Genomic DNA, 71,653 nt, shown 5'->3' on the forward strand with positions numbered 1-71,653 from the left:
CACCTGCTAGCTGTCGCTAAGTTGGGTAGGGCCCCATCACCTATGCGCACAAATGCGCTTCATTTTGCCCTGTTTTCGAGCTCGCTGGGCGGGGCTCGCAGTTCCTCGTTTCGTGCGAATTCCGACCTCGGCGGCGCTGCGATTGATTGTCTTTGGACGCTGCTTGGTTTTTAAGTTTCTGTCTGGGTCATTGTTTGATGTCCCGGTCAAGCTTTTGTTAGTTCTTCAGTAGACGCACCCCAGGTGTTTGATGTTTTGCCTAGGCCGGATCCGCAGTGGCATTTTTTGTTTTTTTTTTTTTTTTGGGTGATCTGGCCATGGGCGATCTGGTGAAAGTGAGAGTTCACGATGACGGCACAAGAGGTTGTTGAAGGATGTTAGCATTGGGGCCCTGGTTTGGTGATTTAGGCATTCAATGGCCACGACTGGAGTTGCGGTGATCGATAATGATGGTCGAACATGGCAGCCAACATTGGAGGCCTAGTGAACATTCATCTAATGATTTACTGTAAAACGTATTGTTCACGGCTGGAATTTTGGTGTTCTTGAATCAGTGGGCAAATTTTCAAGCTGCGTTTGGCAGTTAGGACAAAATTTGAGATAGAATATGATTTATCATATCTTACGTTTAGTGCTTACTTAGAATAGAATAAAGTCGGATATAAGGGGATATAGGCCGAATAAAATTATCTCATGGGAAATGTGGGATAAAGGTGGATAGTATTTTTAATGTCTATAATAGGAAAGTTATTTTTCTCAAATAACAAAGTTCTTAAATTAACAAAATTAAAATTAAATTTCAATATAAATAATGTTTGAATTCTAATTTTTTTTTTGTCAGTCCTACTTTATTCCTACACTATACTCACTCTCGAGACTTTTACTTTGTCTCTTGCGGGCGTGGGAGTCGAAACCCACTCCTGAAACTTACGCGTCCCCATCTCATCCCCCCTAAGAAGGTGGGGATTTGAACCTTTCACCTCCCCTTCCATGTTGGAAGAGTGGTCACTTTCGGGCAAATCCCGGTGGTTGTTTGAATTCTAATTTAAGAAATTACAAATTACAAATAAATAATTATTTTTTTTTAATTTAATCTGATTTTAATTTATATATTCAACTTTAATTCTATCTTATAATAAACATTCAATCTATAAATTATATTTTTACATTTATTATATATTTTAGGTATTTTTGTATTTTAGGTATGTTAGTACAGTTTATTATTTGATAAAATTTTATTCAAGAACGATGAAAGGGGAAAAAAGAAATAATAAAGAAAATAATTTAAAAAGGAGGAAAAAGAAAATAAAAATAAATAAAAATAAATTAAGGAATAGTGTCACAGAGATTTTCACCATCTCCATTTATAAAATTTTACGTTCATTTACAATGATATACCATTTGTATTAGAAAAATGTATATAATATGATGTGAATATATCCGACTTTAATACTGTAATTCACCGAACAGTTGATATGATATAGAAAAATTTGAAAATTTCATATCATATCCTATCAAGTCCTATTTTGATTAGAAATCCGGATGACCAAAGGTAACTTAAGTGTTTTGGGCGTGCTTGAAGAGGACAAAGGAGAGTAGTGGACTTTGGGCTTATTTAGACTTGGTGAGCCTTGGGCTTGAAGTATTAATTTGGGTGTAATTGGGCTTCGTTTCTAGTTTTTACTATAAGGGGTAGGTAGTAAGTGTTGGGCTTAAATGGGCTTGTTTGGATTTATTTTGGCTTAATGGGCTTTGGCTTTTGTCATTGGGTTTTATTTTATTTTATTTTTTTTTTGGTCAAAATAGAACTGACTATTACTTGATTAAGGAGGAGTCCTACATAGCACAGATGGAGAAAGATCTACACATAAAATATTCCATAGAGGAAATAGGGGAGAAATCAACCAATTACGTGGAAGAGTCTTAAGCCGATGGTTCCATGCAATCCAATCTGTTGCGGCATTTGCTTGGCGTGGACAATGGGTCATCGTAATATTGTTGTTTTGATTTAGCCCACTCCTATAGCGCTGCACAATTTCTTTTAGATTCCATGAAGGTTCGACCCGGCCCATTACCATTTCTACCACCGTGGAACAGTCGCTTTCTATCAACCACTTCATAGTTCGACTTCCAAAGTCCCTCACGTGAGGCAACTGGAGTTCCTGGGTATATAATATGTCATGTAAAATCACCTCGGCTTCCGCTTCACTCGATGAAGAAACCCTAGCCGTGGCTGCGAATCCTTCGAGAGCTCTTCCAGACGAATCGTGCACGACTCCAGCCACAGAGCATAGAAATTCCCCTGAATACCATGCCGCATCGACGTTTAGCTTCAGATCCTGCCCTTCCAGAGGCCACCACTGATCAGGTTTGTCTCGTTTAAGTGATCGTTCTTTTTTGTTTGATTTTCCTCTACTTAAGGAGATCTGTTGTTCCTGTGCTGTAATCAATAGATCTGCTGGTCTTGGGTCTTTCGCTCGAAAAATCCAGTTGTTTCTCGCCTTCCAGATGTTCCACAGAATCATACCAGTAAGCTCTCGAGCAGGTGAGAACTGATCGCTTCTGAAAGCGTTGAAGATCCACTGATCTGTGCGCTTAATACTATTGTTAGGTCTGATCATTTCAAATAGTGGGTCATCCCATACTTTCTTTGTCCATTTACATAAGAACAAAAGGTGCTCTGTAGTTTCGATGCTAGAATAGCAGAACGGGCATAGTGGATCTTTAATTATTTTCCTTTTATACAGGTTCTCCCTCGTAGGAAGAGCGTTTTTACAGAGGCTCCAGAGGAAAGAACGGACCTTTGGTGACACATCAAGTCTCCATATTTGAGTCCATAAGGTACGTGGTGGTTGAAATGAACAAGAGGGTCGATTCTGATCTGATCTACTTGTGGTTACCATTGCTCTGTTGTATCCACTCTTAACAGAGTATTGCCCTGTTCTATTGCCTGTCCATATGAGCGAATCTGGCTTTGATTGCTGGCTTAGGGGGATTGCTAGAATCTCGTTGGCAATAGTTTCTTCGTAGAGTTGATGGATAATCTGTTGTTTCCATTCTCTAGATTCTGCATTTATCAATTCGGACACCAAAATAGGCTATGTTTGGTTTGCTTGACCGCCTATTACTCCTTATGAAAGCCATATGTCTTCTCTAATACGAATAGAATTTCCATTCCCTACTGACCATTTGATGTTGTTCTTTATTGTGTCTCTGCCAAGCATTAAACTGTGCCAGCCCCATGATGGCCGGTGTCCCTTAGAAGCTGTCCAGACATCACCATTGGGAAAGTAAATCCCTTTCAACACTCTGCTCCATAGGGCCGAAGAGGAGGTAGCTAATCTCCAGGTTTGCTTGCCTAACATGGCTCTATTAAAGGTAAGCAGATCCTTAAACCCAAGTCCACATGTGTCCTTTCGAGTTTTCAAGACTTCCTAGCTTTTCAGTGCAACCCTCTTTTAGCATCACCATTTTGCCACCAAAATGATGCAATGCGTTGTTCTATGGCTTTGCAGATAGACACGGGCAGCTTGAATATGGACATTGCATAGGTAGGTAGGGATTGCACAACACTTTTTATTAACACTTCCTTTCCTGCCTTTGTAAGTAATTTTTATTTCCATCCTGCTAACTTTAAATTTACCCTGGCCAGAATCCATGCAAACAGCTCTTTCTTGGATTGACCCCACTCGGTAGGTATGCCCAAATATTTTCCTATTTTCTGTAGAACAGGAACTCTCAATTCTATGGCCAAATTATGTTTGAATAATGCTGGACAATTACCACTAAAATAAACCCCTGATTTATTTAAATTGATTGCTTGACCCATAGCACAGCAATATTGGTTAAGTATTTAGGCTAGATTCTGGCACTCTGTAATAGTTCCATCCAAAAAAAAAGATCACATCATCAACAAACATCAAATGTGATAGCTTAGGGCAAGATCTATTTATCTGTATGCCTTTGATTGTACCATCTACTAATGCTTTTTTCATCAGCCAGGTTAACACATTGGACATCAGAATGAAGATATAGGGTGAGAGTGGATCACCTTGTCTGAGGCCTCGCGAAGGATGGAAGAAAGAGGTAGGTTCTTCATTGATTTTCACCTTTGAAGGTTGTTGATATACATTGCATAATTAAGGAGACCCATTTAGCATTAAACCCCATGTGCAGCATACTATCCCTAACAAAATCACATTCGATCTGTCATATGCTTTTCGCATATCAAGCTTGAGAATGGCCGATGTTTTTTCTTTTTTTTTGTTATGCGTAGTTGATGCGGTATTTCTGTACTATGAAGATATTGTCTTGAATTTGCCTCCCCGGAACAAAAGCACCCTGCTCTGGTTCAATGATAAGTGGTAACCACTTCTTTAGTCTATTTGCTAAGATTTTTTAGATAACTTTATAACTGAAGTTGCACAGACTAATGGGTCTGTATTGACTGATGTTTTCAAGGTTTTTAACTTTTGGAATCAACACAATATGGGTCGATTGAGCTGGGGATCAAGAACGCTCTTCTGAAAAAATTCCTAAACAAGCTGCATCAGGTCAGTTTTTATAATTTCCCATGATTGTTGGTAGAAAATCCCATTAAAACCATTAGGGCCAGGGGCTTTGAAAGCTCCGAATTGAAAGACAGCTGCTTGGATTTCCTCTAATAAAGGTACTGCCACTAGTTCTTCATTTATATTCTCTGTTATTGGGGATGGGCATTGATTTAGGATAGATTGGTAGTTTCTTGGACCCTCAGTCCTATATAGATTCTCATAGAAAGACTAAATATGTTTCTGTAGCATCGTGGGATCTCTGCACCAGCTATTATCTTCTAATTGCAGCATTGTAATGCGATTTTGTTGCCTCCTTTTGATTGTCGTAGCATGAAAAAATCTAGTGTTTTGGTCTCCCCAATGTAACCATTTGATGCGTGATCTCATTCCCCATAACTGTTCTTCCTGTTTTCTCAGTGTGTCTATTTGACTGATGATGTGCTGCACTTTCATGCTTACTCGTGTGTTGAGATGTTTGATTCGTAATTTCTGTTAAGGCTTGATTAAGCTCTTTGATCTGTGTATAAGCATTAGCAAACTTCTCTTTGCTCCACTTAGATAATACTTGTGATGTCCTCCCTAATTTCTCTGCGAAAGGGGAACTTTGAGTTGATTTTTCTGCCCATACTTGCTAGATGACTTCTTGATAATCTGCATGGTCTGTCCAGAAAGCTTCCAATTTGAATTGTTTCTTCCTTCTCTTTACTCCAGGATACAGTTGAAGGACTAGGGGACTGTGGTCTGATCCGATAGCTGGAAGGGCCTAGACTTCTGTTTCATGAAAGGTAACTTGCCACTCTAAAGTACAGAGCACTCTATCGAGTTGCTTTTTAACCAACTCCGCCCCCTCCCTGTTATTTGCCCATGTAAATGCGCATCCATGGTTGTCTACATCCATTAGGGATAGATCATTAAGCATGTTTCTGAATGCTGCAATTCTTCTATTGCCCGCTTCTTTTTTCCCAACTTTCTCCCATACATATAGTAGTATCTCATTAAAATCTCCCATACATATCCATGGAAGAGAAACTGGAGGCTTAAGAGTTCCTAACAGTTGCCATAATGTCATATGCTCCCCAAAATCAGTAGATGCATGGACAAAGGTAATCTGCATAACTTGTTTACTTTCAGGGTCAGTACACTGCACATCTATGAACTGTTTTGAACTTGCTTGCACCTTTAAAGCGATTTCCTCTTGCCACATGATTGCCAATCCCCTCGCTATTCCTGTTGGATTAACTAAGTAGAGGTTCAGGAATTGAAGCTTTTTACAAATCTTTTCCACCATAGTTGCTTTATTTTTCGTCTCCATGAGAAAAAGTAAGCTGGGCCTTTCGAGAGCTATTAAAGCTCTTAATTCCTGGATTGTCAGGGGGTTGCCCAACCCCTGACAATTCCAACTAACGATTTTCATGGCTTCAGTGGTGGCTTATTAGGGCTAGCCACCAAAGCCCATTCGTGTCCATCTTGGATCAGTTTCACCGGGGTCTCCAGAAGGTCTACATCATCTGTGAGGAGAGGGGATATTGCTGGTATGCATTTCTATTTTTTTGCCTTTTGTACTTTCATATTCTTCTTACTGCTTTTTCCCAACTTTTGATAATAGTGGGTTTTGGGATTCGGGGCATAATACCTGTTTTCCACGATCTCGGTCTTCTACTACAATAGATACATTTACTGGGCTTATCTCCTGTTCTGGGCTACTTTCTGATCGCTTTTTGCTGCAGGCTACAATTTGCATATCAAATGCTGCCTCTCGAGCAATGAAGTTCATTCCAATAGGTTGGGTAGGTGGAACAGGTACTGTCTCTTCCACTACAAACTCCTCCTCCATTTTCCCGTAGAAAGCATCCCAATAAGGGCTGTGATCACTGGTTTTTGCCTTCAACCAGGGTCCATATAACCCTTTTTTGTTCATTGCCCAGGGTGAAGTTGCATATGGAATTTCAAGGCAATCAGTTACATAGTGCCCAATTTTGCCACAAGAGAAACAATAATGTGGGAGACGCTCGTACTTGAACTCCACCCATAGCCAATTATTACCAATATCCATAAGAGCTCCCGATTTCAGAGGTAAAGTCAAATCAATCTCAACTCTAACTCTACCGCCTCTGTTCTGAAGAGTATTTGTTGAGTCAAGTTGAACTTCTATTACATTTCCCATCCTTTTCCCCATATCATTGAACACTTTGTCTATTCTCCAACCAGGGGGAACTCCTCCAATGCGCACCCAAAAAGCTGCCTTAGTGAATTCATAGCAATGCTCAGGGACTTCAGGGAGACACTGCTTCAGAACGAGCAAATTAGTTGAGTATGACCAAGGTGAATTCCTCATTACTTGCTGTTTTTCCTCCTCCGATTGAAAAACGAAAGTGAAATGCCCTGGTTCCTTCTGAGAGCAAATAACCCCTTCTGCTTTCCATGCTTTTTTCCATTGTAGTGATGAAAGTAGGATAATTCACATTTGGTCTGGAGTACAATTTGCCAAAGAGAGTACGTCTACATTCCTCCCTTTTTTGTTGAGGTATTTCATCAGACACTTCAACTACGTCTTCCTCAGACCACAGGTGCCCAAGGCTTTTGCATAAAGCAGCCACTCTCATCTCATTTTCTTCTTTGCTTTCCATTTTCACTAACTATCAATCGTTTAGCTAAGGAGGATCAGATCTAGACTATCGACATCCCCGAGACTACCCAGCTTCAGCTTTATCCAGATCCTAACCTCTACCACTCCGATCTCGTCAGCCAAGCGAACAACTCAAGAGAGACTAACCGGAAAGCACATATATATTTGATACTCTACTCAAATCAATACTCAGAGCAGCAAACAACACTCCACCTGTTGGATGCTTTCGATCAGGATCATCCTGACTGATGGAATCCAGAGGCACTCGGAGAATCACTGAGGAGAGATCCAATCGTATTACTTAGAAGTAACATTTTTTTCCTTGTTTTGGATGCTGGGGGAAGAAAACACTGGAGAAAGGTCACTGTATTACGGAAGAACACCAGTAAATTAGGGTTTAGGGTTTGAAAAAAGGGGGGTAGACGCTCCCATGAGGTAGAGAGAAAACTCGCAGAGGCGAGGTATAGAGATGGGTTTTATTTTGTTGAGCCCATTCCTTTCTTAAGGCTTTTGATGCCGTGGCCCAGTCTGTAGAGCAGCAGCAGCCCATGCTCGTCCATGGGCCCGACCCGACTCCCATTTTCGAGATAAAAATAAAGAATATTTTTATTAAAAATATTAAAAATTCAAAATAATTTATCTTTTCCAAAAGTTATGAAAAGGCTTAAGAGTTAGTTTTTGACCAATTTTCTCAACAAAAAAAAATGTGTGAAAATCCTTAATAAATAAAAACCTGTGCTCAAAATTGAATATGTCGTTAGGCTTCACCATAGGATTTTAGTGTTCTTAGAGACAAATGATAGGTGGTCGTTTACGTATTTCAATTTTAACTATTATGTGATTGCACACTTTCAATATGTTAATTGTAGTTTCTCTTTAGCCTACTTCTTTTTTTCAGTCATATCTTTATGTTAATACATGATTTTTGGTCAACACGTCGAATAGTAAAAGATTGAGATTTGAGTTTTCACTCGCAACAAAGCCAATTTCTTATTTCTTTCTTTTGCATTGTTGTTTTTAACTAATTTTCTAACCATTTTCAAAGAAATACCCGAAAAGTCAAATGGTTGATTTTCAGGTTAATTTTTGGTCAACTTGACCAAAAAAATTGACCAAAAAGTCAACTCATATAAAAAATTGGCTCCCGCCCCCAAAAGATGTCAATTAGCTTAAATTTCACTTTTTCTTAAATCAATTTTATAAAATCCAAAGATTTGACCGAAAAAATAACTAAAGGTTTGACTTTTAATCAAACCTTTGACAAAAAAAATTGGAAAAATTAAAAATCCTCAAAACACTTTGTTTTAGTATCAATTTGATTTTTGTGGCCAAAATTTGGAAAAAATCAATTAAGAATCTTATTTCCAGAATTTTTCAATTTTAGGTTCTAAATTGACCAAAAATAAGATTATTTTTGCTTTAGCCATAGTTAGTTGTAGTTTCTTTTACGACATTTGATCTATGGGCTAATTTTAATACACTCGTTCATTCGATTTCACAAATTACCATGGTGAAAGGGAAATTTCCATTTTAAACCCTAATTAAAGGGTCAAAATCGATTCTTCATGATTTACAAACTGACAATTATTTTACACTCATTTTATTCGAGATAAGTCCAAATCCAGAGTCAACTTTGAGAAATTCACACGAACTTTACTCTCTTGAATGTATGAAAATCGAACTGTTGAGCTTTAATTGACGAAGCTTAGGTTGACCCATTCAAGACTTTGGCACTTTAATTCGAGATCAATTTAAATGCATAAGGTGATCCTACACATGGGTAACTAGTTAAATAGATCTATAGCAATATTAATTGAATTTAAATTCAATTAATTTGCAATTTTCGCTAAAGAATTGCATGAGCAATTTAGGCTTGATTTCATATACTCATGGTTTTGACCTTTTTTTTTTTTTCATGAATCGCTTAATTAAGTCAATAGAGAGCCCATATATTGCATTTACAGAATTTAATTGGTTTAATTTGATCGAAGTTGGACAATTTTTCCTCAAATTGTGCAAGTTTTCTCTTCAACAAATTGCATAAATTTTGAACCCACAAGGGTCATGCAAACATAAATCAGCAAGAACCAGCAAGAACAAGTCAAGAACCAGTCAGACCGGCGTGAACCGATTTGACTAGCCATCGGCAAGGCTAGCCAGTTCGGCCCCTTGTCGATTGGTTATGGATCTCTGGCGACCGATTCCGGGCTCTTCATCTTATCAATTTCATCCTCGTGTCCTTACATTTTCATGATTTTGCGGATTGACCCTCAAATTTTGTGAATTTGCAATTGAAAGGTACTACTCAAAAGTTGAAATTTTGGGTTATCTTTTGGATGTAATTTACCTGCGGAGGAAGAGGCCATAAACTCTGTGAGGATATTCTCCTTCCGTCCAGTTGTAAAAACCGGAGATGGGTCCTTGGTCAAAGTGCTGCCTGTAGAGGAGGAGGATAAGGTTTTTGCGAAAATTGCCATCCGCACTGTGGTTGCCCCTACCAGAGCACCATGTGTAGAGGTAGGACTCTGCACTAGTGCCTGAGATGAAGAGGATTCGGAATGAAATCCAAAAGGCGAAGGAAATATTTCTCCGTGCATCGATTGTCATCCTTCCTGGAATTTGGAGACAACGGAAGTACATTGAAGAGTAATTCAAAGAGGGCCGCAGACTTTCTTTCAACTCGAGAGGAGTAACATAATAAGCAACTTCTTCTGGTAGACAGAGCAGAAAGGACTCTCCAAACAAACTCGAACGTTTGCTGAGGAAGACTCGGAGCTATGAAGTCATCAGGTTCTTGACGCTCCTTCGAAATGCATCAGTTACTTTTAGATGTTTGCTCGAGTTTCTTCTAAACGCATGTCCTTTGCTTTGAACGAGCGTCCTTGTTTTATGGGGTCTTGTAAGAGGTGTTAGAGAAACAAATTGTAATTGGCAAGATCCACGCAATATTCATCAAAATCCATAATATTTGCGCAAATTCGCTGGGAATATTATATGAGTAGCATTCCTCTTTTGTACTTTCTTATATAAGTACGCATTGGAAGATGATGTTATATTCTTGATAATATATGTTGGCACATGATAGTGGAAAATAATTTTCTTTCATATGGATGTGATGCATATCTGATAGAGAATATTTTCTTCCATAGTAGAGAACACTTTTCTTCCTTGAGGCTGGCATGTTTCACTTTTACAAATATTAATAAAATTACACAATATGTATAAATGCATCTCACTCTTATCGACCTATTTTTTTGGTCAAAACCGACCATTTAAATATGCCTATTTTTGCAAACCATTCACATGCATTTAAGCACAACTCCTCATCGAAAAGGCCAAATTACCCATCCTTGCAAACTCATTTTATGTTGCTTAGGGTTGGGTGATTTGGCTTTTTTAATGGATCTTGGTGATTTGGGTAGTGTGAGAAATTGGGATTGGAATGAGTTTTTTTGGAATGGAAATGTCTTTTTCATAAAATAAAATAAAAAGACGTAAGGATAATTGGTGCAAACTGGTCTAAAAAAAGTAACATTTAATTATGTTTTGGATTTGTTTACAAAAGTAGAGGTTTATAATTGGTCGTTCATGAATGCTAATGTACGTCATTGATATTTTCCTTTTATTGGTAATTTTCCTTTGATGTCTAGAATCTATACATACTAATAGGACAAATTGAGCCCAAAATTCTAATATAGGAGAGAAAAATAGTATAAACTCGTGGAGAAAATAAAAAAACAAAACAACACAAGACCCTAAAATTATTTTTCATTTATTTTCCTAGCTAGAAATTTTAAAAGTAAAAGAAGGAAGGTTTCTCCGATAGGCGGACTTGGCCAGCTAATGTTATTTTCCTTGGACAAATTCCGCTGCTGAGTCATCCACACACCTTCAAAGGTAATATATTCACTTAAGATTATTTGAAATAGTTATCATAATTTGGTTCAGAGCTGATTTAGATTGAGGTACAGAAGAGGGAATCTCTTCCCGAAAGAGTAGTGTGGATATTGACTATATTCAGATTTTGATGATGCAAGGTGGATAAAAGAGGACAAAACATGAAAGGTAAGGGTGATTTTTGGGATTTTCTCCAGGGACAGAATCCTATTCGCCATCACTCAAATGGAAACGTATTTTATATGATAAAGGCATCACATGATGTAACAGACCGATTAAAAGTAAGACGTACATACTCATGGTGTAAAGTAAGATAAAGATTCATATCACATTGTCAATGATTGATCAATTGTATCACATCGTCATTGTCAAGTGTTATATCTATTTCATAAAATAAAAAAAAACACACACACACACACACAAATAATCCCTAAATTTTGGCATAATATGCAATATCTAAACTTTTAATTTGTTCAATATGATAACATAATCATTGATATTAGTTCAATGTGGTCATCTTATTTGCTCAAATGACAAATAAGGCATTATTTGATAATGTGGACTATCTTATGTGTTGAGTTGGTCTTCAAAAATAATGAGTCAACTTGTCAATCATTTGATCCATCAACATTATAAATGGAAAAAGAAAAATGTCCATCATTATCTGATGACATGGATAATTATATTATAGCTTGAGGTTAATATCTTACTTAGACAATCCACGTGGAATTATTTTTGGTTGTCCACCACTCAAATTTAATGGGCTAGAAACCATTTTAGCATATGTCCTAAATGTGAATCAATGAAAGGACAGCCAATCAGGGACTAGGCTAAATATTTATTAATAGTTTAGAGATATAAATTAAGGGTATGAAGATAATATTACATATTTAATTAAAGTTCAAAGTTCATTTGTATAATCTTCTTTCATTTATGAAATTTCTTTTTCCCCAAAACGGTACAAACGGCTCTCCAGTTTTAAGTTTTCACCACCCAAATAACAATCCGCGCAATCCATCGCCAGCCAATAACTGCCAGCCTAATCTCCACGTGTCAAATCCATATAAAAGAAAAAAAAAAGAACAAATATAGCCAGAGGGGGCATCGTCTTCCTCAACGAAACCAAACCAGAAAAGCTCCCGTTCGCCATTAGCCATGATAGCATCGCCACTCCACTCTCCCATTCGTTGCTCCTCCCCAAATCCACCACCACCGCAACCGCCGCCGCCGCCGCCGCCGCCGCCATCGCCATCTTCCCTCTCGACCTCCGCCACAACGCAATTGGCCACGAAGCTCCCCAAGAGCCTCCTCCACAAGCACCCGCTCTACACCCCGACCCACCCCCACGTCTCCCTCCAGTTCAAGGAGAAGATCCTCTGCCTCGAGATCATGGGCGTCGACGCGAGCCGGGCTCTCGCCCTCAACCCCTCCCTCCGCGGCGCCTCCCTCCACTCCATCCACTCCGTCGTCTCCTTCCTCCAGTCCAAGGGCATCCACCAGAAGGACCTGGGCCGGATCTTCGGCATGTGCCCCAAGCTCCTCACCGCCGACATCGAGTCCGACCTCTGCCCCGTCTTCGGCTTCCTGTCCCGGGACCTCCGCGTCCCCGACCAGGGCTTCCGGAGGGCCATCAACAAGTGCCCGAGGTTGCTGGTCTCCAGCGTCCGGGATCAGCTCAGGCCTGCTCTGTTTTACCTCCAGAGGCTGGGCTTCAGTGACCTTCACGCGCTGGCCTACCAGGACCCGATACTGCTGGTCTCCAGCGTGGAGAACACGCTGATCCCGAAGCTCAAGTACCTGGAGAGCGTCGGGTTCTCGCGGGACGAGGCGGTCGGTATGGTCCGGAGGTGCCCCGCCCTGTTCACCTTCAGCATCGAGAACAACTTCAAGCCGAAGTTCGAGTATTTCTGCCAGGAGATGGGCGGGAGGCTGGAGGAGCTGAGGGGCTTCCCTCAGTACTTCGCCTTCAGCTTGGAGAAGAGGATAAAGCCGAGGCACACGGAAGTGGTGGAGAGTGGGGTCAGAGTGGCCTTGCCTGTGATGCTTAAGAGCACCGACGAGGAGTTCCGCGAGCTGATAAGGCAGGGCCTTGGTGGTGCCGGATGAGGCTGGGTGGGTCCCTTCTATTTCTTCTTCTTTTTTGTCTGTACATTGCTTTCTTTTGTATGCCAGAAGGATTGAACAACGTTGAGGGCTGGGGTAATTTGATCTGCCTCTCCTTTGATCTGTAAAGGACAATCGAATGAATGCAATGGTGATTGCATTGGACCATTGACGAGCAATGTCCTTTGGGTGCACTGAGAGAAGAAAAACAGTTCGTTCCACCATTGATCTGTTCTTGAAATCGAGATAGGACTCCTGAATAAATCTTGGGCACATCTTCAGATGGCGCCAACGAAATCATACAATATATCGAAAGCATCAGAAAGAGCAATGCTTGGTATCGCGAAAGAAAAGGGTTCAAACATCAGTTAAAGTCTGTATTTGAAGCAAGAAGACTTCCAACTATAAAAAGTTGAGTAAAGAGCCAATTGAATTTCACATTGCTGTCGGGCAAGACCCGTTTGAGCTCTTTGTATGACTTGGCTTTTCTAGGCTTTGATGCTTACAACGGGGCTTGAAAAGGCGGAACAGCACTCGCACTCGTATGAGACGGCGATTGCATGATAAAGCTTTTGAAACACGGATGATTGGTGGATCTGGATAGGTGAAGTGTCGCTCGAGAAAGCCTTGGAAACCCGCCTGATTGCAGACAAACCCTTGACACTGCAAATGTAAGGGTTTTATGTTAGAGAGAAAGAGAGAGGCCTAGTCTCACACAAAACCCAGTATCACGTTTAGTGATCAGTTGTTACACAGCTTCCGGACCAGGCACTAAGGTTTAAGATTTAAGCCGGTACCTCGCAGCCAAATTAGAAAAGGAAAAGGATGGGTCGTATCGTCTTGTCTTTCGGTTACTATCTGTAGTTTGCCTCCGAGCTCCAGAACAGTATCTAAGAAAGAAGACTTCATTCTTTTGCATTTCCGTACTTCTGTAACTCTACATGATGCTGCATTTTGCATCTCCAATGTGTGACTGGTCTTATTCTTATTGATCAATATTCACTTGTTCCTGGCGACCCTATAGAACAAGATGGTAGTCAAAATCTCGAGGATGCTATGCAACTGTCATTTAACTATATTGACTGAAACATCCTCTGACTATATTGACTGAAACATCCTCTGTAATTTGGCGGATGGCCTTACTGTGGTGCTCTGAGTTGGAGAAGTCTCCGGTCGACTTCTAGCAAGAGTACCTCCGGCTTGTTCTGCTATGGTTTCATCTGACTTCCAAACAAAATCTTTTAGAACTTGCTAGATTCTTGACCAGAAAGTTCCGTTTGTTTCACAGAAAAGTAGTAATTTAGGAAAAAAAAAAAAATTCTTTAAAATGATCTCTTATATCATCAGAAATAATTAATCAAAGAGATTTTTTTTTTTTCATAATCAACAACAATTTATGTCTAACTATTTTTGTGAACAATGAAAATATTTTCCTCTAATTTATTTTTGTAAGCAATTCAAGTAATCATTTTAGAAAAACATTTTCCAATTTTTTTCAACAACTTGTCTAAAAGCTCTAAGTTTTGGGCCGAAGGCTTAGTTAATTTGAAAACGTTCTGAAAACTTACTCTAACCAACCGCAATGCCTCAGGCAAAGAGGAAACCCAAATCCAACATCTTCTTCGTCAAAAGTTGGCTAACATTGAACAATTTAGAAGGCAAACCTAATTCTTTTGGGGAACTTAGCAGCTATAATCTAATTTGGTTAAAAGCTCATTGCTCACCTACCATTGGCTTCTTGCTGAGACGTGCTCTTCCATGAGTTGACACCAATTTTACAACATAATTTCAGCAGTTGAGATTGTGAGAACAGTTTTTGCTCATTTGTGTGAGAGTGCTGTGAAATCTTTCTAGAAATTGCAGCAAGCTAACTTTTAGAGAGCACATGATCTCATCACTCTTTTAGAAGAAACATGAATAGATTAAAGGGTAAAACTGAAGCCCCAACATCTTTTCTATCAACAAGCACATGAAGAACAAACACGAAAGAGGTCAAGCAAATGCCGTAAGATTGAGATGCTATACCATATGAAATTCCAGGGTATCTCTGCCTGACCTGCGAAGTTCAACCTTATATAGGGAAGGTGCCACTGCAAAAATCTGAAAGTGAACCCGGCTTTATGCAGTTGAGGTAGTGAGAATGCTTCCTGACCAAAAAATAAAGTGTTAAAACTTTTGGCATGAAATTTTTCTGCATTAGCGAGTCTCGTTTGGTAGAAACAGATGATTACCACAATTGTGACAGCCAAGTGGCCTTTCCTTCCAGTCGTTCCTCTAAGAAGCTTCATCTGAAATTTGTAGTGAAAAGATTTCAGATCGAGCAGTGATCGAGTTGTTACATACTCAGATTCATTAATTCATGTTGGATTGTCCAAGGACTTTCTTCTGAGAAAGTATCTCGTGGAAGAGTGAAATGAGAATTGCGACCTTATGAATTTTTATCATGAGCCATCAAGTTCCACGGAACTTCACGCTGATAAATTGAGCTTCTTCAGGGGAGATGATTACTAAAGATTGAAGGGTCAATATCTTAGAAGGTGAAGGGGCCTTGAGAACATTAACTAAGAACGATATCCTGACTGAATACTCAAATGGCTGGATGCAGACTTAGAACAAGAGATTGAGTGATAAGTACCTTGAAGTTGCTCTTTCTTATGTAGAAACCCAACAGGATATCTGCTTCCTCAATCTTTGCAATTATCTCGCGAGGGAGCATCTTGATGTGAATCTGGTTTCTCTTTTAACGAGTACCTGAACAACAGATTGAGGTTGGCTATACAAAGCTTTAGGCTGCAAACAAATCGGGCATAATAAAACGTCTGAGTTATTCTTTCTCGACATACTACTGAGAAAGACTGTAAAATGAACAGTGACAAGTCCTTTCTCAGTGTTCGTTTTACTGTAAGCAACATCTGATGTTATTTTACTTCTGTTAACTATTGATTAAGCTGAGTAGACATCCCATTGACTTCTCGAAAAGGGTACTGAGGTCGAGACCCTGGGAGGTTGAGACGAGCTCGAACACATTCCAGTGTCCACCAACAGACCCTTCTTCTTGCCTCTTCACAGAAAGGTTCTGGGCGTCCTGATACCAAGAAGGAGCACAGGGACACGCGCAAGTCACATTTTCTTGTCTTTCAGAACCACTGATACACTATGTAGATTTACTCGAACAGGTGGATGTAGAGGGACGGATCTCACTCACCCTGGTCCAACTGAAGATAACGTCAATGTCTTCAAGACTAACATCAACTTGTTCAAGAATACGAGGCTTGTATCTTTTCTCAAAGCACCTGTTCTCGGTAAATTCAGGTATCAGCTCCACGAAACCAACACAGATAAAGAGAAGTAACTAAAAGGCACTTTCGATTGGATTGACGATAAGTGAACTTTACTCTATTTAGTATCTCATCAAAGTTGAATTTTTTTCTAAGTTCATTAGAATAAGTTCTATTTTATCAAAAAATTTCCCTCTATTTTTTGTGTGTTCACTACTTTATATATGTATACGTAATAAATATAAAGTAGGGATTCTGATAAACTTGGAAAAAATATAAACTAAAGATAGTAATCTTTTACTAACGGGATCAAAAATCAGTTTTCTTTGACACAAGAAAGGAATTTTCTGCATTCCTTTCTTGTGTCAAAGAAAAGACTAAGAAGAAGAAAGCGAATAATCCTTTGTTTTCTATTCTCCACTTACTTATTTTATGTTTAGTATCCAGTGAAATTTTCGATTTGATTTAAATTATTAGAATAGAAAACGATTGATCCATTCTATGACATTTCAATCTCACAAGAGTGACCTAGTGACACCGCTCGAATTTGGCTTAAAATCTATTGAAACAATCATTAATTTCAACGCTCCTGCTGCAGAGCAAAGAAAGTGGCCAGCAAGAGTAACCTACCATCACAGGGTTAGGATCCAGAATTGTTCTGATGAGTTTCTTTGCAATTGAGGAGAACCATGGAGGACAAGTGAATTCAGCTTTGAATATCTGCACCACAATTGGGAGCAAAATTCATCAATTATAGGTGAATTATGGGAAACAGAACATTGCCTGCTCGTGATGGGCATCACTATGTATTTATGCCTAGTCAGTACGCATTGATTTCAAATTCACTTATCTTAAATGCAGACATTCGAGAGTACTTTCATTGGTACTGTCCAAAGAGAACGCCTCAAAACACCAGACTTTCTCCCAATGGACAGTGTATAGCCTCTTGTCGAACGTCCTGTACGACTTGCTTACGGCCTTTAGACATGTAAGTTCCCTATTAACTCCCGAGAGATCTTACTTCTTACGAACTGCAGTTACCTAATCATGAATCTTTATTAGCCAAATGCACTGCCCAGTTCTGCCACGACGCGCCAAACTTGGGATGTCAATAAAACTCAGGAGTAGATACAGTGTGAGTTCTAAGATTACTCTTTTCTTTCTTTTTTAATCAATAATTACATTTCCTTCCTTCACCAGATAGATGATACAGCAGATAACAAGAGGGACGAATCACCAATAATAAAAACCTGGAAGGTTTAACTTGATTTGTTGTTCAGTTAGAGGAGTATTGAGATCAGAAAGGCAAGGAAGAAAACAGGAACCTTTACCTCTTCATACAATGCCATGAGATTGGATTCTTCAAGTGGGAAGTAGCCAGCCATTAGGTTGACCTGCACGCCAATTAAACGATGACTAAACCTCCGGTGCGACATGGATCGGCGCTCCACAAGTTGTGTGAAACAGCTGTCGATCTTCCTAAACGAGTCAAAGACAAGTCGATTCCTACACCAATTACGGTGAGTATCTTCCCAAATGGTTTCCCGGATTTCTCAGACCTCAGAAACATCTAAATAGCAAAACGGAAACATCTTTAAAGAATGTTATCGAAATTTTTATCTAAATAATGTTCATATGAGCTCATTTTAACCAAAGAATCTGTCCGAAGATCTCATTCATAAATCAGACGTGATATAAATATAATGTGTTACCAAAATGGTTAAACGAAAAGAAAAAGGCTATGCACGCTGATAGACAGTGACCATGGCAAGACGCATTCAATTGGCAACTTAATCAATTAGAATCGGTAGTTGGTGGTCGATAGAATAACCCAATCAACTATTCATCGACGAACTTTTATGTCCATATAATTTTCAAATTTATTGGGCTTTTATAAACATGTACAATTATGTCTTTTTCTGCACAAATTTTTACAACCATACCGCATTAGTCCCTAAACTTTCTCCAACATCACATATTCCACCCCAGAAGGACTACAAAATAATTTGGCAAAATTCAAAAGTGTTCTTTTGAGGAAGGAGAAAAACATGTTCATAAGAATGAATTCTACGGGCATTTGTACCATACTAGACAATTATAATGGAAGGTCTGGTTGAATTGACATATGCTTCTAACCGGTATATATTTCCAAAACATGTGAGGCATATACTTTTATGTTTTTTACTCTAACACTTGAAATCATGCAATTTTCATGTGCAAATGCTTGCATAATATTTTATTAATTTCCTCAAACTTTATTGATTTTTTTTATGTCTAAATTTTGGACAAGAAGTCATCTATAGATTGGGATAAAAACATCAACAGTTCTTGAACTTTTACTCGTTTTATTAACATTATTAACCAAATATGCTAACGCAGATTGAATATTTTATTTAGTTTATGACTTATCCTTATGTTGTTTAATTTCCTCCCCTACTTTACTCAATTTAGTCTCTTAACTATATTTTTCATTTTCTCTCTCAATTGTGCCACGTCAATTTAGTCTTGATCCCAGCACAGAAATGTTTATTAATTATGTCACTAAAGTAAAACCCAAACATAGCACACTAATATGTTGGATCACATGATACAAAATATTTAAGATGTGAACCTTATATAAATATTTAACATGTTATACGTACTTGTATATGTATCTAAACTTGTTATGTTAACACAAGTAATATTTTAAATTGTTTAATTAAACGAGTCAAAGTGTGAAGTGTGTTAAACAAGGGAAAGGGTCAATTCATACTTGACATTTTTATTATTCATTCGGTGAAGCTTAGACGAACACATTAACAGTGAAGTCCGTTTATTTTGTCATGGGGTTGTTGAAAATTAATTATCTTATATAACGGCCATCAAGGTTTATCTTGAGGAGTATTTAATGATCCTCACCATGCTCAAGCAAAGACTGTTAGAGGGAGAACCAAAAATAATTTCTTAAGGACGAAATTGGACAATAAATTAATTTCCAGAACGGGATTGAACAAAAAAGATGAAAAGTTACTAGCTTTAACGACCAATTTTGCAAATTGATTAAAAAAAAAAAAATTCAAGGTGACGTTGGACTTGATCATGAGTTCGAGGACTAGTAATGTCATTTCCCTTGACCTATCTGTGATGCACTATCTATTTATCCCCTTATAAGAAGAAAGGGATCTAAGGCGATCTCAATTGTTTTAGGACAACAGGTTTTTAAAAACCGTTTTTTACTTAGAAATTCTTTTTATTCAATAACCCTTTCTAGTCTCCTTCAAATTACAGCACGTGTTTAATGTTTCATGTCAAACACATGAAATTTTAAGCAATTTTACTTATACAACACTAAAATTTCCATATCACATGGAATATAAAATGATCCAATAATTAATACGAAAAGGAATGATTCAAAATATGCGTCGCAATTTCAAAAGATAAAGATAACCTTCTAAATTACCTACGAAAAATTAATAGAAAACTTTGTCGTTCGAATTTAAATAATTATAACCCGATATCATCACCATTTTACAATGCAATGTAAGGTTACTCTCATCGAGAATCAATCAACTTTTTTGGTCTCACGATTCCACCAAACTTAAAGTTAATTCTTCAACATTTCGAAAAAAAAAATTAAAATCGGTCTATTGAAAAATAAATTGAATCATTAATTGATTTTTTATTTTTTGTTTTGCACCCGTTGCACTAATGTGCTCTAGTGCTTTCCTTCATGCTGCCGGCCAAAGGCAAAACCCCCGTCTCTCTTTCTGTCTCCTCCTCGCTCTCGCCAGCAAAACTTCACTTCGAGCGTCGAAGCTGCGGCGGCTGCGGTGGCTGCGGCGGCAACGGCCGTCCTCCGGTCACCGGCGACTCCGAAGCCTTCCGGTCGGACGACCCTTGACGGCCATATCGTCGGCGATTGAGGTTTGGTTCGAACCCACCGATGTCCATGCCCTCAACCTGTCGCGTTTCTTCCCTTTCCTCCGCTCCTCTTCACTAAATTTACCGTCTTTTCAATCAATTTTGACCTAATTATTCCCGTAGTCCCCTATATTGATGTTGGCTGCAACGTTATTGTGACGGTGTGAGTTTTGTGTTTGAGTCTATGATGGGTCTTGGGTAGTAATGAGCTTCTTGGAGATCAGGGTTCGTGGGTATGTTCTTCGACATTTGAGCTTGACTATCTGCCGATTCATCTCCCTTGATTGTAGATGCTGCGAAAATGGGGAAATTGCGGTTAATTTTCTCGGGTGAATGATGAAAAGCATATAGTACTGCAGCACTAGGTGGGTCGTGGTGTTTCATCATGACTTTGATTGGATCCATGTGATTTGATGTTATGGGAATACTAGTATTATAGGCTTTGGCTGCATTAACTGCGGTTTTCAATTAAGCAGCCAAATGCCCCGCTGGCAAAGGCTGAGAAGATACTATACAACCCACTATTGCTCCAAATCGCCATTGCTGCAGAACTCTAACAGCTAGAATGTTCTCTTAACCATAAGCCTAGCTGGACATTCCAAACCAACCTCGACCAAATAAGGTTGCACAATCGCAATTATAAGCCTTTCTTCACCTGTTTTGGGTTTTCATTTGTGGTGATGTAGTGTAGCTATGGCTCTTACTTCAACTTAAGTAGATGTCAGTGTGGAATCAGGGAACGCTTTATTTCTGTCTTAGAAGGGTGAGGCACCCTTTAAGATTTTTAGCTGCTTCTAGGTAGATGAATTGATTTTTGACCATATAAGTCGGTTCTTGCAGATCCTGCATTCATGCTGCAAAAATACGAATGCAAATGTCAAGCATGCTTGGATAGGCTTTCTAGACTTTCGTGCTTATTTGTTAATCTAATGACTCTGTGGTAAGCTTATGTACTTATCCCTGTATGCACCCAATTAATTATAATTCTACTTTGCTAGTGCCTGCCAGTCTGCTTACAGTAGTTCTCTACATATGTCAGACCGCTATAGATGCATGTGAGTATAATTTACTTGAAGTTTCAAACCTTCTGTCATTGTTTCTTTTTCAGGATGGAGCCAACCCTTATGGTTGTTTAGTACATATTTTCAAAGCAACTTTTGGTTGGAATTGGTAGCCTGCTCTTATAAACTCCTCATCTGAAAGAAATCGAAATTGAATTCATCCTTTCAACTCAGTCATGCAATCATCTTTTCAGCTTCAGTCACCCTTGTTTTTTAGTGACAGTAACAGGTATACATCTCATCTGGCATTTGAATTTGCTTTTTATGTTTTGTGCCTGATATTTACTACTTTGAGCATATTGCAGTAGTCGAAGTATACAATTGCATGGATGGATGCAAACAAAGTTACCCAGTTCGGTTCAGCTTGTCAAGAAACTTAAAATCAGAAAGGGTATCCAGCATTATAAATTCATCTTGCCCAGGGAAGAGACTAAATTGGCAGCTGTTCCCAATACAGATGACGGCCACCTTTCTGTTTCTACATTGGAAGAAGAAGCAAATAAAAATAATGCATTCTTTGTCGAAGTAGACACCTGGTTTAGCAAATGGTCGCCTCCCAGGTACCTGTGGAGGGGATTATCAGTTCTTATCCTAGCAGGACAGGTTATTATCAGGACACTGAAGGGGAAACTCCACTGGAGGAACACTCTGCAACAGTTGGAGAGAGTTGGCCCGAAATCAGTTGGAGTTTGCCTCTTGACTTCTGCTTTTGTAGGCATGGCTTTCACCATTCAGTTTGTCAGAGAATTTACAAGGTTGGGATTGAATAGGGCAGTTGGCGGGGTATTGGCCTTAGCTTTCTCCAGGGAGCTGAGTCCTGTTGTAACATCTATTGTGATTGCCGGACGTGTTGGAAGTGCATTTGCTGCGGAGTTGGGGACTATGCAGGTATCTGAGCAAACTGACACCTTGAGAGTTCTCGGCACGAATCCTGTGGATTACTTAGTCACGCCAAGGGTGATTGCTTCTTGTGTTGCATTACCATTTCTGACATTAATGTGTTTCACAGTGGGGATGGCGTCGAGTGCCCTCCTGGCTGATAGCGTTTATGGTGTTAGCATTAACATTATCTTGGACTCAGCTCAAAGAGCTCTCAGATCATGGGATATTATAAGTGCAATGATCAAGTCCCAGGTTTTTGGAGCAATTATATCTATCGTTAGCTGTGCTTGGGGAGTCACAACCATGGGAGGGGCCAAGGGCGTGGGCGAGTCGACGACTTCTGCTGTGGTCATCTCACTTGTTGGTATATTCGTTGCAGATTTTGCACTCTCTTACTGTTTCTTTCAGGGAGCAGGGGATTCATTGAAGAAGTTGTGAGGTGGCATACCTTGTACTTGGACGTGTACTATGGTCTTAACCTTTATAGTTCCGTGTCATTTCTGTTTAGTTTGTTTACTTCCATCTACATTTAGGAATTTTTGAGTGTTTTGGTTGCTGTTTCCTATTTATCGAAAATTCGTTAGGCCTTTGATCATCTCATAGTCCTCCGAGCTTTAGGGTAAGGGGGTGCCGGGTAAAATACAAGATTTGGATTCTTTTTTCAGGTGTGTGTGTATATATATTTTTTGGGATCTTATCTAAAGTGGGTGTCCTTTTCTCTTTCTTTGTTTTCGCCAAAATGAGGAAGGTGCTTTAGGTAGAGGTTAATGCTGCATTTTAGAAGAATGCTCTGTTAACTCCATGGGTTAGATTGTTAGATTCTTCATTTACTGCTGTTACACTTTTACTTTAGGTAGGCTTGCAAGTTACGACTGCGTGCTTCATTAAGTTTTTAGCTAAAGTTTTACTTAGAGCATTACCTAGCTTAATTAATTGAACTGTGGAGTTACAAGTGCTTTTGTACTTGTTATTTTGGTATGAATATACAAGATTTATAGTTTCTTGAGGATCATTGCGGTGCGTTCATATGACAAGACATATAACAATTTAAAAGAATCTGAAAGATTCACCCTCTTTATTAGCAATATAAAAGTTTTGTTTTCCATTCTAGAGCCCGTTTCATTAAAGAAAGCAAGAAGACGACCTCCACTTAATTGGGCAGTTACTTTCGACCCTAATATATAGAGAGGGTTTAAACACTAAGGCTCTGCTCCGCGGAAAATAAATGATTTAAAAAATATTTTTGTAAAATTGATTGCATTTATCGCTTATAAAATGAATGAATGAGAAATGTTTCATTACCCATGAAAATATTTAAGTATAAAATGTTATTAATAATAAAAATGTTTTTTATTAGCTAATAATTTCTAGCCACACAACTAGTCAATGTTAGAAATATTTTTCAAATTATTTATTTTTCGCAATATAATCGTAGCCTAAAATGGAAAGAGATAGTTTGTTAAAAAATATTTTTCATCATTCATTTTTCGCGAAATAAACAAAACCTAAATAGAAAGAAGCAAGGCAAACATGCATGCTTTTCTACATTTCTTGTAAAGATAAATCTTCATGGGTAGATGGAAACCGAATGATCTTTTATGGTCTCATAGGGCATGCATTTGACAAAATTTCTATTTCTCGATTTTCTCGTTTCTCTCGTTAGAACAAGTTTGGAACCTAAAACAGTTTGGTAACACAATTTGATTTCTCTGAAAGCATTTCTATTCCGTAAATAGAGAAATTGAAAAAATCGAGAATCTGAAATTTTTAACTTCTCGTTTAAAATAGAAATCGAAGCTGAAATCAAACCATATAAAAGAACCTTGTGCTTTCTTGCTAACTTAATTCACTTATAACCACAACTTCACAAATTATTGTTAATTTTCTTTTCTTATTTTGCTCGTGTTTTTTTTCAATTTTTTTTAATAACTTCGAAAGGCAATGGAATGGGTCTCCAATTTTAAAAAACAACCAAAGTTTTTAAATGCTTACTTAAAAACAATGGGGATCTTTCGTCCTAGAAAGAACACACGCATGGCCAATTGAAGAAAAAATTCTTAAGTAATAGATGAATAAAAAACGTGCCTAGAAATTTAACCTTGTTTCTTTATGGATTCAAAATTCTTGCAAAATAAAAATAATTATATTGTTACACAATCTTGAATTTTTATTCGAAGGCAAGAGATTCAAGAGAATCTCTCTCTTTGCTATGCAAGGGTCATTAAAAGTTCATTGAGCAACAATAAAGAAATTAGGGATGAGCAACTAGACTGATTCAATTCAAGAATCAAAATAAACCGACCTTCCCCCGATTGGTTTCCAACCATAAACACTACTTCAAGGTAGAATTCTCATATATTCATTGACACCATCAATTTTGTTTTGTTGATAATCTTGTATAATACTAGTCTTTGATAAAATGATAGGGCTGTATAAGCGCCATTGATGGCACCCATATTCATGCTTCTGCAGTACTTGTCTGAACCTACGCAAGATGAGCTTGCAAACAATACATTGATCGAGGAGAGAAACCAAATAAATACGCTTAGGAAAACCATTGTCAATAAAATGACAGAAATCAATTTTCTGTTTCAGAAATTTTGTCATGCGCAGCCATATAATGATTTACTCTTTCATTTTAGCCTATATATATGGAAACGCGATGTAACTTTTACTGTGATAGATTGATTTTTCTTTAAAACCCTTACACATTACCAAAATTTGGAATTGTCCAAAAAATCGTAAACCTATTGTATGGCAGTTAATACAATCTTAAACATTTCAATTGTATCAATTTAATAATAATTTTTTTAACAATTTGTCAAGTTATTCCTAAACCTATTAATTGTGTCAATTTAATTCTAGACATTTCGAAGATTCATCAATTTAGTCTTAAATCTATTATTTAGATATTTGAGCAGAACAACTATATTGGCCACAAGGCTTAAGATCAAATCGACAAATCGTCAAAAGATTTAGAATTAAATTGACACAATTGAAAGGTTTGAGATTTTTTGGACAATTTTCCCGTTAAATCATTATTGATTATTTGTAACTGAACGAGATAAATGCTGAAACCTCAACCTTTCATGAAGTTCTTAACTCATTGTTGACGTTAATGAGGAGATAGTAATCACTATCGAAAATGAAACTAATCTTTTTGGTAAATTGCAGTCGATAAAAGCGTTAGTTGCGCAAGGCGTTCCAAAGTACGTAATATGGCTTCATTTATAGCGTCTCTTCTGCTCCTCCTCCTCTTCCTCTTTGTCCTAAAACAATCGGTGGCAGCTCCCGACATACCTAGTTCCAATCCGTCCCCGGTCGACTCACTTCCGCCGCTCAAAACCACGCTTCTTGCCGCCACTGACCTCTTGACCCTCCTCGAATCCGCGAACCAGGCCGACATTGTTGAGGAAAAAAGAGGGACTCTCGAGACCTGCGAGGAACTCCTCCGGATATCAATCTCGAACCTAAAAGAATCACTTTCAGTGGTTGCCGACCTGTCCAAGGTGAGGGGCCTCCTGAGCTCAGTTCTCACGAATCACCGGACATGCATGGAGGGAATCCGGTCGACGTCGGGACCGCTAAAAGATGTCCTAGAAAGTTCCTTTCGCCATTCTTACGAGCAGATCAACACATCACTCTCGGTCATTTACAAGGCGTTGCTGCTGCAAGAACCGAGACATCACCGGAGGCGGATTAGCTCCGCAAAGTGGCTCTCTAGGAATGACCGCTTGGTCCTGGAGGCCCCCGTTACAAGCTTTCATCCTGGGGACGTGATCACTGTGGCTGCAGATGGAAGCGGGAATTTCAGCACCATATCCGACGCGATTAGGTTGGCGGTTCCAGATAAAAGTGATCGCAGGACAGTAGTTCGTATCAAGAAGGGAGTTTACCGTGAACTTTTGCAAATTCCGACCAGTAAGACCAACGTCTTCTTGGTAGGAGAAGGAGACGGCCAAACCGTCATCACCGGGAATCGAAATTCTGTAGACGGGTGGCAGACTTACCAAACCGCAACCGTTGGTAATATATCTTTTGCGACGGGGAAAGATCATCTTTTTTCAATAAGAATTCCGAATTCTCAATACACACTTTGGCTTCGTCTTTTCCGACAGGCGTTTCGGGTCGAGGATTCATGGCGAGGGACATCACGTTCGAGAACACGGCAGGACCAGCCAAGCACCAAGCCGTTGCCCTCCGAGTGAATGCAGATTTCGCCGCATTTTACCATTGCGGCATCCATGGCTTCCAGGACACACTGTACGCGCACTCAGGCAAGCAGTTTTACCGTGAATGCAAGATCTCGGGAACAATTGACTTCATATGCGGTGATGCTTCGGCTGTCTTCCAATCTTGCCAGGTGATATCGAAAAAGCCATTGCCCTGGCAATTAACCACCGTCACGGCCCAATCGAGAGGAGTGCCGACCCAAGACAGCGGTTTCTCCTTCCACAGGTGCTCAATATTGGCCTCCCCTGACTTGGCCTCCTCCCCTGGGAAGAATTACCTGGGGAGGCCTTGGCAGGCATACTCTAGGACAGTGATCCTTGACTCCGACATCGGCGGACACATCGACCCGGCAGGTTGGTCTCCCTGGGAGGGTAAGGACTTTGCCGACACCGTGTACTATGGCGAGTACGGGAATCATGGCCCCGGTTCGAGCACTGCTGGTAGAGTCCGATGGAAAGGCTTTCATGCCATGAGTTACCAAGACACGTCACCTTTCATGGTCTCGCCATTCATTTGGGCAGATAAGTGGCTGCCATCCACTAATTTCCCGTACGACCCTTCAATATGAGCTTTGAGATTCAGGAGGTTTGAGATTTAGAGAGATGGTTCGGGTTCTAATGACCTCTGGAAAAATAGGTTAGAATGTAACATGGTCGCTTTGTCCATAACTCGTCTCCTAGTTTTTTCAACAAGTCGGCATCAAGAAACAAGACATCTGAACGCCACTGGGTCATATATCTAACAATGATCACGAACTCCCAATTTACGAGTTAACACATGCACCTGAACATGATCCAGAAAAAGATTTTTTTTTTAATTTCCCGTTGTCCGTTTCTGCAATTTTGATAGTTTCTTTTTTCTGAAAAAACAAGGAAAAAAAGAGTCGAATTTCTTTGCAAATATGATTATTGGTCGGACAAAACATTATTTCGTGATTTCATGATCCCATGCCCATAGGCAATGCACAGGTGACCGATGGCCTGTCTTGTCTGTTAAAATTGTTGGAATATAATCCAGAGAAAGCAAATTGTTTGTTGTAATCAAATATCAATTGTCTGTTAAAATTGTTGGAATATAATCCGACAAATTGTTTGTTGTAATCAAATATCAATGTAAAGAAGATGATAATAACTTTATAATATCATTCTTTTTATGTAAACATACAAATCTTGGAGAATAAGAAAATAAGATATCATTGGAAAAATAACATAAAATTGGAGGTGGGGTACAGATATCCAAATCTCCTTAAGGCAATTAATTCTTGTCAATAGTGCTCTGCAGATTTACGAACTATGCATCCCAAAATACAACACCTCAAACCTGTTTGAATTAGCACTATATAAACATGACTCAGTTGAACTATTCAATTGAACCGGCACACCCAGAAAAATTAGAAGAGTAAAGTAGTATTTCAAATCTCTTTTGGAATTGTTGTCTTGAATTGTTCTATCGAAAAACCTTCTAATGAAGCTCTATACTCTTATCTATTTATAGAGCTTTAAAGTTCATGTACAAAAGAGATACATGAATTAAATAAATGCATATATCCAAGAAATTCATGAATCAAGAAATACATGAATCCAAGAGATTCATGAATCTAGAGATACGTGAATTTAAGAGATTCGTGAACTCAATAAATATATGAATTAAAAGGATAGGTTATAAATTCAATAGATACATGAATAGAAAAGACATATTTTAATTTGTTGGCTTTTGCTGATCTATTAACCATAATTATAGCAATCCCTCACATTAATGAATCAACAAAACATTTTTGACTCAAAGGAATTTGAGCATGCCTGTTGAAATATACCGCATCAAGATAGGTAGCTTTCACTTTGAACTTTTTTTAGTGAAAGCCTATCAGACTTACTTAACTAGTTGATGTACTAAGCCTTGAATCGCCAGTTGTTTGTGTAAGCCTAGATAATAAAACTCACATAGAATATTTCCAATTCAAGATTAACTCTCGGTTCTGTTCGTTCTTTTGCCTTGAACCTCTCGGGATTCATGCGTGCTTTAGAAAATCTAGCATTTAAAGATTTTCATAGAATCGGCCAACTTCACACATATATGTGCATTCCTATTAAGGATATCCTACCATATCTTACTTGGATGTTACATTCCAAGTTATATGAATCATTAAATGCATAGCGTATCCTTAATAACGTTGTAGGAAAGCACTGTTGCATCATAGGAATGGGAGACAGTGCTTACACTAGAGTTTCCAGAATTTACGTTGTCCTATTGAACCTAGACCATGGGATCTCCAATCGCATAGGTTAGGCTTCTACCCTGGAATCTCTTTATTAGGTTAAGGCTCTTAAACCCATTCCCCTCAATGCACAATTTATCTGCTCTCTTGAAAAACCTTTTGTCAGCAGATATTTTCCTTTGACTTTACAAAGTTTAATGAAATGATTCCATTTGAGAGCAATTGCCTTGCGGTATTGTGTCTACAACGAATGTGTCTAGCCTTACCATAATAAATCACATTATGAGCCTTTGCAATTGCCGCTTGATTATCGTCACAATGAATGCAAATTGTAGGCATAGGTTTTGGCCACAGTGGAACATCTTCTAAAATATGTCAAAGCCATTATGCTTCTTCAGTAGCTTTATCCAAAGCAACAAACTCTAATTCCATCGTAGAGCGTGTCATTAGAGTTTGTTTAGAGGATTTCCATGATACTACGGCACCTCCTAGCGTGAACACATATTTGCTAGTCGATTTCGATTCATCAAAATCTGAAATCTAATTGACATCATAATAACCTTTCAAAATAGCTGGATATTTGCCATATTCTTGAACAAAGTCTTTTGTCTTTTTCAAATGTCCTAATACTCTCATCAGAGCATTCCAGTGCCCGTGACTTGGGTTACTGGTATATCCATTCAGTTTGCTTACTAAGTACGCAATATCTAGTCTAGTGTAATTCATGATATACATGATGTTGCCTATTACTTGAGAGTATTCCAGCTGTCTGATACTATTTCCAGTGTTCTTTCTTAAAGTTAAGTGTCGAAGAAAATGATTTTTGCATCTTTAATGCCGAATCTTTTAAGTCTCTCCATTACCTTTTCAATGTAATGAGATTGTGTTAAACCTAAGCCATCAGAATTCCTTAGAATTGTGATGCCGAGTATAACATCTGCTACACCTAAATCTTTCATCTCAAAGTAGATGACCGCAGTGTTATCTCCAAGAATTAGTAAGTCATCGACATATAGACAAATAAGTACATATTCAACTATTGTGGATTTAGTGCACACACATTTGTCACACTCATTGATTCTATACCCATTTTGAATCATTACCCGGTCAAATTTCTCATGCCATTGCTTAGGAGCTTGTTTAAGTCCATATAATGATTTGACAAGTCTATACATTTTGTGTTCTTGTCCTTTGACCTTGAACCCTTCAAATTGTTCCATATAAATCTCCTTGTCGAGATCACCATTTAAGAATGCAGTATGTATCTGCAAATTGTATAGCAAAGCTATAGCAATCAACATCCTTACTGATGTTATTTTTGTGATAGGTGAATAAGTATCAAAGTAGTCAAGATCCTCTTTTTGTCTAAACCCTTTGGCTATAAGCCGAGCTTTGTACTTATCAATGGAACCATCAGCTTTTAGTTTTTTCTTGAATATCCATTTACATCCAATTGGTTTATTTCCAGGTGGAAGATCAACCAATTCCTAAGTATGGTTACTTAGGATAGAATTGATTTCATTGTCAATTGCTTCTTTCCAGAAAAGAGTATTTGGAGATGGCATTGCCTCTTTAAAAGTTTGGGGCTCACCTTCTAACATGTATGTTAGAAAATCAGGTCCAAAAGATTTTTCAATTCGAAACCGTTTACTCTTCGAAGTTCGGCTTCTTTGGTCACAACTTCATCATTCTCAGATTTTGATTCTCTAAGTTTTTTCTAAGAAAGTTTTCATTGATTTCTTTCAGCATCCCTTGATTCTAGGATTGTATTGACATGGATTTCCACATTTTCATATTTGTGAACTAAAAATCTATATGCGCTCCTATTTTGAGCATAACTGATGAATATGCAATCCACAATTTTAGGTCCCAGCCAAGTTTGTTTAGGAGGAAGAATTGCCACATTGGCCAAGCACCCCCACACTTTTAAAAAATTGTAGGATGGCAACCTTTCATTCCATAACTCGTATGGAGTTTTACCTATCCTTTTGTGGGGTATTTTATTAAGAATATAATTTGTAGTTAAAATTGCCTACCCCCACGAGTTCTGAGGTAAACCTGAACTCAAAAGCATGGTGTTAGCCATCTCCTTTAGCATCCTATTCAATCGTTCAGCAACTCCATTTTGTTGTGGAGTATAAGGTCCAGTCATTTGGAGAATTATTCCAAAACTAGCACAAAACTCTTGAAATTGATTGAATTGTATTCTCTTCTTCTATTAGACCTAAGCACTTTGATTTGTTTATCAAGTTGGTTTTCAATTTCATTTTTATAGTTGACAAACATGATCATAGTCTTATCTTTGCTAGTTAGTAAATATACATAGAAAAATCTAGTACGGTTATCCACAATTGTGATGAAGTACTTTTTTCCACCTCTACTTTCTACAAACTTTAAATCACATAGATGACTTTGGATTAATTGTAGAGGTTCACTTGTTCTTTCAATGAATTTGAAAGGTTTCTTGGCAAACTTGGCCTCAACACAAGTCTCACACTTGTAACGAGCATCCAATTCAAATCTTGGAATTAACCCCAAGTTTGTCATTCTCTTCATTGTACCATAGTTTACATATCCTAATCTACCATACCATAGATAAGGAGACACAATAGTGTAAACTGAAGACTTTTCTTTGTTAATAGTCTTTGGGTATACATAATTCGAGTTTACACAAGTACCATTTCCCCCACATACATCCCTCATTTTGAAAGTACAAACTTGTCAAATTCAAATACAACTTTGAAACCCTTCTTGACAAGTATGGGGCCGGAAATTAGATTTTTTCTGAATTTCTGGTACATGCAGCACATTCAATAGGACAACCTCCTTGCCAGATGCAAACTTCAAGATCACCTTTCCTCTTCCGACAATCTTTGCTGATGTAGAGTTAGCCATATAAAGCTTCTCATCTTCTTCAGTCTTCTTATAAGATGAGAACATTAGTGTTCGACACCAGGGATGCTTCAGACATTACCACAGTAGACAGTCTCTCAATGTTGTCATGTTCTGTCAAATTCAATTGCTGGGCTGTACCATCGTTCTTGCCTTTTTTTTCGGGTGCTTCTTGCAACCCTTTGCACAATGGCCAAGCTTGTTACATATAAAAGATGTCCCTTGGAATTTCTAGAACTGTTCCTTTTGCTTGCCTTTTCCTTGAAAGGACATCTTCCTTTTTTCTATCTTGCTTGGATTTGGAAGATTCCACAATGTTGGCCTTTGGCTTAGAAGAAGGGTCCGCACTCTTTCTATTGTCCTCCTCGATTCTAAGGCGCCGAATGAGATCTTCAGGGCTCATCTCCTTCCGTTTGTGCTTCAAATAATTTTTGAAGTCTGACCAACCCGGAGGCAATTTCTCAATCATGGCCGCCACTTGGAATGATTCACTAAGTATCATTCCTTCAATAGATATGTCACTCAAAATTAATTGCAATTCTTGAACCTGACTCATGACAGATTTAGAATCCACCATCTTGTAGTCCAAGAATTTGGCAACCACAAATTTCTTGGTGCCAATGTTCTCAATCTTGTAATTCTTCTCTAAGGACTCCCGTAACTATTTAGTAGATTCAATATTACAATAAATATTATATGGAGAATTCACTAAACAATTAATAATATAATTTTGACATAAAAAGTCCCCATGCTTCCAAGCCTCTAATGCACCGAGTGTCATGACATTGTGCTTATCTAGACTAATTACCGGCACACCTTCGATAAATACTTCGTCAGATTTAGCATGGTTAGATAGAAGAACATCTTTTGCTGCCATTGTTTAAAGCCCACTCCGATGAATTCCTCTGGTTTCTCCTTAGCTGTAACTAGAGGTGTTGTCATCACAGTAGGCAAGGTTCGTTGAACTATCCCTCCAGAAATGGAGCCAAAAGCCATTTGGCCTATATTGTTATGAAAAATAGTCCTGAGCATACCAGTGTATGACTTGTACAAGCACCACCAAAATTGGTATTGGCCCAAGTGCCCGTAGCATTGACTGCTACAAGTTCACACCCTGAGGGCTGAACATCTCCCATAGCAATGGTCGAATCGACCATAGGAACGTCTCTTGAAACATTCTGGACATTGAAAGGCACTTGATTATTTTCAGCCATCTCAATAATCTAACAAGAAAAACAAACAGTGAGTAAAATAATTGCCTTAAGATTGTTGGAATATAATCCAGAGAAAGCAAACTGTTTGTTGTAATAAGAACATTAATGTAAAGAAGACGATAACAACTTTATAATATCCTTCTTTTTATGTAAACATACAAATCTTGGAGAAGAAGAAAATAAGATATCATTGGAAAAATAACATAAAATTGGAGGTGAGGTACGGATATCCGAATCTCCTTAAAGCGATTAGGTCCTACCAATGGTGCTCTACGGATTGACAAACTATGCCTCCCAAGATACAACACCTCAAACCCGTTTGGATTAGCACTATGCAAACATGACTCAATTGAATTGTTCATTTGAACCAGCACACCTAGAAAAATTAGAAGAGTAGAGTAGTATTTTAAATCTCTTTGGAATCGTTGTCTCAAATTGTTCTATCGAAAAACTTTCTAATGAAGCTCTATGCTCTTATCTATTTATAGAGCTTTAAAGTTCATGTACAAAAGAGATACATGAATTAAATAGATGCATGTATCCAAGAAATTCATGAATCAAGAGATACATGAATCCAAGAGATTCGTGAATTCAAGAGATTCATGAACTCAATAAATATTTGAATTAAAAGAATAGGTGAATCTAGGAAATTCATGAATTCAATAGAAGAAAAGACGTATATTAATTTGTTAGCTTTCGTTGATCCATTAACCATAATTATAAAAAAAAAAAAAAAAAAAAATATATCTCAAAAATATATCTCGAGTTTGAGTCCAATGCAAAAATCTGGATATTTCGAGTTGGATACTTTGCAGACATCTGAAATCGAAAAAGAATATCCGAAGATCAACTCCTCAAAAGTCCGAATCTGCGTTGGAGAGTTTGGCCGCTGAAATAGGAAAGTCCAACATTGACTTGGACTTGAATTTGTTTAAAATATACAGAGATATATTTTGGTTAAAATCAACAAGATTTAAAAAAGGAAAGTCTGAGAGTTAGACTCATTGACCGATCGATTGAATTCTACTGTGATTTGGATTCCTTAGTGCATGACATGTTCTGTCTTTGACCGCACATATAAATATAAGGCTCGTATGTTGTTTTCAAATAGCACTATTGTTGAACCTTGAAGTGCTCAAAGAGTGCTTGAGAAGTATGGGCTATCTTCGTATTGTCTATGCGGCGAAACTTGTTCGTGAATTACATCCAAGTAGTTTAGTGTTGAAGCTAATTAAATCTTGTATTAAAATTTGCATGTAATTCCTTTGTGAAATTGAGAGATTATTTCATTATGAACTTTGGAGCTAAACATTGTGTGTGTCTTTTGGTGTAGTTGGGGCTTGGGAAATACTAAGATTATTTGAATGGCTCAAGTATATAATCTCCATTGTATCACTTGATCTATAGTAAAATTCATTGCTGCTCTTCCCCTAGATATAGGTCTCTATGACCGAATCACATAAATTCGGAGTCCAATTTATTTTCTTGTTCTATCTATTTATTGTTTGATCAATCGCATTTTGCAACAATTAGTATCGGAGTGAGACTTGGCTGAGTTAAAGCAAAATGATGGCAATAGAAGAAGGAAAAGTGAAGATAGATAGATGTTGATGGGAAAGATTTTGGTTTATAGAAGATACAGATTGAAGATTATCTTTATCAGTTGAAACTGCACTTGCCCTTGTCTAGGGAGAAGCCAAAGATGATGAAGCAAGCTTACTCAGATTTACTCGATAGTGAGCTATGCTATGGGCGTTATTTTGCTAACGTTGGCTTGTAACGTTGTGCTTAACATCATGAAGAAGAAAACCACTACTGATTTGATAAAAGCCCTCTACGATCAACAATGTATGTTTAATGCGATATCTGTTTAATTTGAGAATGAGCGAGGGTGCATCAGTTGCAGATTATATCAATAAATTCAATGTGATTGTTAGTCAATTGAGTTCAATTGAGATTGACTTTGAAAATGAGGTACGTGCTTTGATTATGTTATCTTATTGTTTAATAGTGGGAATACTACTATTACTAATGTTAGTAATTCCTCTAAGTCAACATGTCTGACGTTTGATGGGGTTTGAGATTTAATTTTAAGTGAAGACATCCGTAGAAGAGAATATGACGAACTTGTATCTACTACTTTAGTAGGTGAAAATAGAGAAAGATATTAAACACGTGTTAGCAAGACTAGTACTAATATGAACATGCATAGTTAGTCTAGGACTAGTGATGTTATCTGTTGGAGCTGTGGCAAGATGGGGCATTTTAGAAAGAATTGTCTTAAGCTAAAGAATGAGAAGGGTAAGAGAATTATAGTTGATTTTGCATACAATGTTGCAGCTATAGCTGATAGTGCGGATTATGTCTTGTCTGTTACTGATTATTCATCATTCGATGGATGGATTATGGTTTCATATGCAAGACTGTAAACCCATAGATACTCCTATTGCAAAAGGCGAAGGATTGAGCCATAGATTGTGTCCAAGGACTCCACAAGAAAAGGAACAAATGCAACATGTTCCTTATGCTAGTGCTGTTGGGAGCTTGATGTACGTTATGATGTGTACAAGACCTGACATATGTTTTGCAGTTGGAATGGTGAGTAGATACCAATCCAATTCAGGTCAAGCACATTGGAACGCCGTTAAGAGAATACTGAGGTATCTAAAGGGAACTGCTAATTATACGCTGAGTTATCAATGAAAGGATTTGCGACTTGAATGCTATTCTGATGCTGATTGGGGAGGAGATTTAGATGAAAGGAAATTTACCTATGGATTTGTTTTCTTACTAAATAATGGCGCCATATGTTGGAGCAGTAAGAAACAAAAATATATAGCCTTGTCCACAATGGAAGCTAAGTTCGTGGCTTTATCAGCAACAATATAAAAGGTGTTTGGCTTAAGAGATTTTTGGATCATTTTAGGTGTTATTGAGAATGCTGCAGACTCATTGTTGGTTAACTGTGATAGCCAAACAGCAATAACGTACACCAAAGATCCAAAATATCATGATAAGACCAAACATATAGATACCAAGTATAATTTTGTCAAAGATATGGTTGCACGAAAAGATGTGAACTTATAGTACATGTCTATGCATAGAATGGTAGCAGATCCTATGACAAAGCCAATACCTAGAGATATGTTTTGTGGCCATGTGAAATCTCTGGGACTACGTAGAGACTGATGTACTGAATATTGTAATTTTCCCTAAGTATTTACATTTAATAAATTTGTGTTTTCATCATTAATGTCTAAGAATTTTTTGTTTGATGTTTATGCATCTTAATGCTTAGTGCATTATATTAAGTTAAGAAAGTATGTCGGACAGATAAAAGATTAGCCCAATCACGGGTAATTGCCTTTATTTATTGTGTGATAAATAGAGATGATACGGTTTTTAAGTTTATTATCTGGATGATAATTGAGAGCTCAAACTTAAAATACATATGTCGCCTTAATTGAGTGTTAAGATGATGACATAATATTTACTATGTCCGAAAGTAAAATAACCCACATATTTTACTTTATCTGTTTATGATGCCATATGTGAGTTCTGATGAATTCTGTGAATGAGTAGATACGTGAACTCAAGTTAGACATTAAGTATGTCTGAACTATCATCTGTACGGTATTAAAGATGTAGACATACGTTCCATGGGAAATGAGTTAAATATCGTAATACATATTTTATACTACATATGCATGAGACGACCAATAAGAGTAGCAAAAATTTTGATCTCAACTTTTATGCCGTGTGAGACTCTTAAGGAAAAGAGTTCCTCAATTTAGTACCCTCATGACTCTTACTTATTCTCAAGATTTCTATTCAATGTTGCCAATGATCATGAATTGATTCGATCTAATGGGACATTTCTAGAAAAGCAAGTTGAACTAAAATTGAGAGTTTCAAGGAAAGAGGAAGATCGAATTTGGAGAATCACATTATAGTTTTGTATTCACTAGTCGACCAATTATGATTATTTTGGAATAATCATAATTGTGAATATAATATATCATTATTTAAAAAGAGATCGGAAGAAAGATATAAATGTGATCGATCGATCTAGGGTACTGCATACTAAATCTACTCATGATGTAATGCCCATTATGAGCAGCTATATATTCCTAACATATGTATGGCAACGAGCTCTCAAAATATGCTGGTCGCACGGATTATTCGCCAGTATGAATGTTGTAGTGAGGAAAAGAGGATTTTGTTCAGCCTACCATATGTCAAGTGGGAGATGATGATTTTTTTCTTTGATGGGCTTAAGTAGGGCCCATCCACTCATGTTGGTTTTGGCCCACCATGTGCGAGTGGGAGATGATGGATTTTTCCTTTTGATGGGCCTAAGTTGGGCCGTCCGCCTATGTTAGGCCTAAAGGCCGGCCCGTGAGTTGAGGGCCCATTGAGGAAGTTATTAAAGATAAGGGCAAATCTTGGAGGCGGTTAATTTTTGGGGTGAAGTTACGTTTTTTGAGAACGAGAGATTACATTCTCTCGTAAGTTACGTATTCCAACACCGTTTTCTCCCGAATAACGGAAAAGGATTATTCTCTGAAAAACGGTGTGGATTCTTCCTCGTGTCGCAACATTGGTGTTTAGTCTGTAGAAACAAGGTATGTTCGATTATGTGATGTGCCTTAGGATCGGTGATTCATGATTTTCCTGGGCTTGCTTCTGCTTCGTTATTTCTCTTTTGGGTTTGATTCTATGTCGAATCACCTGTTTTTGGGGATCCCATTTCCCGAATTTTCCCATCACCATGCTTCGTTCTTTGTTGTTCAGTGATAACCCCCTTGGCTACAAATAATACTCAGCTTTGTTCCTCGTTCTTCATTTTCCATCTTATCAATACTCGAGTTGTAGCACGATTCCTCCTTTTTGTCAAGCACCTAGCAGTTAAAGCATTGGGAATTGCTAGTGCAGCATCTAGAGTTGAAACTGCACTTGCCACTTGGTTGGCTCCCAACTTCTTTTTGAGCTCAGAGACATGGAGGTACCCAGGATGTTGGAACATGTTTTAAGAATATAGCACCTCGAAATTTCCAGACTCAGGTGCTACCCTGTAAGGTCTCAACTCCTTGGATCTTTTGAAATCCCAGGTTAGTCTACTTGAGTTAAATTTATGAATTCTTAGAAGCAAACTAGAGTCATCACTGTTCAATTTAAGATAAATCTAAGTCGATCGGATGTCTACCCCATTAGATATTAAAGGAAGTCAAATACTTACCTAAGTGCATTATAAAGTTACTGGCAATACAAAAATTTATTCTATTTAGTGGTCATGCATTTGTACTAATCTTATTAAGGATTTCTCTAAAAATTATGCCTCAACTATAAATGTTGAGCCAACAAGCAAGACGATTTCACCTATCATCTAAGAATTCTAGACCAGATTTTAAGAGCTAAATTTCGGCTTGTTCTGCTGTAAATTCCAAGAATCACCGAATGAATATGCAAAATTTATGAACATCCGAGGCATGCAAGCACCGTATTCAAAGAGAATTTTTGCCTTTCATAGTGCACAAGGTAAGGCATCGTTGTTCTCGAGGATTCAACAGGCCCTCAAAAGAATGTGCTCTTCACCGTCTAGGCAAAATAGGCAAAAGAGAACGAGGAGGAAGTATTTTGTGGACAAATTTTGTCTACGTACTTGTACGAACGAGATGATAGCTATTTACAGGCAAGCAAGCAAATTAAATATCACAATAGTTAATTTGACCAGCCTGAGACAAATAAAAATTTGGTGGAAAAAATCCTAAATTGGGCCTTGTGCATATTTTGCACGCAAGGGAGCTTAATCTAGTTTTACACTTATTGTTACCAAGCTAGTATAAATTTTACATAAAAAAAAATGAAAAAAAGGGAGCTTTTCGAATGATGTGTAACAAAAGAAAGCATGAGAAAAAAGAGGAGAAGTACATTATCAGTGCCATAAGTTGTGTACGGCGCTCACTTTGGTGCCAAAAGTTTTTGTCGGATCACTTAAGTGCTAAATCGGAGAAAAAACGATCACTTTGGTGTCACCGGCAAGAGATTCTGGTCAGATTAATTACGTGACTTTTATATTTATTTTTTTTTTAAAAGTCGCGGTGGCTTTAAAACAACGTCATTTTCCATCATCCTCAAGAAACGACGTCGTTTTGCCGTTATACGTGGACACTCTCATAGAAACAATGCCGTATAGCTCATGGGGATTAAAATTAGGGTTTCGTGGATTGAAAATATGGTTTGCACCGCTTGCCGCTCGGCCACCGTCATTCACCCGCCATCGCTCGGCCACCGTCGCTTTGCCACCATTATAGTTACTCGACCAGGTGAGCGAGGAGAGATTGAGATTGTTGCTCAAGCAAGAAGTGGTAGGAAGAATAGGAAGCGAGGGTGGAGGAGGAGGAGGAGGAGGAGAAGGAAGAAGAGAGGTCGAAGGTGCCGCTGGTGTGTTACTACTATTGATGGTGGTGCCGGTGCCGTTGCTAGTGCTGCTGCTAGTGCCATTGCTGGTGCCACTACTAGTGTTGGTCTTCGAGGAAGAAGAAGACGACGTGCCCTCTCTCTCTCTCTCTCTCTCTCTCTCTCTCTCTCTCTCTCTCTCTCTCTCTCTCTCTCTAAACGGCATCGTTTTGTTGTTTGGATGGTTGACTGTACTCTCTGATGAGCCACGTTGGCTTCAAAAATTAATTAAAAAGTGCCACGTCGAATTTTCGGCCAATTTCATTGGCATTGGCATTGAAATGATCGTTTTTCAAATTTGTTGGCATTTAAGTGAACCGACGGAAACTTTTTGCACCAAAGTGAGCGACATACACAACTTATGGCACCGATAGTATACTTCTCCCTAATTCTTCTTGAAATATATTTTTACAGCATGAAATTTGTCACAACTTTGTCAAAGAATCGCGTAAGATGTACTATCCTCAGTTACAAGTGATACATCTGTTGACTCAAGCGTGCAAAGCTCCAATGCTAAGATCGTTCGTAAGAAAGCAAGAATGTAAACGGATCGCAAGAAAATTTTCTATTTATTTAAAAACGTAAAAGCAAAGTATATCAAGGGGCTATCGGGATAGTAGAGTTCAAGTAGTTGGACTCTTCTAAAGGAGCTTTACAAGCATTACCTTTTCTAGAAGAAGAACAAGCAGATATTACAAATGTCTGAGATGTCACTATCTATAAATTACATAAAGTAAAAAAAAAAAAAAAAATGTGAATAGTCTAAAATGCTCATATGCTACATCCGGACGTGTACTTGACCCAAGTGGGCATAAATGTGACATGGTCCAAGTATAAGCATGATCAAAGATCGTCCAAATGATGGGGTTGCGTCCCATACACGAGCTAGCCTATGAGCTACCCAATAACAATCCACGAGCGACCCATGATCAATGCAAGAACCGGCCCATGCGCAACACGGGAAAAGCCCGCAACCGTTTGGCTTTCTTGTGTAAGGCAACCCTTCATTTCCCACAAACTAACCTTAAAAACCCATGATAGGCGTCCCTTGGGCTCCCCCACGTCCTAGGGCCTCTTGAGCTCCTGTAGCCTTGTAATGATTGTACATATTCAAACATGACCATTGGATCAGAAAGTGATCAATGGCTAAAATTAGATTCATCATGTATAAATAAAGGACCCCCTTCAATTGTATACATCAGTTCACGAGCTAATACAATCTGAGCTTCACTCTTACACTTCGTTCATATGAGTTGAGTGCATGTTAGGCTAACTTGGGATCAAATCCTAAGGCCGCATGGATGTGGAATCATTTGCCATCGACTGATCCATGACAAGTGATATCAAAGCCTTTGTTCCAAGCGCAATGATTGATCCACATTCTGATGTTGTGATCGCTCAAGGTGAAGACTGCAAGGATCGTGGACGACTAGTCGAGAAAGCCACCCAATTAAAGAAAAATCATAGTGACTTGAGCTCGAGGGACCCATAGGGCAACCTGGAGAATCAAATGACGGTTCTAAAGGAGACTATCACAGACAACTAGGGGATGGTGGAGGACCTGAACTAGACCGTCAAGAGAGCGGAAGTTGGAAGGGAGGAGTTCTTGGCAAAAGTGCAAGAACTCAAGATTAACATGGGAGAGCTTTGCGCCGAGGTGCTGGGGACCCTCATCCAAGAGTTGCAATAGTGGGATGAGACTTGAAAGGCCGTGATGGTGACCATGCGTGTGGAGATTGCCAAGCTCAAATGTAAGCTTGCAAAGGTTGAAGTGGCACGTGTGAATAGGGTGGTCACCATGCAAGCAAACCCACGTAGCGACGCACCCAAGCCAAAAGAGTTAAGGGCTCGAAGGTGGCTAAGGACATGGACAACTTTCTATGGCACATGGAACAATACTTCCATACAACGGGAATCAACAACAACACTTCTCGGGTAAACACCGCATCCATGTATTTAGTTGATAACACATTGTTATGGTGGCATTTTGTTGGTTGGATGATAAGTGTGGTGACCCTATCACAACATGGGCTCGGTTCATTGAAGAGTTTCAACGGAACTACTATCCCGCATAAGCCGAAGAGGAAGTTCATGATGAACTCAAGAACCTTGAGCGAAAGGGTGGAGTTCGCGACTGTGTGAAGCAATTCTTGGAACTGCTACTCCAAATCCCATCCATGACCGAGACAGAGGCGTACCATCAGTTCATGAGTGGACTCAAGCCACGAGTCAAGCAAAAACTCAAGCAGTACCATGCCGCGGATCTTGCAACAGCTGCGTCCATGGCCAAATCCCTTGTCAAGTATGAGTCGCCTTCCGCAACGAAGTTCGATTCTCGTTCGAAGGACAAGGCCAATGGTGGGGGAGATCGAGGAAGATTCAATCACCTGAATGGATGCAAACCACTGACGACGGCATCTAGGACCCAATCGAAGTCAAGTGGATCGGGGCAAAAGAAGGTACACACGTATAAGTGTTTCTTCCATGATGATCCTCACATGACTGATGATCATCCCAAGAGGGGTAAACTAGCAACCCTATGCAAGGGGGACAAACCGTGAGAGGAGGCACGGTTAGGTTCGCTACATATCATTAGTTCGATCAAAACCAAGAAGGCAAAGAAACCTAAAGGCATAATGTTCGAGGTACCACGATGAGTGCGCTCGTGGATACCAGGGCATCCAACCTCTTCATATCTCAATAGGCCGTGAAGAAGTTGAACCTTTCGGTCTAGAAGGGAAGAGCCAATTGGCTCAAAACGGTAAACTCCAGGAAGTCTCGACTAGTGGTGTGGCTAGGGAAGTGGAGCTCCACCTTAGTCCATGGACCAGCAAGGAAAACATCAAGATAATCCCCATTGACGATTATGATTTTATGTTGGGTCTTAGATTCCTTGATAGGATCAACACGGGCATTATGCCATCCGTAGATTGCATATGCATTTTCGACAAGCGATGCCAATGCATGACCCCAATCCATCGTGAGTCGAGATGCAATAGAATGATGTTATCAACCATGCAGGTGTGGAAGAGAGCAAAGAAGGATGATTGACCTTATTAGCAACATTAAAGGGTAAAGGCATGAAGGAAGGTGATGCACCGAAGAAGGTGACCCAAGTTCTCGATCCATTCTGAGATGTGATGCTGCCTGATTTGCCCAAGAAGCTTCCCCTCTCAAAAGGAAGTGGATCATCAAATCGAGCTTGTGCCTGATACTCGACCGCTAGCCATAACACCCCATCATATGGTCTCGCCCGAGTTGGAAGAATTGCAAAAACAACTCATGGAGTTACTTGACATGGGATACATTTGGCTGTCTAAGGCTCCATTCGAGGCCTCGATCATGTTCCAAAAGAAGCATGATGGATCCCTTCGGAGGGATGGGTGGTACACCCAAATCGATCTTCGATCGGGGTACTACCAAGTTTGGATTGTCGAAGGAGATGAGCTGAAGACCGCATGCATGATGTGCTACGAGTTGTATGAGTTCTTCATCATGCCTTTCGGCTTAACTAACGTGCTAGCCACACTCTACACTTTGATGAACAAAGTACTACACTTGTTCCTCAATCGATTTGTCATAGTCTACCTTGATAATAGTGTTGTGTATAGCCAGATGCTAGAGGAACACGTCAAGCACTTGAGGCAAGTCTTCCAAGTCTTACAAGAGAACGATCTGTATGTGAAGCATGAGAAGTGCACCTTCACGCAAACTGAACTTCCTTTCCTTAGGCACATTGTTCGGAGTGGGCGAGTGCGGATGGACGCGGCCAAGATCCACGCCATCGTTGAATGGGAACCACCAACCAAGGTGACGGAGCTAAGATCGTTCCTTGGTCTCATAAACTACTATTGATGCTTCATTTGGGGCTATTCAAACATCATCGTGCCACTTACAGACATGCTGAAGAAAGAAAGGTCGTGGGAGTAGATGGATCGGTGTCAAGAGGCATTTAATTTGTTGAAGCGGGCCATGACCGAGGAGCTAGTGCTCGTGCTACCTAACCATGTCAAGCCATATGAGATAGAAAACAATGCCTTTGATTTTGCTATCGGCAGTGTTCTTATGCAAGAGAGGTACTCGGTTGCCTTCGAGTCTCGGAAGTTGAACAATACTAAGTGGTGATACACAGTCCAAGAGAAAGAGATGACCGCATTGGTGCATTATCTTCGTACATGGAGGCACTATCTCTTCGGATCCTTGTCATGAGGACAAAAAACATGACCACAAACTATTTCCAAACCGAAAGGAAGCTTAGCTCAAAGCAAGCTCGGTGACAAGACTTCTTGGGCAAGTTCGATTATGTACTAGAGTATAGCAGGGGAAGGCTAAGTCCGTGGCGAATGCCTTGAGTCAAAAGATGGAGCTAGCCAATATAGTGAGCCGACCCAACTATTTGTGGATCAACCATATCAAGGAAGGGCTCAAGCCCAAGCGCTCCTTCGATACGAGCGAGTGGGAAAAACGAGTTGATTCTGGTGTGAGGACAACCTTGTTTATACTAAAAGATAGCTACTCTTTGTGCCGCTTCATAGGAAATTAAGGAAGGAAGTGTTGCACGAGTGCCATGGTTCCAAGTGGGTGGGTCATCCAAGAATCTACTACACCATGACACTCATTGAGGACTAATATTATTAGCCTCATATGCAGGATGGCATTGAGATATACGTGTGAACATGTCTGGTGTGCTAGCAACATAAAATAGAACAACGTCCATTGGGGCTCCTTGAGCCGTTGTCCATCTTGGGGCATCCATGAGAGAGTATCTCCATAGACTTCATCATGAATTTGCCAAAGTTTGAAGGATGTTAGACTCTCATGATCATTGTGGATTACTTCTCGAAGTATGCGACATTTGTGCCAACAACCAAGGATTGTCCGACCAAGGAGGTGGCTAAGTTACTTCTCAAGCACGTTATCAAGTACTAGGGAATGCCACACACGATCGTGAGTGATTGTGATCCTCGATTCACCGAGTGGTTTTGAACCGAGCTCTTCAAGTTGCTGGGGTTGAATCTCAACTTCTCTAGGAGTATACATCTCCAAACTGATGGACAGACATAAAGGGTAAATGCTCTCATAGAAATATACCTCCAGCACTATGTGAGCACCACACAAGTGAACTGGGCAAGATTGATTGATGTAGCCTAATTCTCATACAACTTGTAGTGGAGTAAGTCCACAAACCAAAGTCTGTTCAGGATCGTGACGAGGCAACAACCGCTCATGTTAAGTGTAGTTGTCTCGGGCTACCGAGGGAGTAGTTCGTTGATGTACAAGTTCGTGAAGGAACAGAATGAACAAGCAGACGTGGCGCGGGTGTGCCTACATAAGGCCGTAAAACACATGAAAAAGTGGGCCAATGCGAAGCGATGGCACATGGAATTCCAAGTCAAGGTCCTAGTGCCGGCCAAGCTACACCTAGGGTGCGTTTGGTTCAGCATTTTAAAAGCCCATTAGAAAAATGCAAAGCAGTTTAGCCTAAAGGATTTTAAGTAAATGCAAAGGTCTTTTGGTAAATTATGCTTTGAGAAATAACTTTGAGAGAAATGTCGTTTGGTAGAAAACACATTTGAAAAGCCATTTGGATGATTAATGTTAGTTTTTTTAATTTTATTTGTTTAAAATTGAAAAAAAATAATGAAAGTAACTTTTTAAATATAATTTTTGACAGTAATACTAAAAATCAAATACATAAATATTTTTTTTTGTAAAAGACCAAACCCTTCATCGGAATTTTTTAATTTTTATTTGCTTAAAATTGAAAAAAAAAATGATGTATGCAACTTTTTAAATATAAATTTTGACAATAATGCTAAAAATCAAATACATATATATATATATATATATATATATATATATATATTAAAAAAAGACCAAATCCTTCATTGAAATTTTTATTTTTTTAAATTGAAAAAATAACGTTTGCAACTTTTAAAATATAAGTTTGAAAATAATACTAAAAAAATCAAATACATATATATATAATTTTTTTTTTTTAAAGGAAAGACCAAATCCTTCGTCGAATTTTTTTATTTTAATTGTTTAAAAATTTAAAAGATAATGTATGCAAATTTTTAAATATAAATTTGAAAATAATTTTAAAAAATCAGATACATATATATGATTTTTTAGAAAAAAAAAAGACCAAACCCTTCGTTGGAATTTTTTAATTTTTTTGTTCAAAATTGAAAAAAATAATATATGCAACTTTTTAAATATAAATGTTGACGATAATGCTACAAAAATCAAATATATATATATATGCTAAAAAAATCAAATATATAAAAAAAATTTTAAAAAGACCAAAACATATTTATTTTTTTAGCATTTATATATATTTGATTTTTTTGCCATTATTTTGGCATTTAAAAATAATAATGAGGGCAAAATCGAAAATTTGAAAAATTAGTGATGATAGTTTTGGAAGAAAAAAATAAATTTTAGCATTTGGTCAAATTTGAAAGTTCAAAACTAGTCCATACTAGCATTGAGTTTTCAGCATTCTAAATGTTAGCTTTCACTTGAAAGTTACTTCAAAATAGTTAGTAAACAGTCCAACATTTCCCCAAAAAGCTTTGAAGGCTGAAAGCCCCTTGAGAATGCTGAACCAAATGCACCCCTAGTCCTTTGGTATCGAGACGTGCATTAAGGGCTGATCCGTCGTTATGAAGACCCCTTCCGAATTTTGCGGTGGATTGGGAAGTTTGCTTACAAGATGCACTTGCCAGCCAAACTCAAGGTACATCCCGTGTTTCACATAAATATGCCCAAAATTTTCTATGCATATGAGGAAGATCGAATTGACGCAATTCACAAAGGGCACCCCTTAGGGCAAAAACCTCTTACGATCAGGACATTAAGTGCATCATGGCGGATCGAGTCATATAAAAGAGGAATTGCACGATAAAGAAAGAATACTTAGTCCAATGAAAGAGCCTTCTGAAGAGTGCAGCAAGTTGGGAACCGTCCGAGACTCTGTAACAATTCAAGAAGCACATAGACGCATTTCATACTGAGGACGTAACAACGGTATCGCTCGAATAAGTGGGGGAGATTGATATAGCTCAAGGACAACTATGATCTAAGACCTTCCAAATGGTGGGGCCGTGTCCCATGCAAGGGCTAGCTCAAAAGTTGCCCATGAGCGACCCACGATTGACCCATGATAAAGCGAGAACCAACCCATGCACAACACAAGAACAAGCCCACGACTGTTCAACTTCCTTGTGTCAAGCGACCCTTCAATTCTCATGGACTAACCTTATAGACCCATGGCAAGCATCCCCTAGGTTCCCCATATGCTAGGGCCTCTTGAGCTCCTGTAGTCTTGTAATATCTATACATATTCAAATAGAATTGTTGGATCAGAGAGGGATCAATAGCTAAAATTAGATTCGTCCATGTATAAATAAGGGATCCTCCCCCTTCAATTGTACACACTAGTTCAATGAGCTAATACAATCCGAGGTTCACTCTCATACTTTGTTCCTATGAGTTGAGTGCATGTTAGACCGACTTATCGGATCCTAAGGCCATCGAGGTGTGGGATTGTTTGCAATTGACTTACCCATGACACATGCATGTATCCTAGACAAACCCAACTCAAGGTCCTCACAAAGACTCACCATACTTGTGCATAAAAATGTATTTGGAAGATCTTGCTTAAATTGGGATTACCCCGAATGGCATGGTTTGATAGCTTAGCTACCCCTTTAAGTAAAGGTGGCCTTTGGTCCTTATCTTCTGACTTATACCCTAGCTCATATTTGCAGGAAGATTTTGAAGGTTGGTATAATATTGGGAAATTGTCCAAAAAGTACTAAACTTATTGTACAACAATCAATTCAATAATAAATCTTTCGATTTTGCTTATTTAGTTATAAACATTTTTACAACTTATCAATTTAGTCATAAACATTTTAATTGTACTAATTTAGTTATAAACATTTTAATGATTTGCCAATCCTAAATCTTTTAAAGAATTGTCAATTTAGTCTTTTTGGCTAATTTTGGCCGGATATTACTGATGTGGATAATTTTTAAATTTAATGAAATTATGAATTTTTTATTGATTTTGTCTTTCTTTTCTTTTCTTTCATTCTTCCCCTCTTTTTACAAAGGGCCAGTGAGGCCGTTGGCCATTAACTAAGAGCCGCCAACCTCCACTAGCCCTTAGGCAAGAGCCAGCAATCTCAACAAGCCATAGGTGAAGGCCGCAAATCCCTCACTGGCTACAAGCAATGCTAGATCTGGCAAGGGCTCGCCTATGGCCGGTAAGGGTGTCATGGGCCCTTGTAGGCCATAGTAAGGGTGTCGCAGTTCCTTACCTGCCTTCATTGTTGCAACAACGGCCTCGGCGAGGACTCACAACACCCTTGTCGGGCGAGGGCTACATATTGGGGGCCATGACACCCTCACTAGATCTAGTGAAGTGAGGGAATCGCAACCCTAATTGCGACCTTCATTGCCACAACTAGGGCAGGCGAGGGTCACAACACCTAGGCAAAGGTCACTAGCCCTTTCTCGAGGGTTGGCCGAGTCGCTGGCCCTTACTCAATGGCTAGCGTAAGTTGTCGGCTCTCAGCCAATGGCCGGTAGCCTTGCCAACCCTCTATAAAAAGAGGGGGAAAAAAGAAAGAAAAGAAAATATTAAAAAAATCAATAAAAATTTCAGAATTTAAAAAAAAAATTATAAAATTGTTCACATTAATACCGGCCATGCCATAAGATGGCAAGCACTAATTGGGCCACGTCTTCCAACCAAAATTAGCCAAAATGACTAAATTGGTAGCAATTCATTAAAAGGTTTAGGATTTGTTTGGCAAATTTTTAAAAGGAATGGCTAAGTTGATAAAATTAAAATGTTTAGAACTGAATTAGCGAGATGATTAGGACTGAAATAGTAAAATTGAAAGGCTTAGAACTAAATTAACCATCGTATAATAGATTTAGTATTTTTTGGACAATTTCCTTTATAGTATAATATCCTTGAATTAAACATTTAGTTAGCAATAAAATAGTCCACTTATCTTTGAACTGCCTCCTCGCTTTTTTGTCTATCCCTGCTAAAGTTGCTAAAATCATCTCGGATTTTAGTCGGCATTGCCCTGCAGCAAGATCTGTTTATTTGGTGGCAAGGCGATGAGTTGAGTGTCAGTGCATGATTTGAGCATCTGCTTTTCCCATCTCCGCTAAAGTCAACGAGATTATCTCGGATTTTAATTGGCCTCAGCCTACATCAAGAGTCGACGACTTGGGCAAGGTAAGGATTTAAGCATTGGTGCGATCATTTTCGCTCTTCGGATCTGCCCGTCAGAGTTCAGGTCGCTAAAAGAACTTGGCAAAGTGATGATTCGAGCATCACTTGTTGCCCTTGCTTACAAAAGGAAGTCAAGGTGCATGATCACCTCTCTTTTTTGAGTCAATCGTCGTGTTTGTGTCTGCTTTCCCCAGTTTAACAAGGCAGCGAACATGCCATTCCGACGATGCTCCAAGGAAGCCTGCACCAAGGTGGTTAGGGCAGCACGGCCATAATGCCCCAATCTTGAATGCACACAAGCTGTGCCTCAACAAATTGCCACTATACAGGCATTTTCTGTGTAAAGGATTCTTTTGTGAGAGCTCTTTGTTCTGCCTTGTTCTTGCACTGACGATAGGATGACTGCACGTCAAAACAATTCTCCCGTTGCAGCTTCAGACACGCTTTCGACATAAGTCAGTAACGTGAAGACATCGAATGCACGAGCTACATAGACCAACCAAGAGGGTGGCTTAATCCATATAAATTAGATCCAAATTCTCATTTTTGTGCAAGAAATCTTCACAATCCTGTATGTACTTTACCCAGTGCTTCGCTCAGGGAATTCAATCATTATAACTCAGGCAGCCAAGTAAAATAAGATCACTTGTAAATTGTAATTGGAGCCAAAATAATTCGGGAATATTAACAATACCATAAAAAATTACGGCGACCTTTCCACAAACTTAGAATCTCAAGCGTGTGCAAAGCAGACTGTCTGCTCTCTTTCTGCTCCAAATAAAAAACAAGAACGGAAAGGGGATTAAAAAGGAGCAACCTATGTTCTATCTCCTACGCAGCTGCACAAGAGCAAACGCAAAATAAAAACATCACCAAAGGATGAAAAAGATAACAAGAAATGAGAAGAAGATGATGCTTCTGGCAATCCTGGAAACCTCAAGTTCCGAAGCACGGAAAAAGAAAACTAGAGTGATATGCACAAGTGACGACAATGCCTACAAAATACTTGGAAGCTGAGAATCTAATCTCTGCTGTAACTCCCTAATCTTCAGAGAAAGCTCTGCCTTCTGTTCCTTGTAGCTCTGCAGCAGAAACTCTTTCCCTTCTATGACCTCCTTCAACTCTCCCACTTCCTTCTTCAACATCTCAATCTTGTCCATACCTCTTGCTTTCTCAAAAGAATCAAGATTGTTTTCACCATCAACATGCCCATTTGCATGGCCATTTCTCAATTCTGGTGGCCATAGTGGGGCTGTCGAATTCTTCTCCTGCACGCCCACATGTCCAACGCAGTGATCTGCAATAGCTTTCCTCAGTCTTTGAATCTCTCTCTCAGAATCAAACAAGTCCCTATTTGCAGCGTCAAGTTGAGCTTGCAAATGAGTAGATTGCTCCAACTGAGCATTGAATGAATTCTGCAAATCGGTTATCTGATCCTGCATTTCCAGAATCATGTCATCTCTCCTCTTCAATTGCTGCCTCAGCTTATGAATCACTTCCCTTTTGCTGAAGATGTCAGAGCCAGATTCGGAGACACATGGTGACTCTGAGCAGTTAGAAGGGTGGAATGGCTTTGGAGGCAATTCAAAGCGATCGGGTGAAGATGCCCAGGTTACTCCATTTTCTCTGTTATATTCAGGGGCAGGAACAGTCACCAAGGGGAGAGCTGATTCTGGCTCTTCGAGCATCTGCTCAGTGGAAGGGTGCTTTGGGTCTGTCGCTCCCTCATTTCCTGCTTTATTGCAATTAATAGACACTCCCATGAATTTTAAAGCCAAAAAAGATATACCAGTGAATGGATCTTATCAACTTTAAAAGGGAAAAAAAGGATAACAACCCAAAAAGTACAACGACAATAAACCATGTTGCTAAGGCACTACCAAGTCACATGAAGGATTTCCTAACAAAGCTATAAACTCTTGCCACCACTATCACCAATCACAGAATTAAAAAGAAAAATTTAGCAGTGCAGTTCATGAATATCTTTGGAAGGAGTTGAGGTAGAAAAATAAGCAGGCTATACTAGCCTAGACAGATGGTTCATCTAATCTCATATTTGCTTGCAGCATAAACACGTAAACTGCATAGAAGCAATCATTTGATCACCACATGGATCATTTTTTACCTCTCCCCAAGGTATCACTAATCTCATATCTCCCTTCGCAACTACTTACCATGAATAACTATCTTCCTATTCCATTCGCCTGCACAAAAGTTGTCAAATCCTACTGAACAGCACACAGAGATATATAAAGTATGGATCTTAATTATTGATATCTAGGCTATCCATATAAAAGCCCAATTAAAAGATGCTATGTTAACACCTGATTACACATTGCTAGGAGGACAACTGTGGCACACACAAAGATTAAGCATCTACAACGATGTACTTCCCTATATTTTTTTCCAAATTCATGGTGATACCAATATATCAACTGAAACTACAAACCGCACCTTTGATCTTCTTCTTGTTTTGCCCCAGTTCAGACCGAAGTGGTGGCTTAACAAGTCTCATGTTATTAAAGCATGGAAAAGTATGTTTACATTCATAGCTAGGTTATCAAAATCGCTTTTCCAAGAAAGATGCAGTAAGGGTCCATGAAATTGAATGTAAGATCAAATTGAAAAATTGCAAGATTTTATAAACTTCACGAAAACAAGAATAATAGATCTATATCTCAAATAAAATAAATGAACATGTATCAACCAAGTGGAAAAAGAAAAAAGAAAATCATCTAGATTCTCTTTTAAAGACGATAACCATCATAAATTAATAATAGTTGTAGAATTATCTAGAGTTACAGAATCAAGTGTTTGGACAAGCTTACAGCTATTAAAAGTTACTTTAATTTGAAATGACAACACAAGGTTATGAATTGTGCATCTGTGAGACTCAAATTTAAACCCAGGCCTATCAAGGCCAAAGCCACAGATTCACAACATCATCTGGAAGGGAAAAGGAGGAATTTTTTGGCAATAGCACCATGGTAAGATTTTTCCCTTTTGTATTACCTCTTGCAAAAAAGAGAAGAATTACATTTTACCATAAAAAACATCTCTACATGGGGAAGTTATCTCATTGACAAGTAATTAGCATGTTGAGAGAGAGAGAGAGAGAGAGAGAGAGAGAGAGAGAGAGAGAGAGAGAGAGCTATGGTCATCATAGAGATTGATGTTAGGATTGACAGTCGGAACCAACAAAGCTAAGTTTGTCTTGTGCTGCTGGTTCATGTTTTACGACTTTGATGAGCATTTTCTTCATGTGAGATAGGTTATCTGAGGTATTGTTAAACACCCTTGCCTATCCTGATTCCAGTGATAACAGGTGACTAACACACTCAACTCAATCCCAACCGAAAGCAATTTTGAGCACATGTCAAAATGTCCACACATCTTTGCATCATGAGATTGCATCACATGATCTCTCAGGTGTTAGATCACAGTTTTCATAACCGTGACCATTTGGGATGTATAAAACATCTGTAAATCTAGTATACATGCACAGCGCAAATTGAACATCTGGCTTACAGCATCTCAATAACACTACACAGACATGTTTTAGTCAAGCAAGAAGTGCCAGATGTGCAGCTGTAAGGTCCTAGACAGGGTAGGGTGTAAGATTCTTCGGCTTCAAACAATGTAATCTGATAATTTAATCAAACATTTTGCAGGAAAGTCACAGCCTTTGCTCTAAAATGAAGGGTACACTTCTAGCAGTATTGATGCAAAAGACTGACTAAGCTCAATCCTCAAAGTGTAGGATAGAGTATTCTGCATCACTCAGAGACTTATGCTAGGCCATAAAGGTGGCTCAATTTTAAAGTTACGTGAAGTGAGGCACCAACCACCTAAGAACATAGCCAGCCCCAACATCGATTGACCTTGTTGAACGAAAAGAGAAATGGAAAAGGGGAAGAAAGAGCCCAATGCCAGAAATCTTTGAGATGTCATATGTATCTCTTGATCACTTCATGGGATTCTCTGCTTGAAAAGCTTAGGCATGAAATTGTTTTATGAAATAGCATCTATAGCCCTTTGTACTCTATAGAATGAATTCCCTAAATGGAAACTAAGATTGAGAAGAGGATGAATGCAAAAGGGCATCTGTTAGCTCCATGAATTGTTAGGAGAAAGTTCACTCTTAATCTTCAAAAGATCAATTTCTCCATCTGACAAATTGAACATTTTCCTTGTATAAATCTCTTGATAATTTCGGAATTGAAAGAATAAACAGACTTACCAGCTAATTCTTCATCTCTTAAAGCTAAATCCCAGGATGCATGAGGATTTTACCATGAAAAACCCATATGAAGTTCCACTGGCCAAGATTTTCTTTGCTCAATCCATCATTTCAAGGTCAATTATAAGGTAAGATTGTTCAGATGTTGTCTTCATCATTGGAGATTTTAATTTTGATTTGAGCGCCATCAAAATTTAAGTTCTATCTGACAAGACCTAAAGATATAGGTCCATAAAGGCCGTACCAACTCGAGAACAAACCTGTGGGACACAAGCTTGGTTCCTTAGGTAACATAGGAAGCCACAGAAACATATGATCTTGAAGGGAACATCAGAAATCAAGGAAATAAAAATCTTCCTCAGAACCCAATGATAAGAGAGGAACTCTAATGAGGCATGACAATACAAGCAAGGATTCTGACAACGTTTAGTTTACTTGTAAATCCATCAATTCTCTAGTCACCCAAAAACAAAGGAACAAAAAACTGTGCTGCTGCACTTTTTTCCCTATTTTTCAAGGAACACATATTCCAGTTGCTACGCCTAAGGTAAATACAAATTACTCGATAAACCTTCCCACTCTCTTGCCTCATTAGAGAGCAGAAGTACTATGGCAAATGATCATGCATCACTAGAGTTTCCAGATCAACATATTTTAACTGTATTAGAACTGATATAGAAGGAGAGTACATAAATCAGACCTGGGAAACAATTAAAACAGCCATCATCGCCTTGCATATAGGAATACATGTTTGAATGCAGACGAGAAGTGGGTCGCTTTCTCCTGTCAGTGGATTTTCCATTTCCTGAACATAAAAATCCTTGCAAGTGAGAACGACGTTAAGAATAAGACCACTACTAGATGTGAAAATAAATTTAAGAAAAAATGCCAGATTTCCACAAGAATTACCAGAGTCGTCAGCCTGCTTTTTGTCAGTTGCTTGTTTCAGCTTGTAACCAAGCCGAAATGACAATGTGCTTAACAAGGCACCACCAGCAATAAGGACCCAATTTGGACCTTCTCGCTGAATTCCATTTGATTTCTGAGTTCTAGACACGGCAGCAGTTCGTGGGTTCATTTCATCAGCCACTGAAGTGCCGGGACAAATTACTCAGACATCTGAATAAGGCCTGAAAGAGAGAATGAAAAACTGATTACTTGGCTTTAATACGACAATAAATTAGAGGATGAGACGAAATTTCTTCTCAGCAAGCATTCTGTCCATTATATATCAAAACTGCATTCCATTTTTTTAGATCTGTAAGACTTAAAATCATATCTCGACATTGCCCAAATAGCATGTGTAGCTCCCCATTGATCGAGAGAAATAATGACATGACATTCAAGACCAGATAGTGAAGTCTGACACAAAAACTCGCACCCACGAAACAAATCATGCTCCAAAAATTATATCCGTGCCGAAGCAAATGATCGGAAAGACCCTTTTCAATAATTTAACAACTCCTACGTCACATTCAATCAGATGCAACCTAAGCCACTGTCAAGGGAACAGACCCGCCAGCTCATAACTGTTCCCGCAACTATAGAATAAATGCCGTATACTGTACCAACGGCAACTCTTAGCAAAAACCAAACCCATCGGAAAACACAAATTGTGTCGACATAGAACACGGCAAGCCAGAACAAAACTGAGAATCTCCAGTAAATAAAGCCATAACCGGATCTCTCCGTCCAATGTTTCAGGAATAATTCGCAGGTCCCGACGACCACAACACCGCTAGAGACGGACGGAAATCTCGAACCGCACAAACGAAGCGACATTCAAGAAGAAACCACGATCGGCGGGGGACACAGCGGGCTCACCGTTCTCTTAATTCCAATGGTGGCGCGCTCAGTCCCGACTAGCCCGGCTCCGCTCCGGCGAGGGGACTTCCTAAATTAAGCGGCGAATCGACGGCCGCAGCGGGCGGCTGGCGAAGGCGAGCGGAGCGAATGGGACTCGGGCGAGCGTCCACGGAGAAACGGAAGCGCCCAAGACCGCATACAACGCCGGACAATCGCAGCGCCCGCAGGATAGGAGAGAGAGAGAGAGAGAGAGAGATATTTGTATGGAAAGACAGAGGGAGAGGAGGAGGAGGGAGAGGAAGAGGAAAGCCGGAGAGGCGCCGCCGTCGCCGCCGTTTGCCGCCGTCGTCGCCGTGGCAGGAGCGGCGCTGGTGGCGGAGAGGGAGAGAGGGAGGGAGTGGGAGGGGCGACAGGTGCGTGCTGTTGGTCGTATAGTTTTGCCCTTTTTCTTTCTTTCCTTTTTCTTTTCTCTTTTTTTCCCTCCTGTTCTCTCGCTTTTTTTTTTCCTTTTGCGGGAAGCCTCTTTCGAAACGCACCGGTTTTGCCGGGGCGGCACCTATTGAGCTTTCGCCGTCGCCCTAGCGATTCTCAACGGAGACCCAAGTTTAGGGCAAAAATACCCTCAAATTTTCAAACGACCGACCCAAAAAAAAAAAAAAAAAAAAAAGAGAGAGAGAGAAAGAGCACAAACAATTTGCTTGAAAGAAAAATATCCATAAACAGCACGAAATTTGATAAATTAACCTCCCCTTTCAAATCACCTAAGAAAAACTCAAAAATTTTACTTGAACATTAAAATATCTATTTTTTTTTGTGAAGTTAAGAAATATATTGAGCTTTAAACCAACCTGTATAAAAGTGATCACGGCACCAAAATTTACACTTAAAATGCCTAGACATTATAAGTGGAATGGTACCAGGATGTAAAAGAAACAGCCAACCAAAAGAGGCAAAAACAAGCTAACGAGCTGCACACAAAGATAGCCGACCAGACAGCCCAAGGGGCGAACAAGCAAAACCGGCTCATAAGCAAGAAACTAGCAAAGCAGCAACAGGACAGGAGGAGGCACACAACTCGCAGCAACACCGCAACAGTAGCGCAACCACCGACCAAAAAAGGATGAGGCGAACTAGGGAGCCTGTGACCAATTTGAAATCAGCTATGGTGATGATGTAGAGGTTAAGTCTCCCTGGAAGCGAATATAATCGGATTTATATCCCAACTGCGCTGCAGTCTCCTATTCCTTATAGTATCCTCTACGTTTCTGAATGTGATAACCTTGTCTCTGACTACTTTAAATATGTGGTTTTCATTGTCGAAATTGCAATAGACTACTCTCTAAATAGTTAAAATATCTATTTTTTTTTTTTTGTGCTGGAGGAACCCTTGCAGCCGATAGCCACGCCGTAAACCCCCAAGTGACATTTAAGCAGGAGGACCCATCACTCCTGAGTCACACTTAATACACCTAACGCCTCCCCTGAGTTTTGAACCCTTTACCTCTAGGTTGAGGATCAGCATGGCCTTATCCAGCGGAATCACCGCGGTCGGTGGTGTTAAAATATCTATTTGTATCTTTTTCCTTGAAAAATACTTACATGGCACCTAGCGTGGCTCGCAAGCCCTTGAACGGCGGCAGTAACCATCAAGGAGAGTCGTAGGCCTTTCCTTGCCTCCCAACAAGGGTCTTCGAGCCCTTAACCCTTGGGCCAGTGGGAATCGATATCGTTTGTCATTGTTGCACTCTTTATCACCATTATAGCCACATAGGCGTTAAGAGATATTTTTCTTAAGATATTTTCCTCTGTTAAAGATAACTAGAATATTTTTCTTGATTCTCCATATGTCTTTGATTGTATAAAATCTTAATTGATATGTTACATTAGATAATCATATACGAAACCTTTAAATAGGTTTACCTACCTTTTTTTTATACAAAAATTTCATATTTCTCTCTTTGGCATATCTCTTATTTCTAGAAAAGGGAGAATAATAAGAAAAAAGTTGTCAATATTAAACGTCACTCAAATTTAATGGAGTTAACAAATATATTTGATTACGTTGTTTTTATCACCTTTTAAGATTTGGATTGCACTTATCTAAAAGAAAAGGGAAATGTTCCCCTAACATGCACTATGTTTGGAAATATCGTATTGAAGGGAATGGAAAATGAAGGCCTAATATTTTTAGAAACCTCTTTTAGGTACAGCCTCAACTCTATTCTTTTTTTTTTTGTCCTATAAAAAAACTCCAAATTTTAGAGGTGATCTTAATTCTACCGAAAACTTTTTTTATCCCATATAAAAATGACAAACTTTAGGTCGAGTCATAATTATATCATAAACTTTTTTTTTGTCTTGTAAAAACCACAAACTTTTACTTTAGTCCCAAAACTGCTCCCTTGACCCTAAAATTTCTCATCACAATCAAGAATGGCTCTTGATTAATATCTAGAAATGTTGATCCCGTGGGGATATGCATAGTTTTGTTGGGCGTCTCAAGACTTTACAAAATGGGTTCGAGAAATCAATATGACTTTATGTCTTGCTCAACTATGGCTCTTGATTTTTAACTGGGAATATTGTTGTGAAAACATTTAGCACATTGAGATCCTTTTTGGATTGCTCAAGATCAAGGAAAAGCCTATCTTAAATTATTACGACTTCTTTTTTGAAATGAAGCAAAGCTCCTTCTACCATAGATTGTATTTCTTTTTAGGTTGTAATTATTTTACAGAAAACGAATAATTTAGAAAATATTTTTCTAAACATGGTCGTCGTATTATTTGAAATAATTAATTAATAAAATATATTTTAAAATTATTCATTTTCCGTAAAATAAACAGAGCTTTAATAGAACTATTTTTCCTAGTGCATTACTCGACTTCAGTAATTATTACGGCTTCCTTTTTCAACATGTCATGCATTTCATCATAGATAAGCTCATCATCGCCACTGACCCAAATCATGTATTGCTCTCGAGATGCGTGCGCTCGAGGCTTCCTTCATGCCTTTCTTCTTTTCCAGTGAGGACAATTTTCGGGTTTATGTGTGTAGGCTTTTTGCATTCATAGAACTTCATCAAACTTTCAGACTCTTTTATTAGTGAAGCCACATTTTGTGGTAAAATTGCGCAGTGTGTCATGGATGATAACTAAAGATTGTTAATCACCTTTTGGATCTATAAGATGCCTTCTCATTTTGTAAATTTTGGTTTTGTGGGAAGTATAGTTCTCATTTGACAAGATAAAGTTGATAAAATTATTCATTTTTTTAATTTATTGCATTTTTACCAATTTAATTCTAAACTTTCTATTTTATTAATTGAGTCCTAAATATTTTTATTTTTTATCAATTGACTATATCCAACTAATTTTAGCTAAAATTCGCTAATGTGGATGCAAACCATCCTATGTAGTACAACCAACGATGATGTAGATAATTTTTAATAATTTTTTTGTATCTTATCTTATCTTTTATTTTATTTTATTTTTTTGGTTTTTCAATGCCGTTGAGGGTTGCGAGGGTCATCGAAAATAAGATTTAAAAAAAAGGCAACCCTCGTCAACATAGAAAAAAGCCAAAAGAAAAAAAGAAAAAAATAAGAAATTCGACAACATTAAAAATATTATTAAAATTGTTCATATTAACGCCAATTATGCCACGGAGAACAATTGGCATATAGGTCAATGAAGTCAATGCAAAATTGATTGGATGAACTCAATTAGTAAAACGTAAAAATGTTTAGAATTTAATTGATAAAATTACAATTTATTTAGTATTTTTTCGATAATTTTTCCGAATAAAGTATGAGCGTGCAAAATTACAGCTTCGAAACAAAGAGGAGCTGAGGGGGGTCTAGGCCCTAGGGGATGTAAGGTCTTAATTTGGAGGAAGGCTTTTCTTTGGTTGTACTTTGGCAACGCCACTTTATTTGATTTTGGATAGCGACGGCCGCTTTAAAGTCTGAAAAGTTCTTTAGCTGGGTCTCAGCTTCCTTGATAAGTGGCCTTACCTCCCCTGACGCTTTACACGTGCCATCAAAGCTTCTTTATCAGATCAAATCGATCAATGGAAGTCTTCGACCTAGTTCTAATGTATCATAAGAGTTTTCGACAGTCCTGGAGCTTCCGTTTGGGTTGCAGAGACCGCCATGACTGTTCGTGCAAAGCCATCCACGAGCAGACCCGAACCATTGCAACCCGCACACGCTATGACTTTTTTTTTTTTTATCTCATTCTATTTCTACTCTAACTCTCATTTTCAAACTTTTACCCAATCTCTTTATTGGGATATGAGAGTCGAAACCCGTCCCCACCCCACCCCTTAAAATCGATTCGATCCCCACCTCTCATTTTCATATTGGAAAAGTAGTTATTAAGGCAAACCCCAGTGGTTCACGCTATGACTCCTTTACTTAGCTTCAATATGCCCCGTTTTGGTGGCTTCCAAGCTCGGTCTGGATTGGATATGAGCTCTTTATTTTTCGGATTTTGCTGTCCAGTGAACAAATGCTTTCGTCCATGGTCAAGGCTCATTCCAGTGGCTTTCTAGGGTCACGGATTTGGGCTTTACACACAACTCGTTTTGTAAATTCACATTTTTCCAATTTTTTTGCATTAATATCCCTTATTTATACAGTAAATGATAATTAAAATTTGTAGGTACCTCTCGAATTCGTAAAATGCCAATCATTTTGTACATCACCTTTGGGTTCAAGAACTTTTCATAATTGCAAAAATTTCTTAAAATGTCACAAATTATCTTTTGGAATCATATATTTCTTTTCAACTCTTCATATAAATAATTAATGAATATTGCACGGACTTTTAACTTATAAGATTTTGATCATTCTCTTTGTAAGAGAAACCTTCCTTAGGCTCTCCACTCATCTTGCCTCTAATTAGTATTCCTTCCTCGCCTAGGTGCCTGCTCCAATTCAATACCACTAGCCTTATTGAGTTTTAATAATGTAGTACCAACTACTGCCTGCGGTGGCCTAACTGGATAAGAGCTTCCATGACGTCTATCTAGGACGAAGGAGTTTGAATTTTGCCGGACCCATGGGATCTTAAGCGCGACATCGGGATGGTGGGTCCTCCACTAGCGTCGCCCTAGGGTTTACCTGCGGTTGCCTCCCAAGGTTTACTCGCCGATTGCTAGCTATACGGGTTTCGGGCATAAAAAAAAAAAACCACAATTATAAACTTTTATCTATTACCATCTCTTTATATTTTAGATTAATATCATGAAAAACCTCAAACTAATTTTCTAACCACAAGAGTTTATAAATAAATTTATCTTTTACTATTTTTCATTAATTTGAATTAATATTACGAAAAATCACAATTTAGTTTACTTATGATAAGTAAAATCTTAAATTAATACACCCATCAACTATCACATATCATTTAATCCACTAATTTGACTATAAAATTTAACGAAAAATTAATAAAGAAAAATTTATTATATGTGCATTAGTTTTGAATTTTAAGTGGAATTAATTTGAAATTATTTGTGGTATTAATCTTATAATTGATGTTGACATATAGAATTAATAATTTGGCTTTTTTTTTCCCTTTAAAAGAAAACCTTGAGTGAGAGCGAGAGCGCGCGCAAACTTAATCGCAGGTCAAGCAAGCCAAGAGCGGCGAGGCGGCGGCGGCTGTGACGGCTACTCTGCTTGATCGTCCCCACTCTGTTATCAAGCTCCCATCGCAGAGAGAGAGAGAGAGAGAGAGAGATAGATTCCGATTTTGCAGAGTTCTCGTGCCGCCGCTGTTTAGGGTTTTGTGTATAGGGGGTTCGAGCTAATGGGGGAGGAGAGGCCAAGGAGCAGCGTGCCTGCTCTGCCATGGATGAGGAGCCCCGTCGACGTCAGCCTCTCCAACGAATGCTCGCTCGACCTCGTCCCTTGTCTTGACCCCAGGTGGCTTTCCGCAACTTGTCGTCGAGCAGTTCTTCTCCATGTTTATAATTATGGCTGAGAATTTAGTAGTTGAAAAGCTTGAGTTTTGTAGGTGTTGTTAGAGCCGTTGTGATCGTAGTTAGTTTGAAAAGCTCTGTAGGCTGGATGGGATTTGAGTTTGTGCTGCCGGCACGATGATTTTGAATTCATGAAAAGAGCTCACTGAAAGTTTTGGGACATTTCTTTTCCATTAGAGATCTTTAAGGTGGGAGGTGTTGAAATGTGTTTTGTGTGCTTCTTCATTTGGATCAATGGTGCTGGAATAAAAGGATGCGGATGTACAAGATGGTATTTATACCATCATATTTCTGAAGTGGGAAGAAAAAGTAGGCTTGGATGAACATGAGTAGTGTATCTCTATCTTCCTTTCAACAAGCAGTGGAATTGGATTCTGCCACTGACAGTGAGCTGCCAACCTCTTTGGAGAAGTCCTTGAAAATTATAAGGACTAAAAATGATCCGGGTTGCTGTTCTGATAAGAAAAAGCTCTGAGCCTCGAAATATGCTAAATGGCTGAATTGTTGTAATGGCAATTTTGGTTGCTGTGATCAGACGTGACTTTGATTATAGAATTCTCTACCTTCAAAGTTTAGTTTATATGTATCACTTTCTTCAGTTAATTTATGTGGACACATTACACAATTTGGCTAATTAGATTAATAGGCCTTTAATTTAATTAGTCCGCTGAGCTCTCTGTATATATCTTTGTATATATTGTTACACATTTAACGATTTTAAATAACATAAAAATTGAAGTACAATGGAAATGTATGAGGAAAGAAAGAAAGGAAAGCCAAAATGCAAACAGAAACATCACAAGACTATGTGGAGTCGGAACAAGATGTCCAGAGCTGAGTTAAAGATAACAACATAGAAACAACTGAAGATTGTAAACCCTTAAACAATCTTTTATTGGCATTCCTTCCAGATGCAAAACTTGAGATAAGGTGGTGCTGCACTCCTGACTCCTTAAAAGTTGAGCATCCTCTATAAGCATCTTCCAACAATTAAAAAGCTGGATGGCATGACTTGGCATAGCTCAGGCCACCGTAGACGAGCTAATAATCATATGATTTTTAGAGGGACTGTACAGTCATTCCTCTAGCATTTTCTCTCATATTATTCTCTCTATTATTTTAATTGTTAATTTGTTTTCAAAATTAGGTTGAAGGGGGCATTGCAGAATATGGGCATTTCTTCATTATTCCCTATCCAAGTTGCTGTCTGGCAAGAGACAATAGGGCCTGGTGCTTTTGAGCGAGACATTTGTGTCAATTCACCGACGGGAAGTGGGAAAACTTTGGCATATGCTTTGCCGATTGTGCAGGTTTTATCCACTCGTGCTGTGAGATGTCTACGTGCATTGGTGGTTTTACCTACTCGGGACTTAGCATTGCAGGTTAGAGACCTACTTTTAATTTTGTTGCCACTGCTTCTGTAGAGCTGGATTCTTAGGATATCTACTGTATAGTGTGGATCTGCAATTTCCAGAAACTTGACTGCCATGTCTGTATTGAGTTTCTCCATAGATTGGCATCTCTCTATAGAAGCCTTTTAATAAGTTTTGTCACAAGTTTCCAAAGTAGGCTGAATAGAAGGATCAAATTTGTCACTCCTGGATATATACCATTGTTTCTTCTTTTTCTTCAGGTTAAGGAAGTTTTTGATGCAATTGCACCTCCTGTTGGTTTATCTGTTGGTTTGGCAGTTGGTCAGTCTTCGATTGCTGATGAAATAGCTGACCTTATAAAGAGACCGAAGCTTCAGGCAGGCATCTGCTATGACCCTGAAGATCCTTCACCAGAGCTACAAAGCGCTGTGGATATACTGGTGGCAACCCCAGGAAGGCTTGTGGATCATATTAATTCCACTCATGGATTTACTCTGGAGCATCTCTGCTATCTGGTATGCATTCATTTTAAATAAAATTGCAGATTTTTTATCGTGTAATGGAGTTCCTAATGCTGTCTTTGCTTACTGTCAGAAATTTTATAGGCCTGATTGAATCTGCGCTCTTATATATCCTGAATTTGCAAGGGAGAGTGAATTCTGTCTCCTAGTGTCTGATAGAATTATTACTTTCAGCTTGTGTAATGTGGAGAGGCACATGTACCGAGTTTTGGGCATTCCTCATGGAGTGATGAAAAATGCAGTATGAGCTAGTGATTCATCCTCTAATCTGTGGTTGTTACAATTTTGAGTTGTTGCGTTTTCTTGTATTAATTAATAAGTTAAAATCACTAGCTATGCTACCCTTGTCAAAAGTTGCCTGAGATTTATGTTATTATGTGAAATTGAAGAGTTTACTGGTCCTACCTTTGCCTTACGGAAGTTGGCATACTATGCAAAACCCATTAAAACTTAGAAATCATTCAGCCAATCAAACAATTGCCCTAGCCTCTTCACCATCAAGGACCAATTGAGATTAAAAACCACAATGATGATGAAGTTCATGATATGGTCTACTAGCAAGAATATCAATGACCATTGCGATTTGAAAGAATTTTGGTGGTTTGATAGCATATAAAACTAGTTGTTTCGATCTTAATGAAGGTACATGTCAATAATCATGCTTTTGATGAGGATGGTGGAGATGAAAAGACCAGATGCACCATTAGTTGATCCATTTTCGTTTTATAATATCAAGCTTATTTGGAATTTGTTCTATCTATGGTGGCTTCCATTTCTCATGCATCACTTTAAGCATAAGGAGTCTATGCCTAAAACTCTCTTTTAAGTGTTTGTAATTTTACAATTTCAATGGACCTTATGGTCCCTCCATTAATTTCTTAATGGAAAAGTGATATTGACAACCTTCTTAGCATCCATTTAGTCATGAGTTTCCAAATTTGGATATGTATTTTGGGAATAAATCAAAGAAAACCTAAAGAGGAACAGCTTAGTCTTCCTTTTATCTTTCCTTTTACTTTTTTAGGTGGGTCTGGACTTGGATTTTGAAGGAAAAAACATAGCTCGCATATAAAGGACCATTTGTTTCTTTTTTCATTGAGCATAAAAGATAATTAATGACAATTTGACGTACTTTATCTTTGTTTTGCAGGGCCTAAACTCATTTAGTTTTCTTTTGAATGTGTAAAGAATTCTGCTAACTTCATTGCTGTATCACATGCACCTGTCTTCTCTTAAAGGCTTTTCAACTTTTGATGGCAATAATATCTATTTTCTGTTGCTGCAATAATTTTTTATTCTGCGTTGTCCAGTAATGACTCCGAATGTGACGTAAGAACTTGCTTTATAGTTTGCACTAAATTTAAGGAAAAGATCATGATCCTAATTGAGTGTGATGTCAAGATTCTACTTGTTTGTACTTTGACTCCTGTTCTGAATTCAAATTGAATGCCTTAACCATAGGACCTTGGTACTTCACTTTTTTTTTGCTGATATCTTACAACTAACTAGTCTAGATTCAATAGAAGTCACAATTACATGCCAGATGGCATAAATGTTAGGGTCTACCTGTCTTCTTTACATGTGGGATTCTATTGTCCATATTTCCATCAAATTCTGTTGTTTGGAATATGAAGTCTAATATGCTGATATAATGAACTTCTCAGGTTGTTGATGAAACTGACAGATTACTCAGAGAGTCCTATCAATCGTGGCTGCCTACAGTGCTTCAAACGACTAATTCAAACAACGAAGGACTCTTGAATTCAAAATCTTCTCTTTATTCAGCGTTTGGTTCCATGAAAACCATAAGGAGATGGTATGTTGTATAAAACTTTCTTCTAGTGGCCATAGTCACATGAATAGCTTAGGTTTTGCTGAGATGCCATTGAACTTTCTTGTATTGGACAGTTTTTTGTTGAACAAATTTGCATTGCTTGTGCATGGTCAAGATATGCATCACGTGTCCTTTTTACTTAGTCTGCATTGGACCAGCTGCTCTAAATTTTAGTTTAACTTTCCATCCTTTGTTTTTGTTTTTTTTTTTTTTTTTTTTGCTGGTGTTTTATTTAGATAATGGTAATTTAAGAAGATATGAGTTCTTGGAAAAGAGCTGCAAGATTGCACCCTTGTCACACTAGAATTAAAGGAAGTGGCAGAAGAGATCATACCCTTAGCCCCCGAAAAAAGGGAAGAAACAGAGATAAGTTAAAAAGTTAAAGAGAGTGGGAAGAAGGTAAGTTGAGGTTGTTAAGAAGTAAGGAGTAAGGACCACTTTTCCCTTAGCTGTTCAATTTCTCAAAAACAGTTGCATGATTCTGTTGCGAGGAACCTGCAACTTGATTACTTTCATTTAGCACAAGGCATTGGTACATTCATTCTCCTGGTAAGCCATCTTGGTGATTCAATCTAGGATGTCCAAGTATTTAACTTGTCAGCATGGCCTTTCCCACCCAGGCAAACCATTTGCCTTTTAACTGTGTCTTTATATATGCTGCATATATTTTGCACCTTATCTGTGGAGGTGAAGGCAAATTGAGTTGCTAGTGTTCCTGCTTTGGGTTAAAAATTGCTTTGTGGATGTAGAGACCGAAGTTAAGAGTTTTTTCTTGGTGCTAGGTTCATTTTTGGTCCCCACTTATGCTCTTTGTGCAATTTGGTCCTCTAACATTATCATTGTGCAATCAAATCTTCCAACATATAAGAATTTTGCAACCAAGTCCTTCTGTCAATAACACAATTATATTGATGACCTTGCATGCTGATTGGGCCACTTTTAACCATACAAAACAAAACTTCAAAGATAAATAATTTCAAATCTGGAATAAATTAACTTTTTGTTTAAAAGGAAAAAGAAGAAAGAACAAAAAAAGGAGAGGGTGGTGATAGGCACCATCAGCAATCACCAGTGGTGGCTTAGGATTGCTCAAGGTTGTGACCTCAAGCTATTGTCGCTTAAGTCTATGTGGGTTCTGAGTCTTCTCTTTCTGTCCATCTTTCAACAACAAACAAGTGTGACTTGCAATTGGAAAAAGTGGAATTGCCTTTTCATTTCCTTTATCGTTGCATTTTGATAGTTTATTTGATTCTTCAAAAGTGAACCAAACTAGTACTAACTAGTGTTACTAGCAGTAGAAAATTTCTTGGAATTCCTTCAAAAAGATTAGTGACCCTATATTGAAGTCATTCAAATCCATTATCCCCTGTTGGGATTCTTTTCAAAGACATGGATGAATACAGAGGGTTTCATTCAGGAGAAGGAGAATATGGTGATCTTCATGTGGGCTTCACCTGAGATTTGCCCCACTTGAGCCAGCAGGCGTGGTGGCAGCGGCTTGCCCACTGATCATCGTGATGGTGCCTGTCACCTGCGAGTTCTCTCTCTCTCTCGCTCTCTCTTTCTCTCTCTCTCATGCGCGCGCGCACGCGCACACACACACACATCCATCTCATATATATATATATATATTTTATTTTCTTGTTATTTCCTCTTTTCTTTCTATATTAAAGAATATATTGTCCTAGATTTGCAATTATTTATCTTTGCAAATTTTTAGTTTTTAACATGAAAAGGTGCCCAGTCAGTGTGACACATTGACAATATTAATGGTGTTAATGAAGGGAATTGATCAAACACTTATTGCCAGATAGAGGAGTTGATTGCGCAAAAACAAATTAGAAGACAAAATTGCACGGACAACATCACATAGGGGACCAAAAGTGGACTTGACCCTTCTTTCTTTTCTTTTTGTGTATACATTTTTCCTTAAATTTTTATGTACCTCTTTGGATTGAATGGTTTTTGTATTCATCAGACATATATACTTGCAAAAAATTCCACTCTTTGGCATTCATGTCTAATGGAGTTTCTGTGCTTCATACTGTTGCAGTGGAATTGAACGGGGCTTCAAGGGTAAGTCTTACCCTAGGTTGGCGAAGATGGTTCTGTCAGCTACGCTGACCCAGGATCCAAGCAAGCTGTCTCAACTTGATTTGCATCACCCTTTGTTCTTGTCGACTGGTCGAAGGCGTTACCGTTTTCCAGAAAAGTTGGAATCATATAAACTGGTATGTGTCCATTATGTGAACCTTTGCTATTGAGTCCCTCGTGGGATGGTAAGGCTCTTACTTATTCCTTGATATATGAATTATATGTCAATGGGCAAGGCGCTGATCAATGGGAAGGTTCCTCAAGTGAATTCGACTGATTTTGACTTTGGAGGTGTAGAACTAGCTCAAAGAAACTTACAAGATTACCAAATGCTAGGGGTTGTCATTAGCTTTTGTTAGGTTTCATGATTGCATTCTAGCATTAATTTCTCATGGAAGCTGCAGCTGCAATGTTTTGAATATGAATTTAGAAAAAAAGATGGGCAAGGATTAGCAATTGTGTTCTCTGGGACTTTGTATCTGGTATGTATAGGTTGGTAATAGAACAAAATGATGTGAACACGCTACAATGAAAATGATGATGAAACAAAGGTCTTTGGATGCATCTGGTGAGAAGATGCAACTATAGTATCGTGATTGTTAGGAAGGGAAAGTCTAAGAGGGAATGGCAGAAGATGGTATGCAGTGATTTGGGGTAATTAGATCTGAAAGAAGATACAGAATCGAGGGAAGTTGTTGCAAAAGGATTCATCTAGCTATCTCCTCTTAGCGAGATAAGGATTAGTTGTCCCTTTTTCGTGGTGCATATTACAACAATTTAATTATAGAATTTTCCTTAGTTGAGCCTTGATTGGAGGTTACATCCACGGACATATCTTATTCATCTAAAAATAAAATTAATCGGAACTTCAATAAGTTACTTATATCGAGAGAAGGAATTATTAAAGAGAGAGACAGAGGAGTCAGGGAGCTTTCCTATTTCAGGATGAGCAAAGCAGGAGCTTCTCTAAGAGAGAAAATAAAGCATCACGTGAGATATTGCTTTATTTATTTATTTCATTCATGGCCTTTTTTAGATCTGCAAAGAGAGAAGATAATGCATAAGATGAAGAATTGCTTTTATTTTTCATCTGTGCCCTTTTGAAGATCCTTTAACTTGTCGGTCTTTGGGATTACTTATGTCTTCTTGTCCTTCCTATGTGCACTTTTCTTTATTAAGGGAATTATCATCTCCGCCTATTTTAATGTTTGGTAGTTCAAAGATGCAGAATACTCCATGAATCATGATATATTACATTCTTTTGACTTTACTGTATTTTTGTATATATTCTTTTCTAGTGGCTTCATTCTGTTCAATTTAAATGTTATGACTTGAACCCCCGTGAGTTTGCTATCTGCTGTTATACTTTAGTGAACACAATCTTGTATTAGCATCAGAGTTGAGAAAGAAACTCTCCTGATACCCACACTGCTATGCTCAATTTTTCCGATATGGTATCATTTCATCTAGGTAGCCACATGTCTATGATGCCTTTGCTTGAAAATTACTAGACTTCATGAGTCTGTCCATCATTTCTTGCCTCGCACCTTTGATATTCATATCTTAAGAATGGCTGTTGAATATGTTTGCAATTGCACCCCTGTTCTGCATATGACTACTTTGTTTCTCATCTAATTCTTGGACATCCAGTTTAATTGTTTTCAGGATATTATCTTGTATACTTTGATTGGAATATAAATACTTTGCCTTTCATTGGCATTGATTGGTTCCTTGATTTCTGTATGTGGATTGCTGAGTGAGACTAGTTGAACCACTCATATTCTGCTTTATTTTGATTGATTCCTTATGTCAGTTGCATGTGTTCTTGTCCAGTTCTATTAATTGGAAATTACTATTACTGCTATTTCTCGTGAAGTCGATCTATCTTTTGACTGATGTGTTGGGGTTCATGCACGTGTAATTCATTGATCTATGTGCAGATATGTCAATCAAAGCTCAAACCCATCTACTTGGTTGCCCTTCTTCAAAATCTCGGAGGAGAGAAATGCATTGTGTTCACTTCATCTGTGGAGTCAACTCATCGTTTATGCACTTTACTAAATTTCTTTACTGATTTGCCACTAAAGATCAAAGAGTATTCTGGTCTTCAACGTCAGTCTGTGAGAAGGTAATGCCTGATCTTTTATGTTAGCAGCGTATACATAAGCGTTGCATGTGGGTTGTAGTTACTAGTGATATTATTGAGTCACAGCAATTTTTTGAAATATCATGTGCCTAAGGACAGTTTCTGTTAGCATGTGAAATTAAATTTACAATTTAGAAGAAGCTAAAGGCTAATACACCTCTCAACAGGCATCTGCGTTTGGCTTGTGTAAATCTTAAAGAATATTCAGCGACGTCTCTCATTTGATACTATACTTTGATTGGTTTTTCCCAATTGATTTCCTTTCATTATCACTGTATCTCTTGAATTAAGGACAAAAAGACTTTTAATGCATGATATATAGCTAAGGATAGAAAAGTAGCCATAACTCATAGACAATACTAAACTTTGATTGGTTTTTCCCAACAGATTTCCTTTCATTTTCACACTATCTCTTGAATTAAGGACCAAAAGAGTTTTAATACATGATATATTCCTGTAAGGATAAGAATGTACCATAATTCATGGACAATTAATGTGTTCTTTATGAAAACAAAGCAGTTGCTTGCTTGACATCACTTAACTCATCCATGCTATAAAATAAGAGTTTCTTACATAGAAGTTTGCCGTGTGTATCCTAGTTAAGTTTGACAACTACAGAAAATTTAAATATGTACGTACAGATCATGAAGCAATATGATAGGACGAAAAGCAAGTGAAGTCCTTGAAAGTGCAAGTTTCTTACATAGAAGTTAGCTTTTGGACTAAAGCTAAAATATAGATAGAACTTTGGAGGTAGGATAGTACCTCAGTCAAATACATCTTTCTCTTATAGAGGGTATTGCAATGAACTTTGATGCATGATCACCCTGTTAAATGAAATGATTCATTCACTTGTAAATCGGAGTTCTTTTTCTGAAAGAAATGTTGAGTATCAAGTGGCTGGAGCCCTAGGCCCACATAGCAACAGGGATCGATGTAACAAAGTACAATGAATAGAAGGAAGCTAAAAGAATTTCCTCCCTGCATAACGGAAGAAGAAACACAACATCTTGGAACTTGTTGGACAAGCCATGAACTCGAGGAAGCTGCACAACACTAGCCATATCATGGCGTGGAAAAAAAATTTTCATTTGAAAAATGAACTTAAACTCTAAATGTCTACCAAATGTGTTCATAATCACATAATTTCATTACCTGTATTTCTGACTTGAAGGCTATGAAATGGGTGAAGATTGAACATAAGTGAGATATAAAGCAAAAACGCCAGTTGAAAGAAATGGAAAGGAAGCAGTGTGATGTAGGACAAAGAGTCCCAAGTGAATAAATCTTAAGGCTGCAGGATGAAAGTTTCCTAAGCATCATTGGTTTCTTAAGCATCGCACTTAAGAGAAGAATTGCATCTTAGAGTCCCAAAGCAAATACGTGCAAAATGCAATAATTTACCACCTCTATTCAAAAGAAAGAATTACAACGATATTTATAGATTTTCTTAAAGCTCTACTCCCTGAAATAGGAAAGCTCTAAATAAGAAAAATTAGTTGGAATAGGGAACACAACATCCTACTACTCAAACTTAAAATCCTAAAAATACACAATCCTTGTAGATGAATTCACTAATTAAACTTGAAGAAGAACTTCTAGGACTTTTATTTGAGTTGCAAAGTCTATCTTCATTATAACTTGTACAAACGTCAATTTTGGAACAAATATCATATTGCATGATTCTGTTAGCTGCATAATGCTGCTTGTATTTGAAAATATGCGTCTTTGGCTTGCTCTTTTAAGTAAATGGACATATCTTTATTTTCTTTTGCATCAGCCTGCTTTTGGTAACATAAAGTCTGTGTTGCAGTAAAACCCTGAAAGCATTTCGAGAAGGAGATGTACAGGTTCTTGTTTCCTCTGATGCAATGACACGTGGAATGGATGTAGAAGGGGTGAGGAATGTCATCAATTATGAAATACCTCTGTATATAAAGACATACATACATCGGGCAGGCCGTACGGCTAGAGCTGGCCAGACTGGTCGATGCTTCACTTTGTTGCGTAAAGATGAGGTAGACTGTTTTCTTGTGTTTTATTCTTGACTCGTTTGATTCCTCGGAGAAAGAATTTGACCAGTCTGTATAAATCTGAGGATTTTAATCAGTTCTAATCTAGGAGGGAGGGAGGGAGGCAGGGAGGGGTAGAGGGAGAGGGAGAGGGAGAAGGAGAGGCATGTATATTATTTGTTCACACACACAGTCCTATCATTCTATAATTCTGGGACTCAGTGCAGGCATGTTCATCTGGCTTGGTTAAGCCCGACTTTGATACCCCTCTTGCAATGTTTATGAGAATCAGAGTGTCAAATAAAAACAGAACCTACAAAGTTCTCTATTATTGTTTTGCCATGCCAGAGAATTTACAAAAGCCGTTGTTGTGAATTTGCTTTACCATCATGTCCTTGCAGGTTCTGCTTTACTTAAATCCATTTCATCTTTTCATTCTGAAAAAAGAAGGTTTTCATGGACAAGCAACCAGATCTTGGATGTGAAAGTTTGGTCATATTTCCATGGGTGTGTTTGTTTACACTAGTTGCTTTACCATAGTCTTTGTTGTATCTGTTGGGGGAAGGAACTTTCTGTGGACAAGCAAACACTATAAAACTCTGATTGTAAATGCACATATCCACATGCACATTCTTGCCTACTTATGATTGGGTGAGTTTTTACGAGTCTCTATATCACAAGTCGCCTCTCAGTATTGAAGTTATGTAGACATGTGGATCAAGCAACGGATGTTTTAATTTTCTAGGTCTTGCTACTGTGGAGATTTCAATCTTCTTAATGGTATTAATCTGATGGTGTTGATTTTGTTGGATCCATTTCCACCTAGTAGGTCAAGCGTTTCAAGAAGATGTTACAGAAAGCCGACAACAACTCTTGCCCTGTTTACTCACTTCCTGCCAGCTCAGTCGAATCCTTTCGCAGTTCATACACATCAGGTAATCTGCTGATTCCATCTGTCACAAAACAGATGCTGCTTGACAACTTAAGATTTATTTTTCTGGCCATGACAAATTAACATTTGACCCACCTACTAATTTTTGTGTGCGATGAGCATTTTGGATTTTCTG

The 71,653-nt window shown here is 38.5% G+C and overlaps 5 protein-coding genes and 1 pseudogene across 8 annotated transcripts in view; 4 read left to right on the forward strand and 2 right to left on the reverse strand.

Moving 5' to 3' along the window:
* Nucleotides 1-12,179: 12,179 nt before the first annotated feature.
* LOC104444859 (transcription termination factor MTEF1, chloroplastic) lies at nt 12,180-14,189 on the forward strand. Its single transcript, XM_018872897.2, has one exon. It carries the CDS (start codon nt 12,232-12,234, stop codon nt 13,180-13,182), a length of 951 nt encoding a protein of 316 aa, XP_018728442.2. The 5' UTR covers nt 12,180-12,231; the 3' UTR covers nt 13,183-14,189.
* Nucleotides 13,668-17,842, reverse strand: LOC104446752 (annotated as a pseudogene).
* A 2,321-nt stretch (nt 17,843-20,163) lies between these two features.
* On the forward strand, nt 20,164-23,024 carry LOC104444857 (protein TRIGALACTOSYLDIACYLGLYCEROL 1, chloroplastic). 2 transcript variants are annotated; one of them, XM_010058625.3, is made up of 4 exons: nt 20,164-20,360; nt 21,198-21,297; nt 21,466-21,647; nt 21,724-23,024. In XM_010058625.3, exons 3-4 carry the CDS (start codon nt 21,595-21,597, stop codon nt 22,736-22,738), a joined length of 1,068 nt encoding a protein of 355 aa, XP_010056927.2. In that variant the 5' UTR covers nt 20,164-20,360; nt 21,198-21,297; nt 21,466-21,594; the 3' UTR covers nt 22,739-23,024. The 2 variants fall into 2 exon arrangements, with proteins under 2 accessions (XP_010056927.2, XP_010056926.2); XM_010058624.3 differs by lacking the exon at nt 21,198-21,297.
* A 2,494-nt stretch (nt 23,025-25,518) lies between these two features.
* Nucleotides 25,519-27,101, forward strand: LOC104446751 (pectinesterase-like). The gene is made up of 2 exons (XM_010060567.2): nt 25,519-26,326; nt 26,419-27,101. Exons 1-2 carry the CDS (start codon nt 25,519-25,521, stop codon nt 27,099-27,101), a joined length of 1,491 nt encoding a protein of 496 aa, XP_010058869.2.
* A 22,136-nt stretch (nt 27,102-49,237) lies between these two features.
* Nucleotides 49,238-55,044, reverse strand: LOC104444856. 2 transcript variants are annotated; one of them, XM_010058623.3, is made up of 4 exons: nt 54,640-55,044; nt 53,725-53,945; nt 53,516-53,620; nt 49,238-50,307 (listed from the first exon to the last, which is right to left on the reverse strand). In XM_010058623.3, exons 2-4 carry the CDS (start codon nt 53,891-53,893, stop codon nt 49,571-49,573), a joined length of 1,011 nt encoding a protein of 336 aa, XP_010056925.2. In that variant the 5' UTR covers nt 53,894-53,945; nt 54,640-55,044; the 3' UTR covers nt 49,238-49,570. The 2 variants fall into 2 exon arrangements, with proteins under 2 accessions (XP_010056925.2, XP_010056924.2); XM_010058622.3 differs by having other exon boundaries at nt 49,238-50,310.
* Nucleotides 55,045-60,245: 5,201 nt separating this feature from the next.
* LOC104444855 (DEAD-box ATP-dependent RNA helicase 1) overlaps nt 60,246-71,653 on the forward strand; it is an 11,889-nt gene continuing 481 nt past the window's right edge. Inside the window, exons 1-8 of one of the 2 annotated variants that reach the window (XM_010058618.3) lie at nt 60,246-60,550; nt 61,754-61,988; nt 62,240-62,494; nt 64,165-64,316; nt 66,388-66,565; nt 68,369-68,556; nt 70,388-70,592; nt 71,416-71,521. In XM_010058618.3, the coding sequence (XP_010056920.2) occupies nt 60,435-60,550; nt 61,754-61,988; nt 62,240-62,494; nt 64,165-64,316; nt 66,388-66,565; nt 68,369-68,556; nt 70,388-70,592; nt 71,416-71,521 (1,435 nt within the window). In that variant the 5' untranslated portion in view covers nt 60,246-60,434. Of the gene's footprint in view, nt 60,551-61,753; nt 61,989-62,239; nt 62,495-64,164; nt 64,317-66,387; nt 66,566-68,368; nt 68,557-70,387; nt 70,593-71,412; nt 71,522-71,653 lie in introns of those variants that run through there. The other variant, XM_039314069.1, reaches the window with a different exon arrangement.

The sequence above is a fragment of the Eucalyptus grandis genome, chromosome 5, assembly GCF_016545825.1.
Source record: "Eucalyptus grandis isolate ANBG69807.140 chromosome 5, ASM1654582v1, whole genome shotgun sequence".
Classification (NCBI taxonomy): Eukaryota; Viridiplantae; Streptophyta; class Magnoliopsida; order Myrtales; family Myrtaceae; genus Eucalyptus; species Eucalyptus grandis.

Bases quoted from the DNA above. Each gene is read 5' to 3' on its own strand.
- LOC104446751 (XM_010060567.2), top strand. From the start codon at position 25,519: ATGGCTTCATTTATAGCGTCTCTTCTGCTCCTCCTCCTCTTCCTCTTT. The intron at 26,327-26,418 runs GTAATATATCTT...CTTTTCCGACAG, and splicing joins TTACCAAACCGCAACCGTTG to GCGTTTCGGGTCGAGGATTC.
- LOC104444859 (XM_018872897.2), top strand. From the start codon at position 12,232: ATGATAGCATCGCCACTCCACTCTCCCATTCGTTGCTCCTCCCCAAAT.
- LOC104444856 (XM_010058622.3), bottom strand. From the start codon at position 53,893: ATGAACCCACGAACTGCTGCCGTGTCTAGAACTCAGAAATCAAATGGA. The intron at 53,621-53,724 runs GTAATTCTTGTG...TTTTATGTTCAG, and splicing joins AAAGCAGGCTGACGACTCTG to GAAATGGAAAATCCACTGAC. The intron at 50,311-53,515 runs GTCTGATTTATG...ATTGCAATAAAG, and splicing joins CTGTTTTAATTGTTTCCCAG to CAGGAAATGAGGGAGCGACA.
- LOC104444857 (XM_010058625.3), top strand. From the start codon at position 21,595: ATGCAATCATCTTTTCAGCTTCAGTCACCCTTGTTTTTTAGTGACAGT. The intron at 21,648-21,723 runs GTATACATCTCA...AGCATATTGCAG, and splicing joins TTTTTTAGTGACAGTAACAG to TAGTCGAAGTATACAATTGC.